The sequence below is a fragment of the Hevea brasiliensis genome, chromosome 9 (genome assembly GCF_030052815.1).
Source record: "Hevea brasiliensis isolate MT/VB/25A 57/8 chromosome 9, ASM3005281v1, whole genome shotgun sequence".
NCBI classification, from domain to species: Eukaryota; Viridiplantae; Streptophyta; class Magnoliopsida; order Malpighiales; family Euphorbiaceae; genus Hevea; species Hevea brasiliensis.
Window position 1 is genome coordinate 46,926,295 of NC_079501.1, and position 72,089 is coordinate 46,998,383.

Genomic DNA, 72,089 nt, shown 5'->3' on the forward strand with positions numbered 1-72,089 from the left:
GACTGGATAAAGGAAAAGACCAGAGTAGGAGAGGTCAGAAGAGGGAAGCCCGGCATGAGAGATCGGAAAAGGATCATGGGAGGAAAGGGAGGTTGGAAAACAAAGAGAATAAGACAACTTCCACTAACTATCATCATAATCAGAGCCGAGGTAGTTAAAGCGTCGTAGATGAAATCTCCATCGCACGCCTCAGAATCGCACACATTACTGACAGGTGCCAAAGTATGTCATGACAGTGCCGTACATCCCAATCTGCACCGTTGATCTTACTTGTAAGGATGAACTCGGAGCCCTTGGATCGAAAAGGAAGACGACAAAACCGGTGCCTTTTATTCCCAGCCCTCGGATCGCCCAGGACAAGAAAATTTGAGCAGTCAGATTAGAAGAGAAAAAGGACAAAATTTTCTAAAAAGGATCTCAGCCGTTCATTCTGATTCTCTTTAATTCCCAAGCGTCATATCATGTCCTTCAAAATCCAAACCTTCCATCTCGCTTAAAATAAATCCTGACCCTTCATGGAAAGCACCCATTACCTATAAATACCTGCATGAAAACTGTTCAAGGGGGATGAAAAAAAAAAGAGGGTGGTGATTATAGTGGAAAAGCTCTGAAAATTAATTCAGTTTCGCTATTCTGCTATTTTTAAGCTAGAAAGACCTTAGAAACCAATTTTCTAAAGTATTTTCTGTGAAGAAGTATTGGACACTGGAATTCTTGATTTTCAGTTTGTTCATTGCTCTGTGATACCCTTTCTTAAGTTTTAGTTTTGTTTTCATCACCTTTATATGCACTTTTATTTCCTGAGTTCAATCTCATTCATTATCATTCCGGTTCGATTATATGCTAACTAGGCATTCATCATTTCAAGGCAAGCATTAGTCCCCAGACTGTTAGCCCGAAACTCTGCAACATTCGTGACTCCATAGTTAGTTTAATAGGTTCAACTCTCTGCAGGTGAGTGTTTGAACCGTTGCCTTATCTAGTGTTCATCTTCATTTTCTTTTTATTTATGCACGTAATTTTCGTTAAAGTTTGTCTTGTGTCAGAAGGTCCCACGTATGTGGTTATTCTCATGAGTTTATCTTTTGATGCAATAGTTCATGTCATTTATTTATTCTTGGTCTTTTATTTATCTCCCAATGCGGGTGTTCAGGTTACGGGTAACGTATAGGGAGTTGGATAAAGTGTTGGTAGCAGTATTTTGACATAAGAGTTTTTTTTTAATAAACGTTCGGATAATAAATCAAAGAGTTATGAAGTCGAACCACTAGACTAGCTCGAGAAAATGACTAGGTCAGGTAGTGTGTCGGAGTAAAATTAAGTTTCGGAATAGAAAATGAAATAGAGCAAATGTTGCCTGCCGAAAGGTATTGGTAAGGCGATCACATAGGAGGTCGACAATATTCAGTCTGGTATCCCCTATCTAGTCACGAGGCACCCATGAGTTAAAAGAAACCTTATTTGGGTCCCCGGCATCTTCGAATGCCAGAACCCTTAGTCTTAGGCTCTTATGATGTATAGATGTAATCAGATTTCAAGAGGTCGGAAAAGTCCTTATCCAACTCCCGTTCAAGTTAAAGAGATCGGAGGAGAGTTCTTATCCGATTCTCAACCAAAAATTTTCATAAATATTTAAAAGAGATCGGAGGAGAGTTCTTATCCGATTCTCAATCCAAAATTTTAATAAATATTTAAAAGAGATCGGAGGAGAGTTCTTATCCGATTCTCAATCCAAAAATTCTAATAAATATCTAAAAGAGATCAGAGGAGAGTTCTTATCCGATCTCCAATCGAAATTTTAATCTAAAAGAGATCCGAGGAGAGTTCTTATCCGATCTCCAATCATAATTTTAATCTAAAAAGAGATCGGAGGAGAGTTCTTATCTAATTCTCAAATCGAACCCTAACAAATATGCAAAATAACCCCTGAAACAAAACTGATACGCAATAGTAACTCACTAAGGGTCGTCTCATTTATTTATGTAGCTGGGTAACCCGAATTGGTGAAAAATCAAATATTTCCTTTTACTAAGAGGATTAACATCTTCGTTCGAACCTCCTAACTATTAATTTTAATTTATAGAGAGCTTAAAATTAAATCTGCTTACCCTCATTGAGGGACGAGGTGGGGTGCCTAACACCTTCCCCACCTGTTTACGGACCCCGAACCTAGAATCTCTCTTTTTGAAGTGGTTTCATTTTAATTTATTTTTACAAATGGTTTTCTTTAATTTCCCTCAAAATTAAAGTGGCGACTCCTCACTCTTTCCCACTTCGGTGAGGGTTCATCCAGGCTATTGCAAAACACCTTGCGACACCATTGAGTCAATAATTATGTAAGTACATCCAATATTGGCCACCAAACCATTTACATATTTACAACATCCCATGCTTAACAATTATTCTTAAGAAAATCTCTTAAATTATTTGCATCTTTTGCAACTATTTAAAATTTCTTAAAAGAATTGCCCTAATGGAGGGCCCATGTTATAATTACTTTAATTATAGCATTTCCATTTTAATCATTTGTTTGGAAGATTTTATGGTCATCCTAATTACTATTAGGGTCTCACTTTGCATATTATCCATTTAGCATGCATATATCATATACTGCATACATTCACATACATCTCATGCATTCATGGATAATAAATAAATATGGTATGATCATGGACTTTCTAAGGGATTCAATTCTGAGCCACTAAGAATTGAATCAGGGCTTTCCTAGGTGCATTTCATTCATTCATTTAACAAGAGTTGCTGAAGGAGTACATAATCAACACTTGATCTTGAATTCCTCCCACTGGTCCCATCAATGGTCTTGACCTCCTTAAACTTCTTGCAATCCAATTACGTAGTAATCCTTGGCATACCAAGGTGAATTTGCAAGAACTAAATAAATGAAATTACAACCCAAAAATTATTACAACCTTAATAATACATGCCCAAAATAAATTAAAATAAATAAATTAATTTATAATCCCAAAGAAAAATAAAAGAAAAAAATCCAATCACATTGGTCTTTTATAGTCCGTGATCATCCATCATGCATATCGCTATTTAACAATTAAATAAAACATACATACTTAAATTAAATTGAATATCTCATATTCAACATAAAAATCCAGATTTGAATATGATTGAAACAAATTTAAAAATTTAGATTTGAATCTCATTCAAACAAATTTAAAAATTCAAATTTGAATTACATTTAAACAACCTTAAAAATTCAGATTTGAATCACATTCAAACAATTTTTAAAAATAAGATTTGAATCATATTAAAACAATTTTTAAAAATTAGATTTGAATCACATTCAAATAAGTTTTGAAAATTCAGATTTGAATATTATTCAAACAACTTTCAAAAATCAAATTTCAATATGATTCAAACAACTTTAAAAATTCAGATTTGTATCTCATTCAAACAACTTTTAAAATTCAGATTTGAATCACATTCAAACAAATTTTAAAATTCTGATTTGAATCAAAATTTAATTGTGTGATTAAAACTACTAATTAAACACTTTAATTAGTCATAGGATAGGTCTTAAATCATACAACAATTGCAGAATTAAAAAGTGAAACCTTGTGCCACCATTGGAAGCACAAACCATGCGCACCATGTTGGTGTTCTTCAAGCATACCGCCACACATCCATTGCAACCAGTAATGGATAAATTATCTCATGATCAAAAAACACAATTAAATCATATAATCAACAATGTAAATGGCAAATATAGTGGCTCTGATACCAATTGAAGGAGCAAAAGCATGAAAAACACAAGTTTATACCATTGAATTCAAAACTTTTTCACCTAGGGTCACATGCATCATGCAAGATTTATTTTTATCTATTTGATTTCGATGATAAACAACATATTAAAACTCTTTTAATATGTTTTTGGACCTGTATTTGCCATTTAAGATTTTAAATTAATCAGATTAATTTTAGAACCCTAAATTAAATCAAGAACAAATACACTAACCTCTTAATGCACTGCAGTGTATTTGTGCCTTTAAGATACGTCTTCAGGATATCAAATGTTGCCCCTCTAGACTGTCCACACCAAGAACACCTATGGCAGCCACCGAACAACTTTCAAAGCTTTTTCTATTAATTAGAAAATTAAGTTTTGCCTTTTAAGAGATTAAAGATGTAAACAAGACACTAGAAACGATTTCTAGTATTTTTAATTTAAGAGATTGTTTGCTAATCTCTTGGAAGAGATGAGAGAAGAAGATGAAGAGAAGGGGAACCTCTTGGGTGGTGGCACCAAAGAGAATAGGTACTGGTTGTCTTGTTTTCTTTTCATAACAACACTTATATAGGTAGGTCAACACATAAAACCCTTGCCACATGTCACCCTCTGATTGGTTCTAGGTTTAATTGACCCAATCACATTGTGTCAAATGTCAAACCTATATTTAATCTTAATTTTAATCATCTTACATGATTAAAAGACATTTGTCAAGCTTATGTGTAATGCCATGTGTCACCATCTCATGGTGCCATATGTCACCCTGTGAAATGACCAAAATGCCTTTGTGTCTTAATTTTGAGTTCTCAACCCAAAATAATTATTTCTCTTCTTCTAATCAATTTATATCAAATATAAATCAATTAATTAATCTTTATTAATTAATTTCTCATTAATTAAATTTATATTTAAACTCTTTAAATATAAATTTAACTTATGCTATACATCCAATAACCTAGATTTGGTTTCAAGTCATGCTAGGGACTTTGCAATCTAATTGCAAATCAAACCTATTTAATTAATCAATTAAACTCTTTAATTAATTAATTAAATCATATTTAATTAGGTGATTACTTGTGTATGTGTGTGACTTACTAGGCTCATCACTAATTGGCAATGAGATATGATATCAACTCTTAATATCATCAGAACTCTTTCTTACCATAAATGATTTCTCTAAATCATTTTTATGCACCTCATAGACCATGGTTAACACCTAGCATAGCATGCCATGGCCACCCAATTAGTAATAAGGTTTACCTTAAATGAACTTATAATCATATGTTACCGTGCACTATAATTTCTCTGTTACAAAATCCCAACTCAAGTTGGGGTCATGGTTTATGTCAAACCCCATTTGCTATGAATATTATGTTCTCTTTTAATTCTAGTTCTTGATTAAAAAAGACTTTCTAATTAGAAATTCTTTCTGAATAAATCTATCTGTCATGGCCAGGAACTTGAAACATCAAGAACAATTAAATGAACATAGGATTTTATCTCTATTTACATAGAGGAATAGATTCCTTCTTGATTAACACCTACCTCCTTATATAACTAGTAGGAGCCAACACATGCCCATATACCCATACACAGTACAAGTATGAAAGCAGTATCAAACTCAAACCACCTATATACAAGATAACTGTGCTATCTCAGGTCTAAAGATTATATGCGTTGATATGATTTATGAAAATACATTGACAAGAGTAAACTCCATGTGCTTGTCATAAGTGTCACTGGTTCGGCCTACTTATCATTTATAAGTGCCTATCATGTTTGTCATATGGCATGAGACTCACCATTCCATCTTATTTATATCTCATATAAATAACTTGGGAACAAACTTGAATATAATTTTTCTGGATAAGTCATGTTCTTATTATGAAGTATCCTCGATTGTGAACCTATTTATGATACTTTGTGCTAGAAATACTGTCACTCATATTCTTAACAACTTAAGAATAGAATTTCTAACAAAATATCAATGGACCTTTTCTATTACAGATAAATATATTATGTAAACAGAAAAGTGAAAATGCCTTTTATTAATAAAACATGTATAAGATATATACTAAATGATATGCTCTAGGGCATACTACTAACAGTAGTGACTTATTAGGGATAAATCTATACCAAAAATGATTTATTTCAAGAACATTTCTTTAGGTTCAGTTTTACTATATTGATTTTGCATATCAAATTAAGCAATTTGTGGCCATTGTTTGGCCTCACTTCCTTCATGGAAGTTGTTCTTCTATGTCTTGTCTTTATTTTTCTTTTTGAATCATATCATTTGGATTTGTATAACTTAAGTTATGGTCAAATAATCATAACTGATTCAGTTGCAAATTCTGGTTCCTTATCTAGGCAGTTTTGGTATTACACTTTAGCAATTTATTTGAACAAGTTCTAGTAACATTTAGGCCTGGTGTTCTTCATAGGATTTGTTGCCCTATGTCTTATGATCATTCAAAATTTCTAGTTCCAATTTTTCAAGTCTTGTAAAATTAATTATAACCACATTATTGGACTACACTCAAGTATCTTGTAGCAACAGAATTTCAATTAGGTCAGTAGCTTTGACCCAATATTTAAGCTTCTTACATTCATAAGTTGAGGAAGATGTCTAAAACAAAGTTGAAGATATGTTTCTCAGGTTTCCAGAATGGTATGGCTAATTTCAATTGAAGATTTCTAGTGGGAGATATGCTTAAAAGACTATTCTAGATTCAATGGTCACTTATGCAAATTTATAGATTTTGTATGCTGTGTTGACCTAGCTAAATGACCTAATTCCCTTGATGTTTGAGTTATGAGCAAAATACCAATATTGTAGGTCTATGTCTTATTGAAATTTTGGGACTGATTTCATGTCATTTGGAATTTTATAGACCAACTTATGACCTCTTTGCCAAAACTGGTCAAGTTGCCTAGACAAAGGCAATTCTATGCTATTTTGGTACTATACAATTTTGGTGTCTAAAATTTTGCAAGCAATGATGACTCTGCTAGTAGTATGCCCTAGAGTATATCATTTAGTATGTATCTTGTACATGTTTTTATTAATAAAAGGCATTTCCACTTTTCTGTTTACATAAGATATTTATGTGTAATAGAAAAGGTCCATTGATATTTTGTTAGAAATTTTATTCTTAAGTTGTTAAGAATATGAGTGACAGTATTTCTAGTACAAAGTATCATAAATAGGTTCACAATCGAGGATACTTCATAATAAGGACATGACTTATCCAGAAAGATTGTATTAATGTTTGTTCCCAAGTTATTTATATGAGATATAAATAAGATGGAATGGTGAGTCTCATGCCATATGACAAACATGATAGGCACTTATAAATGATAAGTAGGCCGAACCAGTGACACTTATGACAAGCACATGGAGTTTACTTTTGTCAATGTTTTGTCATAAATCATATCAGTGCATATAATCTTTAAACATGAGATAGCACAGTTATCTTGTATATAAGTAGTTTGAGTTTGATACTGCTTTTATACTTGTACTGTGTATGGGTATATGGGCATGTGTTGGCTCCTACTAGTTATATATGGAGGTAGGTGTTGATCAAGATGGAATCTGTTCCTCTAAGTAAATAGAGATAAAATCCTATGTTCATTTAATTATTCTTGATGTTTCAAGTTGTTGGCCAGGACAGATAGATTTAATTAAAAAAGAGTTTCTGATGAGAAAATCTTTTTAATCAAGAACTGGAATTAAAAGAGAACATAATATTCATAGCAAATGTAGTTTAACATAAACCATGACTCCAGCTTGAGTTGAGATTTTATAGCAAAGAGATTCTAGTGCATGGTAACATATGATTATAGGTTCATTTAAGGTAAACCTTATTACTAATTGGATGGCCATGGCATGCTATGCTAGGTGTTAACCATAATCTATGAGGTGTATAAAATGATTTAGAGAAATCATTTATGGTAAGAAAGAGTTCTAATGATATTAAGAGTTGATATCATGTCTCATTGCCAATTAGTGGTGAGCCTAGTAAGTTACACACACACACACACACAAGTTATCACCTAATTAAATATGATTTAATTAATTAATTAAAGAGTTTAATTGATTAATTAAATAGGCTTGGTTTGCAATTAGATTGCAAAGTCCCTAGCATGACTTGAAACCAAATCTAGGTTATTGGATGTACAATATAAGTGAAATTTATATTTAAAGTGTTTAAATATGAATTTAATTAATGAGAAATTAATTAATGAGGATTAATTAATTAATTTATATTTGATATAAATTGATTAGATGAAGAGAAATAATTATTTTGGGTTGAGAACTCAAAATTAAAACACAGAGGCATTTTGGTCATTTCACAGGGTGACATGTGGCACCATAAGATGGTGACACATGGCATCACACATAAGCTTGCCAAATGTTTTTTAGTCATGTAAGATGATTAAAATTAAGATTAAATATAGGTTTGACACTTGGCACAATGTGATTGGGTCAATTAAACCTAGAACCAATCAGAGGGTGACATGTGGCAAGAGTTTAATGTGTTGACCTAGCTATATAAGTGTTGTTATGAAAAGAAAATAAATAACCAACAGCCTCTTTCTTTGGTGCAGCCACCCAAGAAGGTTTCTCTCTTCTTCATCTTCTTCTCTCATCTTTCCAAGAGATTAACAAACAATCTCTTGAATTAAAAATACTAGAAATTATTTCTAGTGTCCTGTTTACATCTTTAATCTCTTAAAAGGCAGAACTCAAATTTCTAAATAATAGAAAAAGCTTTAGAAGTTGTTCAAGGGCTGCCATAGGTGTTCTTGGCATGGAAAAGCTAGAGGGACAACATCTGGTGTCCTGAAGACGCATCTGAAAGGCACAAATACACTGCAGCGCATCAAGAGGTTAGTGTGTTTATTCTTGATTTAATCTAGGGTTCTAAAATTAATCTGATTAATTTTAAAATCTTAAATGGCAAATACAGATCCAAAAACATATTAAAAGAGTTTTAATATATTGTTTATCATTGAAATCAAATAGATAAAAAATAAATCTTGCATGATGCATGTGACCCTAGGTGAAAATTTTTTAATTCAATGGTATAAACTTGTGTTTTTCATGCTTCCGATCTTTCAGGCTGTCGAATCCACCATATATGGAATTAACTAAAATCACCATTTATGAAATATTTTCTACAGTAAGGGGTAAATCTAGCTCGAACCCTAGAGACTAAATTATTAAATTTCATGCACTTGTGTAATGGAAAAAAGAAACAAAGGTTGGGGGGGGGGGGAGGGGGGGATAATTCACAATCCAAAGTAGAAATCAAAAAATCAGAAATTAAGAACTAAAATTAAATATCAAACTCTCAAATTAAATACACTTCAGACCAAGGTAATTCGCATTTCAATGCATTAATTCAATCATGGACAAAAGAAATACAATTATCTCTTATTGAATACTTAATGTAGATTTACCAAATAGTGAGGAAAAATCCCTAACTTCCCTATACTCATCAATTCGAGCCCAGCACTCTTATTGACTCTAATTATTAACTGAATTGGTATTAAGCAATCCTCATCAAATTAATAACTGCTTTAAGAATAGGAAGTAGTTAAGCTGAACAATAATTTATGAAGCATAAATCATTTAATTCACCCTATTGTTTCTTTAGGTTATTATCAAAAACTGAGATCATAATTAATAAAACCTAATTACTACTCATGTTCAATCTTACGCAACAATTATGGATTATGAAGATGAACTAGTAATTGATCACATCAAACAATTATCTAATAGGCCCTTTTAGCAAATCATTCAATAGATCAAAGACAATGAAATCTAAAAAATAATAGATATTCAAAAAGATATAAATTAAATTAAGAACATGGTCTCATAAATCACGTAAAAAAACTTGAATCCCTTGAACTGAATTAAAAACTTAGCCACTCATGTTCATGGCTTATAGAAAATTAGAGAAAAAAATTGAAGAAATCAAGAATGTGAATGGAGAACGAAACTCTGATTCCCTTTATCTTTTTGTCGGCTGTTGCCTCTTTTGTTTATAGTAAATGGCCTAGGGTTAGGTTTTTAGAGTCCCCCTGAGGTGTTAAAAGTATTTCTCTCTATCAAAAACTACAACTGGAGCAAAATTAAGAAACTAATTGTCGACAGATACACGGCCCGTGTATCACTAGAAGGCCTAGGGCCGTGTAACCTACTGGTGTGACACCCCTCACCCGATTACAGTGTAGCCGAGCGAGGAGTGCTACATTCGGTGTTGGAGCACCTTATCTTATCTTACTTTATTCCTTTAATAATTTGATCTTATTATATTTTAATGTCAATTAATTTTCTACAGAGAAACCAGTAGAGTTTCTCCTATTTTATTATCAGTTGGCGTAATTCACTATTCACCTGCTTCAAATTTTTAATAATATTTTACAATAAAAATCTCATCAATTATTCTCATAACCATCTCATAATTCACATCTCATTCATATATCTCAATTTCATATTCATTTCCATACATTTCCATTCATGAACAATTTATATATATAAATTCTCAAGTTTCATTAATTTACATAAATTACATACTGATTACATAAATTCATAATTTACATGATCTACAAATTAATTATAGTTCCATAATCTATATTTTAACATACAATTCATAGTTTACATTACAAATAATAACTAATTATAATGTACAAAATACATAATATAATCTATATGGACCCTATCTACATGCATTACTGAGGAGGTGACAACCTTGTACACTTCTGACACTTCAGCAGATCTAGACTTCAAAATCTCTATTTAGTATTCGCTAGGCTTTAACTTCAGTACCTGTGTGAGGAAAAAAATTCATCACGCTAAGCATTGCTGCTTAGTGGTATAATAATATAATAAGGAATAATGTATACAAATAAAAATAATTGGAGCATATTTTCTATACTCAAGAATTTTATTGGGTTCATATGAAATTTGCCATACAGTACATTTTTCATCATTTATGTTGCTCTCTAGAATCTCTTTTGTCATAAGTTTACAACAATTATTTATATAATGTACAAATAAATCTAAATATTTAGTTTATGTTTATTTTATTATGGAGGAAGCATTTCTAATAATTATTTATGTTATGCTTATTTTGCTCGTCTTTCATTTACTCTCTTAATATTTTCTATTTGTTGTGGATCATTTCGTAATAATTAAATTCTTAATACTAGTTTAATACCTTTCGGATTTTTCTAACTGATTTAATTAGTTTCTAATATTTTTAACTTATTTCAATAAATTTTTTTCTCTGCCTATATAACCTATGACAGGCTGACTAAACTGGATAATAGATTGTTGGCACTGCACACCGCGGTGCCTCGGGCCGTTATACCATGGGACACAGAACGTCAACCACGTATGCAGTCAGTATGACTAAAAAGTCATGATAACACATAATCAGGCATAAAAGCCATGAATATTGGCATAAAGCCATGAATGTGGGCATAAAGCCATGAATACGGGCATAAAGCCATGAATACAGGCATAAAGCCTTTCGCAGTACTGCTAAAACAATACCCTATCAGCATGCCAATTTATCCAATCTGACACACATGTCTATGCAATACAAGGGCACATAATATCATTAAATATTAATATATTGTGTTTTATGACTTCATTATTTCATGACAAATTCCATAATTTATATCATCATTTCATGACAAATTCCATAATTTATACATTCATCATAATATTCATACATTCCTTACATCATTCGTATTGATCACAATTCACAACAATGGTGTTCATGTACCATTGTACTCAAGACATTCTTCCTTTCTCTCATAAAGAAAACTAATGTTCCATTCATATTTTCATGTGATTCATTTATTCATTACAATGTTTATATGAATTCATAGCTCATAATAGGTGTTATTATCTAATTTGTAATGGAAACATAAGTCCTAATGGAAACCTCATCCCATTTAACTCAACAATCCATTTAGGTTAATTTCACTTCATATTTCAAGTGGTATTACTTATATTTTATTAGGCCTACTAGCGATGGAAATACAAATCTTAACTATATATTCACATAACTTAAATGTTCATTAAGTCATTTAGGTGAATTGCTATTCCTATTCCAAGTAATCCATGAACATTTCATGGATTCCAAATTTCATACCTTAATTTTCTCTACCAATTTAGTTCTTATACTATGTCTTTGCATTACTATTCACATTACTATTCACTAAAATTGTTGACTTTTTTAATACATAATAAATTTATTGAACCTAAGTTCACCAAGATACCACATTTTGCATTTTATTTTTGTTGGCATTGATTTCCAATACCATTTCAAAGCTTATTTTATGTTATTCAAAATTTTCAGATTTCATACCCTAAGTTTACTGTTCCATTGGTTATTGTTACAGTGGAAATTTGGCAAAAATGTCTCCTTCAAAGATATTCCTTTATGTGTCTTCTTTAATTTCCTTTTTGAATCACTCCAATTGGAGTTTTGTAGCTCAAGTTATGGTCATTTTACCATAACTGGCCGGATTGACCTGTACCCAGAATTTATAGGCAATTTGGTTCTGCCATATTTGGTGACCTAAGTTTGATTGGCGATTTGACTAGGTTATGGTCAGAATTTGAATTTGTGTTCTTCACAAAAGTTGTAGGGATATGTGTCAGATTTCTTTGGTAAAATTTCAGATCAATTGAACTTTTCTACTATGAGTTATGACCATTTGAACAAACACTGTTCATTTGGTCATTTTCCAGGGATAACATGTTGGTCACCCAGATTAGGGTAATTTTTAGATCAACTTGGTTTGGTTTTCTGGGCAAAGTTTCTTCACCAAAGTTGTGCCATTATGTGTCTAGCTTCATTTTCAATTAGTCTTCCACCAATTGAACTATACAACTCTATTTATAGTTGCCCAAACCTGCTGGACTCACAACCAGTCTTGCAAGTCACCAAGGGCAGCATGCCTAAGCTCAACTCCAACATCCTTACTCACTTCAATTCCTCCTCACACACATTCAAATGGTCACTAATTGACCATTACAAGTTTAATATACCATTTCATGAGCAAACCCTAATTATTTTCACAAACCCTAATTTCCAAGTGTCCATTACATGCTATCATGCCACCTAACACATCCAACACACATAATCCAACATCTAACTTAAGTTTTCTCATCACAAACCACTTCTAAACAATTCAATTCATACAATTAACAAATATCATCCTTCTCCCATGGCTGCCGATTTTCATACATACTTCAATGTAATTGTTTTGTTCAATTTTTCAACAAACTCTCATTTAATTAGTCTTCCTAACAAGGATTAAAAAGAGAGGGAAGTAGGTATAGGCACTAACCTTGATTTAGCTAGTTTCCAAAGCTTGAGAACTCTTCTTTTTCTCTTTCTTCTTGCTGCCCAAGACTCACTCTATGTGTAAGGGTAAATATTTGTGAAGGGAAGCTAGGGTTTTGGGGTGATTTGGGTGGGTTAGCTCAAGTTTGATCAAGCTTCCATGGAGTTTTCTTTCCTCTCTCTCTCTCTCTCTACATTTTTTGCTGCCCAAAGGTTGAAGATGTAGATTTTTTGTCAATTTTTGTCTAATTTATCTCCTTTTAATTGGCTTGTTGAGTTGTAATTGGTGGAGACCTAACTAATGACATCATGTGATGTTATATTTCCTATTTTCATTCATTTTCTTTTCTTTTCTTGACTACCCATTTTCAATTAAATTTTCAGCAATATTTATTCATATCTTATATCATAATAATTATTTACTTAACTGGACAAGTCGGTCAAAAATCATCTCCGAAGACGAAATGACAAAAATGCCCTCCGTTTGGCTTATTGAGCCAAAATCGTCTATACCGATCGAAAAATTTTTCTAAACCTTTTCTTGGCATTCTAATGCCATAGAAACCTCAATGACTCTTCTTTGGAGTCCCAAAAATTATTTCATGAATTTTCTCTTGGGTTTAGGGCTGCTAGTTGTGAAGACCGCAACTTCCCACTAGGTTACCCATCGCTAGGGCACCGGCTCATTTAACTTGGTTGTATTTTATTTCAAAAAATTTTCCTAAATTTTTCTTATTAATATTTGAGTTATTTATGATTCCTCACTCTAGTCTAAATATTTTTCCAAATATTCTAACTGTCCGGACTAACACCGGTCACCAGAACAGCAGAATGTACGGAATTGCTACAGTAAGGATGTTACAATTCTTCCCCTCTAATTTAAATTTCGTCCTCGAAATTTACCGGATGTAGGTATCTGAGATAATTCCTTTACCTTTCTATTGCTCCCTCTGTATACTCCTTTTATATATATGGTATTATTTAGTCTTTTTGAATCTATCATTATGCACTTAGGCATATCATAAAGGAAGAATAATTTACCTCAAATTCACATTTGGGGCTTCTTGCTCGTCTCTGGCTTGGGTGACATTTGGAAGTGGTGTTACTGTTGTACTTCGTCCTTCCACGAACTCTGTCTAGGTCCGTGGTAAATTCCTCTTAGGAAAATCTTTCAGAGATGGTCTATGGCCCCACATCTATAATAGGCTCTAGTCAATCCCCTACATTCACCTTTATGCCACTTCTTACAATGGCTGCATTTTCTTGCTAATCCTGGCGCACTCACTACTAGTGTTTTTGGTTGATCTCTTGTGGGTATAGGCCTAGGTCTAGACCTCCTACTTTGATCAGATGTATGACTTAACTGTTCTCTCAGCCTCTTATTACTAGACTGTCTAAATTTCCTCTTTTGTTGATCACCACTCCTCTTAGGTTCCTCTTCATGAACACAGCTAATATATTTCTTTCTGAACTCTATCAGAAAGAATTTCCAAGTAACTAAACTCTATCAGAAAGAATTTCCAAGTTATTCCGGCTGCTGGCACTACCTTAGTTACAACATCCCACCACCGATATGTAGCTTCTTGTAACAATGAAACTGCACACTCCAAACTCTATTTTGGTGTGCAATGGAGCTGTTGCATGACTCTTTTAGTCCTTTCTAACCACTACTCAGCTGCTGAAGAATCGTCTTCCTTTCTACCATTGAAATCTGCAGCTCCATACTTCCTAATTTTTCCTAGAGGTAATTTTCGCTGAGGCGGTGGTGGAATAACCCCAGTCATATGCCGAAAGAATTCAATCATCTGCTCAAACAAGGCCTGTTGGGGTTGTACAGGCACCTCTTGCATTGGTGGAGCAGGATCTCCGCGATTTCCAATATCACTTCCAGTCGGGATACAGCTTACTACTTCTTCTTTTACTGCCCTCTACGATTCTGAGTCCATACCTTAACCTAAAATAAGCAAGAAAACAGATCTGAATTAGTGTCACCTTGACTCATATGAATGCAATGCATGTTATGCACACTATCTCATTCTATCTATCTATGCCTAGGAACACCTAAACTGTGCTCTGATACCAATAAATGTGGCACCCCTCACTCGACTATAGTGTAGCCGAGCAAGGCGTGCTACATTCGGTGCCGGAGTACCCTATCTTATCTTACTTTATTCCTTTAATAATTTGATCACGTTATATTTTAATATCAATTAATTTTCTACAGAGAAACCAGCAGAGTTTTCCCTATTTTATTATCAGTTGGCGTACTTCACTCTTCACATGCTTGAAATTTTTAATAATAATTTATAATAAAAATCTCATTAATTATTCTCATAAGCATCTCATAATTCATATCTCATTCATATATCTTAATTTCATATTCTTTTCCATGGATTTCTATTCATGCACAATTTATATGTATAAATTCTCAAGTTTCATTAATTTACATGATTTACAGACTGATTACATAAATTCATAATTTACATGATCCACAAATTAATTATAGTTCCATAATTTATATTTCAACATACAATTCATAGTTTACATTACAAATAATAACTAATTATAATGTACAAAATGCATAATATGATCTATATGTACCCTATCTACATGCATTACTGAGGAGGTGACAACCTTGTACACTTCTGTAACACTCCTATGTTTGGTACTGCGTTCTACTGTTCCGGTGACCAATGTTGTCCAGAGAGCTAGGATGCTTAGAACTACTTTTAAAAGTAGTGAGGAGACATAAAATAAGGAAATACAAGAAAGGAAAATACAAGAAAAAGAGAGGGAAAATAATGGCAATGAAATGAAACTAAGTTAAATGAGCCAGCACTGCAGTGACGGGTGACCGCAGGGGAAAGTTATGGCGTAGGCAATAGTCGACCCTAGGACTGCAGGGAACGCTCATAATTTAGTTTCGAGACATAATTAAAGACTTACTGAAGTATAAATGTCATTAGAAATATCAAAGAAAAATTAATTAATTAGTATAAAGAAAAATGAGACATCGAGAAAATGATAAAACTCGGTGTTACCGAAAAATCAGGAATGTAACCCGAATAGGGGCATTGTGGTCAATTGACACCCTGAGTTGCCCTTTGACCTAAGTGTCCATTAAAAATAAATAGTATTTAAGTTTGGGGACCCCATTAAAAATGAAATATTATGTGTTGTATAAATAAGAAAAATTGTGGGTATAATGCGGAATCAATGGAAGTTTAACATTAACTTAGATTCTTTAATCACTTAGTGGACCACTATGGAATATCTAAAGCATTAAAAACTAGAATTTGTCCCACTAACATTCTGCAACACTCTTTCTTCCTCAAGTCCTCACCTTGTCAAATTCAAAATCCCTTCCAAACCACCATAGTTGACCATGGAAGGACCTCCATGAAACCTTGATCAAGTCACCTTTTCCACTAGGTTCCTTTACTAAACCTTGTCTACACACCTTGGGAAGCAATAAGGGAGCAAGAAAGATAAGTTTTGGTGAGGTTTTGAAGAAGTCCAAAAGAGGTAAGTGATTATTTTCAATCCTTGTTTCATTAAAAGTATAACTAAGGTTGTGTGTAGTTGAATTATGGAAGAAGTTTGAGGTTTGATGAATTATTGGAGTTGAGCCATTTCAGTAGCCATGGAATCTCACCATTTACAACTTATCTTTGCATGTAAATGGTTGTTTGGATGTTGATTTAAATGTGAAATTGTATTGAAGTTGAATTCCATGTGTAAAGTTTGATTTGGAAGCTTGAAAAATGGAAATGGAAGTTGATGTGTATGTGTAAACTTGTGGCAGCCTCATGATGAAGATTGAAGCATTTAAGTTCATGAAATATTGTTGAAATATTGTACAAAAAATGGCAGCATATATGTGTGTGGATAATAGTGATAAGGTAGATAAATTGTTAATGGAAGTATGTGTGATAATTATAAGTATTTATGTGTATATATTGTTGGGATTGAACTTTGTGAATTGTGACTGCATTTGGTGTATTTTGAAGTGGTTATATTATGTCCAAGTTGACCCATAATGTAGAGAATTGAATGGTTTTGTTTAGTGCCAAATGCAGAATGGTATGGGAAATGAAAATGTAGTGGGTAAACATGTGTTTGGTTTGGTGTTTGAAAAGCATGTAGAGGGTAGTGTGCAAATGGACCTATAACCCTAAGTGTGTGACTCCAATTGGTCTGAGGCCAATTGAAGGTGAAACTAGGCACAAAATGTACCAACTTTCATCAAGAAAGTCTACCAAAATTTTGCCTAGAAAGTGACTTTAAAAATGACCAAATCCGGATTAGTGACTTGAAAGCCTGAAAATTGACCATTTGGGCAGCAATTAGTGTTTTGGCCATAACTCACTCAAAATAAGTCCAAATTACCTGAAATTTTTACCATGAATAGATTAGACATAAAGCTACAATTCTTATGAAGACACAAAAACCCATAAATGACCATAAGCAAGTCAAATAGCTTACACAATTTCGGGTATAAAAACTGTCAGAACCAGAAATAACCTGAAAATGACCTAAAGTTACCATTTTAGTGCAATCTGTCCAGCTTTGGTAAATTGACCATATCTTTTTCTATACAAGTCAAAATGACCTAAAATTTTGTCCCGCATGCAATATGACATAGATTTACAATTTTCCTTCTTTGACCAGAAGCTAAAAACCAAGAGAAATAGGACTTTAAGCTAGACCAATCTAGCACACAAAAATTGAGAACTTGACATTTACATACAATGATGCTTGAAATAATTTGGCAATAAATGTCAACTTGTAAAAATGGTAAGTTGCACTATATTGGTAGCACATTGAAATGAAAAATGTAACATATTGGTAACATTAAACCTGTGACACCCTTTACCCATCTACAGTGTAGCCGAGCAAGATATGCCACACAGTGTACCAGAACACCCTATTTTAATTCAATCATTTTTATTCTTCCTAATTTATTAATTTATTTTTTTCATTGTTATGGAGTACAATTTGTGAAATATAATTCAATTCAGTCATTTATTGAAATCATAATTTTATTGAGGTTCCGCAAATTTTATAGAAAATCCGGAAAAGTATCGGCTAAAAATGGAGAAAACAGTTCTTCGGAACCTGTGAAAAACACTTCCAATATTTTCAATCAATCCCAAACTCCATTTCATCAACAAAATCCCGATATTTTTTTCAACAACATTTCCATTCCTCAATCATTCATCTCATATGATAATCATGTAAATGACATAAATAAATATTCACTTTTTCATTCATAAACACAATTTCCACTATTTACATTAATACCAAAATACATTGCATAAGTTTCAATTACATATGAGAAAATAAAAGTTAATTACAAAATACCCAAAATGAAACCTAGTGTCCTACCAATGCACTGACGTCGGTGAGGTGACACGGACACTATGCAGAGCTGCAGAAGGTCTCACCCAGTCTGTGGTCTACTGGGCTCTCGGTCGATCTCTCCAGAACCTATGCGTGGCAAAAGCAACACGCTAAGCAATAATACTTAGTGGTGCCAATAATAAAATAAAAAGAAATGACAGAAAATAAATATGCAGTGAATGTATTGATGTCTCATTGCAAATAAATTTTCGATGAGTATATGTAGTCGTACTTATTTTGTACTGGTTATATTCATTATTTCATTAAATTTATCCACTTTCATTTTTGGTTGCCCAAGTAGCCTATACTGGATGACTGAACTGCATAAACAGGTAAACTGGCACTGGGTATCAAGTACCTCGGGTCGTCACACTATCACTCACATATGTGTCTCCCGGTGTGCAACAGAACAGCTAATAAGCTGCAATAACATTAGGCACAAGGCCAAGTATCAACATAATGTCAGAATGGCTAAAAGCCATGAAATCACAGAATGACATAATGCCATGTGCAGTACTGCTAACTAAACCCTATTGGCAAGCCAAGCTATCCAAACCAATCTTTTTAGGTACACTAGGGCATTTTACACTTTTGAGTTTTACAATTTTTGAATTTCACTGCGTTGGGAATTTCGAAAAATGATCTACACGAAAGTTGTTCCTTATTTTGTGCAGTTGAATTTCTTTTTTTGAATCACTCCATTTGGAGTTTTGTAGCTCAAGTTATGGTCCAAAAACCACAACTGGCCGAATTGGAATTTTTTTGGACTGACCATATCTATAGTGCAGTGAACAGTGATTGCAACTCACTTGTTAGATAGGCTCTGGTCATAATTTGGATTAGGTTTCTTCATGGAAGTTGTTGGTCTATAACTTTACTTATTGCTGGTAAAATTTCAGGTCAATTGGACCATTCTACACTAAGTTATGGCCAAATGAACAATCACTATTCATTTGGTCATTCTGCAAAAACACACTGCAGGTCACCCCGATTGGAGCAAGCTTTTGGTCCACTTGGTTTGGTTTTATGGGCATAGTTTCTTTACCAAAGTTGTGCCATTATGTGTCTAGTTTCATATCCAATTGACCTTGCACCATTTGAACCTCTACAGTTCAAGTTATGGCTGCCCAAACCTGCTGGACTCATGTCCAATTCTGCAGGTCACCTAGGGCAGCCACACTAAACCTAAATCCCATCACTAAACACACTTCATTTCTTGTTTACCAATAACCAAATGGTCATTAAAATGTTCCTACACCATTATAGGATCTAAACTCCAATTTTCTCAAAACCCTAAATTCTCAATTTCTCTACTCTTCCATTAACCTACAATTCAATGTGCTAAATGTTAAGTTCATATCAAGGGCAGCTTATATACTCATTTAATCCAAAGAAATCATCAAAACTCTAATAAATCCATGGCTGCCAAAAATATTAAGTGAGTACATCAAAGGTTTTCGTTTGAATTTCTCATAAATTTCAAGTTAAATCAACTTTCTAGTCATGAATTTAAAGAGAGAGGAAGATATTGGACACTAACCATATTAAAGCTCCCACTTGAGCTTGTCAATCTTCAAGATTTCTCCCTCTAATGGCTGTCTAAATATGATTTAGGGTGTGAGGATAAATTTTAGTCAAGTGAGGATGAGGTTTTATGGTGTAAAGGGTGAGGTTTTAGCAAGAAAAAGAGAAAGCTTTAATGGAGATAGTGAGGGAAAGAGCGCTGCCAGAAATTGAAGGAGATGAGCAGAAAATTCTTTTCAATTTTTAACTCCTTTTTGTCCTTTTTAATTGATTTAAAGGTGCTTGTTAAAAGATGATTGGTGGAGCTCTTTTTAAAAACATCATATGATGTCATAATTAAGTATTTTCTTTCATTTTCTTTTCTTCTTTTCTCAACTCATTTTCAATTCAATTTTTAGAAATATTTATTCACATTTTATATTATAATAATTATTTACTTAACTGGACAAGTCGGCCAAAAATCATCTCTGAAGACGAAATGACCAAAATGCTTTCCATTTGGCTTAACGGGCCAAAATTGTCTGTACCGATTGAAACTTTTTTTTTTAAGTATTTTCTTGGCATTCTAATGCCATAGAAACCTCAATGACCCTTCTCTGGAGACCCAAAAATTATTTTATGAATTTTCCCCCAGGTCTAGGGCTCCTAGTTGCGAGAACCGCAACTTCCTACTAGGTTACCCATCGCTTAGGCACCGGCTCATTTAACTTGGTTGTATTTTATTTCTAAAATTTTTCCTAAATTTTTCTTATTAATGTTTGAGTTAATTATGGTTCCTCACTTTAGTTTAAATATTTTTCCAGACGTTCTAGCTGTCCAGACCGAAACCGATCACCAGGACAGTAGAGTGTACGCAATTGCTACAGACAGGGTGTTACAACTCTTCCCCTCTAATTTAAATTTCGTCCTCGAAATTTATCTGATGCAAACAGTTGAGGGAACTATTGCCTAATCATCTCTTCACCTTCCCAAGTTGCCTCCTCAGTGTTGTGGTGCCTCCAAAGCACTTTCACCAGTGGAATCTACTTATTTCTCAACTCTTTCACTTCCTGAGCCAGGATCCATATGGGTTCTTCTTCATATGTCAAATCTGGTTGTACTTCAATTTCTTCCATGGAGATGACATGTGAAGGATCTGAGCAGTATCTTCTTAGCATAGACACGTGGAACACATTGTGGATCTTGTCCAGCTCTGGTGGTAAAGCTAGCCTGTAAGCTACTGGTCCCACACGTTCAATGACTTCATATGGGCCAATGAACCTAGGGCTCAACTTACCTTTTCTTTTAAACCCCAGTACCTTCTTCCAAGGTGACACTTTGAGGAACACTTTGTCGCCAACCGCATATTCTATTTCTTTTCTCTTTAGGTCAGCATAAGATTTCTGTCTATTTGAGGCAACCTTCAGATTGGCTTTGATTAGTTTTACTTTCTCCTTAGTCTGTTTCACCAGGTCTGGCCCTACTAGTTTGTCTTTGCCCAATTCAGTCCAGCACACTAGAGTTCTACATTTCCTCCCATACAGTGCTTCATACGGGGCCATTTGGATACTAGCTTGGTAGCTATTGTTATATGCAAATTCTACCAGTGGAAGGTATCTATCCCAACTTCCCTCAAATTCAATGAAACAACTCCTCAGCATATCCTCAAGGACCTGACATATATTTCACATTATTATTACCATTTCAGTTCAATATGTGTATTTGTTTAATTAGTTTTAATTATTTACTTGGATTACTCTTTCTGATTGCCCATCTGTCTGAGGATGGAAAGCTGTGCTGAAGTGGAGTTGTGTATCAAAGGATTCATGCAACTTCTTCCAAAATCTCGATGTAAACCTTGGGTCTCGATCAGATATGACGGAAAGTGAAATTCCATGCAATATAACTATCTCACTGATATACAATTATGCTAATTTCTATAGTAAGTAGTCAGTCCTAACTAGCAGAAAGTGTGCTGACTTTGTCAATCTATCTACTATCACCCATACTGCATCATGCTTCTTTTGGGTGAGAGGTAGACCACTTACAATATCCATGGTGACCCGATCCCATTTCCATTTAGGTATGCGTATAGGCTGTAGCAAACCTGATGGAACTTGATGTTCTGCCTTGACTTTCTGACATGTTAAGCATTTAGTCACATAGTCAGCTATGTCCTTCTTCATACCAGGCCACCCATAATGAAGGTTTAGATCATGATACATTTTTGTACTTCCTGGGTGCATAGCATAAACACTGGTGTGTGCCTATTTCAGAATACTGGCCCTCAATTCCCCATGATCTGGTACACACAGTGTTCCTTTGTAGTACAGACACCCATCTGCTTTCACCTCATAATCAGTTGCTTTCCCTTCTGAGACTTTACTCACAGTAGTTATTAATTTCTCATCTATCTTTTGCCTATCTAAAATCTGTTGTAGCAGGTTTGGCCTCACTTGTAACTCAGCCAAAATAGCTCCATCTCGAGCCAAGGATAGACGGGCATTCAATGATCTTAAAGCTATGATGGATTTTCTGCTCAAAGCATCTGTAACTACATTTGCCTTCCAAGGATGGTAGTCAATTACACAATCATAGTCCTTCAGGAACTCAATCCATCGCCTTTGTCTAAGGTTGAGCTCCTTTTGGGTTGGCAAGTATTTCAGACTCTTGTGGTCTGTGTAAATGTAGCACTTTTCACCATACAAGTAGTGCCTCCATATCTTCAGTGCGAAGATAATTACTGCAAGCTCTAGATCATGGGTAGGGTAATTCTGTTCATGTGGCCTTAGCTGCCTGGAAGCATAAGTGACCACCTTCCCCTTTTGCATCAATATACACCCTAACCCATTATGAGAGGCATCATTGTAGACTACAAAGTCCTTTCCCGACACTGGCTGTGTTAATACTGGTGCCTCTATCAACATAGTCTTCAACTTCTCAAAACTGGTCTGACACTTGTCATTCCAGTCAAATCTGACATTCTTGTGTAACAACTTGGTCATTGGATCAGCTATTAAGGAAAATCCCTTCACAAATCTTCTGTAATACCCAGCTAGCCCTAAGAAACTTCTGACCTCAGTTGTATTCCTGGGAGGCTTCCATTCCATCACTGCTTCTATTTTCTTGGGATCCACTCTAATCCCATCAGCTGACACTTTGTGCCCAAGGAATGCAATTTCATTTAACCAAAAGTCACACTTTGACAACTTAGCATATAGCTTCTTTTCTCTTAGGGTTTGCAGAACAATTCTCAAATGTTCATCATGTTCTTCCCAGGTCTTGGAATACACCAAAATATCATCAATAAAGACCACTACGAACCGATCTAGGTATGGATGGAAGATATAGTTCATAAGGTCCATGAATGCTGCTGGTGCATTTGTTAGGCCAAAGGGCATCACCAGAAACTCATAATGCCCATACCGAGTCCTGAATGCAGTCTTTGGCACATCTGCATCCTTCACCCTTAACTGATGATACCCCGATCTAAGATCAATTTTTGAAAATACTCCTGTTCCCTTCAATTGATCAAACAGATCATCAATTCTAGGCAATGGATACTTATTCTTCACTGTCACTTTATTCAACTACCGATAATCAATGCATAACCTCAAAGTCCCATCCTTCTTTTTCACAAACAACACTGGAGCTCCCCATGGTGACACACTAGGGCGTATGAATCCCTTATCCAGTAACTCTTGTAAGTGGATTTTCAGTTCCTTCAATTCTATGGGCGCCATCCTATGAGGAGCAATAGAGATTGGTGCTGTACCCAGCAGTATCTCAATAGCAAATTCGACTTCTCTTTCTGGTGGTAAGCCAGACAATTCTTCAGGAAACACATCTGGGAAGTCTTTTACTGTGGGTATGTCACACAAATCTGGCTTAGCCTACCTGGTATTCACCACATGTGCTAGGTAGGCTTCACAGCCTTTTCTCATCAGCTTTCTTGCAACTGTAGCTGAGATGACATTGGACAAGAAATCTGTCCTTCCCCCAATAAATGTAATCTCATTACCCTCAGGAGTTTTAAAAGAAATCCTCTTCAGTTTATAATCAACCATTGCTTGATGACGTGACAACCAGTCCATTCCCAAAGTCACGTCAAACTCATGGAAAGGCAACTCAATCAAGTCTACAAAGAATTCACACCCCAGAATCCTTAATAGGTAACCCTTGTACACTTTGTTCACCACTACACTGTGGCCCAATGGATTAATGACCATAATGTCTTGGTCACTCTCCCCTACTAGTATCCCCCTTTCTACGGGTAGGTTGATGCAGATGTATGAATGAGTGGATCCTGGATCCACCAATGCATGCACAGATGTATTATAGAGGGAGAACGTACCCCTGATGACGTTTGGGGCATCTTGCTCCTCCTGAGCTCTCATGGCATAAGCTCTAGCAGGTGGTCTGCCCTCAGGCCTCTCTGCTGGCTCAGATGCAAGCCTCTGTGATGGTCCCACTAGCTTAGTTTTCCAGATTTGCTACCCCTTTGTGGTGCAGGAGCAGGTCTGTCTGCTTGTGTTGGAGCAGCTGTAGTAGTTCTGAGTAGACAGTTTCTCAACTGATGCTCTATCGACCCACACCTTAAGCAGTCACCAGTCACTCTCCAACACTCCCCCTTATGCCACTTCAGGCAATGCGGACATGCAGAAGATGTTGGGGCTGGTCCCCTGAACCACGTCCCTGGAGGCGCTAGCGATGGTGTGGGTGACCTCTCCTAGGGGTGAGCGTGGCACAGGTCCACGGGTGACCCTGACCTTGTGGTTGACCTGAACTCTATGCAGGTGGACCTTTGAACTTCTTTCCTGGTGTAGGAGATGAGCTAGACTGACCTGGGCCCCTCTTCTGCTGTCTCTCTCTTCTGGTCTGCTCACTTATTCTAACCTTTTCAACTTTTATTGCAGCTTCCACTAACTTGGTGAAGTCTGTGATTCCCAAGGCAGTAATCATGATCTTTATATTGTCATTTAATCCCTCTTCAAATCTCTTACACCTTTCGGCCTCATTAGGGACTATCTCCCTTCCGTAGTGGCTCAATCTGACCAATTCTGTTTCATACTCGGCCACTGTCAGTTGTCTCTGTCTTAGGTTAATGAACTCTCTTCTTCTCTCTTCCAGGTATACACTACCCACATATTTCTTCTTGAATTCTGAGAGGAAGAAGTCTCAAGTTATTACTTCTAGTTGCACTTAACTAGACACCGTATCCCACCATTCATATGCATCATCTTGCAACAGAGATATGGCAGCTTCTAGGTTTTTCTCTGGAGTGCAGTGGAGTTGTTTTAAAACCCTTCCTGTTATGTTCAACCAATTTTCAGCTGCAACAGAATCATCTTCTCTCTTGCCAAAGAAATCCACTGCTCTAAATTTTCTTAGTCTTTCCAGGTGTGATTTCTGCTGTGGAGGTGGTAGTGGTGGTGGCGGCATTACCCCAGCCATTTGTTTGAAGAATTAGGCATTTGCTGGAACACGAGCTGTGGAGGCTGAGCAGGCTCTGCTGGAGCAGGTTCCCCTCTACCCCAAGTCTTAGCTACTACAGGTGGAGCATGACTCTCTACTTCCTCCTCAACTGCCCTCTGTGATGTAGGGTCCATATCCTATTCAAAATACCAAAGACAAACAGATCTGCATTAGTGTCACCTCGACTCTTACAAATGCAATGCATGGTATGGACTCAATCTAGGCCCAGAAACGCCTAAACCGTGCTCTGATACCACTAAATGTGACACCCTTTACCCGTCTACAGTGTAGCTGAGCAAGATATGCCACACAATGTACCGGAACACCCTATTTTAATTCAATCATTTTTATTCTTCCTAATTTATTTTATTTTTTTTTTCATAGTTATGGAGTACAATTTGTGAAATATAATTCATTTCAGCCATTTATTGAAATCATAATTTTATTGAGGTTCCGCAAATTTTATAGAAAATTCGGCAAAGTACCGGCTAAAAATGGAGAAAACAGTTCTTCAGAACCTGTGAAAAACACTTCCAATATTTTCAATCAATCCCAAACTTCATTTCATCAACAAAATCCCAATATTTTTTTCAACAACATTTCCATTCCTCAATCATTCATCTCATATGATAATCATGTAAAAGACATAAATAAATATTCACTTTTTCTTTCATAAACACAATTTCCACTATTTACATTAATACCAAAATACATTACATAAGTTTCAATTACGTATGAGAAAATAAAAGTTAATTACAAAATACCCAAAATGAAACCTAGTGTCCTACCAATGCACTGACGTCGGTGAGGTGACACGGACACTATGCAGAGCTGCAGAAGGTCTCACCCAGTTTGTGGTCTATTGGGCTCTCGGTCGGTCTCTCCAGAACCTACGCATGGCAAAAGCAACGCGCTAAGCAATAATGCTTAGTGGTGCCAATAATAAAATAAAAAGAAATAACAGAAAATAAATATGCAGTGAATGTATTGATGTCCCATTGCAAATAAATTTTTGATGAGTATATGTAGTCGTACTTATTTTGTATTGGTTATATTCATTATTTCATTAAATTTATCCACTTTCATTTTTTGTTGCCCAAGTAACCTATATTGGACAACTGAACTGGATAAATGGGTAAACTGGCACTGGGTATCAAGTACCTCGGGCTGTCACACCATCAGTCACATATGTGTCTCCCGGTGTGCAACAGAATAGCTAATAAGCTGTAATAACATTAGGCACAAGGCCAAGTATCAACATAATGTCATAGTGGCTAAAAGCCATGAAATCACAGAATGGCATAATGCCATGTGAAGTACTGCTAACTGAACCCTATTGGCATGCCAAGCTATCCAAACCAATCTTGTTAGGTATACTAAGGCATTTTACACTTTAAAGTTTTACAATTCTTGAATTTCAAGTTTTTTGTGTTACTATTCACTTCATTAGTTAACCAAAATGTTGACTTTTGCATAGACAATAGGTACATTGGTTTTAATACTCCCAACATACCACATTTTGCATTCAAAATTTGTTTGTGTTGGTTGCCAATACCATTTCTAAGCTTAAAGTTAATTGAGCAGAATTTTCAGTTTTCATACCTTATCTTTACTTTTCCATTAGTCATTTTTACAGTGGGAATTTGGTAAAATGATCAACATAAAAGTTGTTCCTTATTTTGTCCAGTTGAATTTCTTTTTTGGAATCACTCCATTTGGAGTTTTGTAGCTCAAGTTATGGTCCAAAAACTACAACTGGCCAGATTAGAATTTTTCTGGACTGACCATATCTACAGTGCAGTGAACAGTGACTGCAACTCACTTGTTGGATAGGTTCTGGTCATAATTTGGGTTAGGTTTCTTCATGGAAGTTGTTGGTATATATCTTGACTTATTGATGGTAAAATTTCAGGTTAATTGGACCATTCTACACTGAGTTATGGCCAAATGAACAATCACTGTTCATTTGGTCATTCTGCAGAAACAGACTGTAGGTCACCCGGATTGGGGCAAGCTTTTGGTCCACTTGGTTTATTTTTATGGGCATAGTTTCTTTACCAAAGTTGTGCCATTATGTGTCTAGTTTCATGTCCAATTGACCTTGCACAAATTGAACCTCTACAGTTCAAGTTATGGCTGCCCAAACCTGCCGGACTCATGTCCAATTCTGCAGGTCACCTAGGGGAGCCACACTAAACCTAAATCCTATCACTAAACACACTTCATTTCTTGTTTACCAATAACCAAATGGTCACTAATTGACCATTAAAATGTTCCTACACCATTATAGGAGCTAAACTCCAATTTGCTCAAAACCCTAAATTCTCAATTTCTCTACTCTTCCATTAACCTACAATTCAATGTGCTAAATGTTAAGTTCATATCAAGGGCAGCTTATATACTCATTTAATCCAAAGAAATCATCAAAACTCTAATAAATCCATGGCTGCCAAAAATATAAAGTGAGTACATCAAAGGTTTTCATTTGAATTTCTTATAAATTTCAAGTTAAATGAACTTTCTAGTCATGAATTTAAAGAGAGAGGAAGATATTGGACACTAACCTTATTAAAGCTCCTACTTGAGCTTGTCAATCTTCAAGATTTCTCCATCTAATGGCTGTCTAAATATGATTTAGGGTGTGAGGATAAATTTTAGTGAAGTGAGGATGAGGTTTTATGGTGTAAAGGGTGAGGTTTTAGCAAGAAAAAGAGAAAGCTTTAATGGAGATAGTGAGGGAAAGAGGGGCTGCCGGAAATTGAAGGAGATGAGCAGAAAATTCTTTTCAATTTTTAACTCTTTTTTGTCCTTTTTAATTGATTTAAAGGTGCTTGTTAAAAGATGATTGGTGGAGCTCTTTTTAAAGACATCATATGATGTCATAATTAAGTATTTTCTTTCATTTTCTTTTCTTCTTTTCTCAACTCATTTTTAATTCAATTTTTAGAAATATTTATTCACATTTTATATTGTAATAATTATTTACTTAACTGGACAAGTTAGCCAAGAATCATCTCTGAAGACGAAATGACCAAAATGCCCTCCGTTTGGCTTAACGGGCCAAAATTGTCTATACCGATTGAAATTTTTTTTTAAGTATTTTCTTGGCATTCTAATGCCATAGAAACCTCAATAACCCTTCTCTAGAGTTCCAAAAATTATTTTATGAATTTTCCCCCAGGTCTAGGGCTCCTAGTTGCGAGAACCACAACTTCCTACTAGGTTACCCATCGCTTGGGCACCGGCTCATTTAACTTGGTTATATTTTGTTTCTAAAATTTTTCCTAAATTTTTCTTATTAATATTTGAGTTAATTATGGTTTCTCACTTTAGTTTAAATATTTTTCCAGACGTTCTAGCTGTCCGGACTGACACCGATCACCGAAACAGTAGAATGTACGGAATTGCTACAGGGAGGGTGTTATAAAACCTAATTCACCTAGAGTGCATCGAGGGCCAACATTATAGGTTGACTAAGGAAAATAATATAGTTAAATAAATTAATTATTAAGCCTTATTGTTAGAGATAGTTTAAATGAGTACTGAAACACTTCAAATTGTGTATTTCAGTTAGCAAAGACTCAAGGAAGGGGAAGGAAACACAGAGTCAAGGCCAAGAGGCATTTATTAGAGGTTTGTGTACAACAGTTATTTCTTTTAAATTTTCAATTGAAATGAATTATGACAATTTGTCTGTTAATGTTTAAATTGTAAAAATTGGTTTGAATGATATTTGATGGATACTTATTGCTTGAAAAACATTGTAAATGGTTTGAAACCACAACTATCATGTATATTGATTGAATTCCTCGCTAGCTTGTCTAGTGGAACAAATTGACTTTGAATTCCCTCTCTGGCTGAAGTGTTGAGGTGTGTGCCTGTTGAGGACGAATATGATGAGTACTCATTTATTTGCTGGCTAGCTATGTTATTCCTCACTAGCCATCGGCTTTTGGGACGAATTGGACTATGGAATCATGATTAAGCTGTGTGAATGATTTATTGACATTTATTGTGATATTATGAAATGGAGTTTAAATTCTTTATAACATTCTTTGTCTTTTGAATTTAACTATGATTTTAAGTATCCACAGTTCATATGATTTGTGGCTTATGGTTTTAAATTGTATTTTCTTAATGTTGTGCACCATAGAGACATTGCCTCAGCGATAGCTTTTTCATTACTGTCGCAGGTAGACAGACGGATAAAGCAGCAGAGTAGGCTACTTGTGCTACATTTTGAGATTTTGGCGGGTCTATAGAGTATACCATATTTTGTAGTTTTTATTTTAATGTATATGCACTGTATGTATATATTGTACTTGGTCTTGAGCAGTTGTAAATTAAAATTGTAAATTATTTTGGCTTGTAAAAATATTGTGATATACTTATCTTATCTCAGCTTTTGGAAAAACTGGAAAATTGATTGTTGAACTGAGTTGATAAAAGTTGAGGAAATTATTGTGTTGAATTGTTATTGCAGTTTGGGATTGAGGAAAATATTGGAAGTGCTTTTTACAAGTTTTTGAAGAACTGTTTTATTCAAAACACAGATGGCACTCTGCCAAAATTTTTACATAAATTATTAATACTTCAAATGTGTTATTTGGTTTCACTTCAGTAAAAAAAAAAAAAAAAAAAAAATTTAACACCTGTCAATAGTGCTCACCACTATAAAAAAGAAGTTAGAAAAGTTTTAAAATCCCTTGTAGTGTATTTAATGGGTTATCAATAGACGAAGTTTGATAATTTATTAGGTATACTACGGGATCATGTTATGCTTTATGGAGGGGTAGGGTGTGACACCCCTTACCCGTGTACAATATACCAGAGTAAGTAATGCCACACGGTGTACCGGCACATTCTAATATACCTTAATTAATTGATACCATGCTTGTTAATATAATTTATGAAATATAATTTATTTTAGCCATTTATCAAAAGTATTATTTATTTGAGGTTCCGAAGATTTTAAAGAAAATCCGGCAGAGTACCGGCTAAAAATGGAGAAAACAGTTCTTCGGAACCTGTTAAAAACACTTCCAATATTTGTATTCCATCATCTCAAACTCCAATATCCAAAATCTCAACATTTCAATTTCAATTCTCAGTCATCCATCACATGTGATGCTCACATATATATCACAAATAAACATTTACTTTTCCATTTACAAATAAAATTTTCATAATTTACATGAACATCAATATACATTACACAAGTTTAATTACATATATGAAAATCAAAATTAATTACAGAATGCCAAAATGACACCTAGTGTCCTACCAATGCATTGCAGAAGTTGAGGTGACAAGGACAGCGTGCGTAATCTGCAGGATGGACTCACCCGATCACGTGGTCTACTGGGCTCACGATCGGGATCTCCAGTACCTACGTGTGGCAAAAGCAACGCGCTAAACAATAATGCTTAGTGGTGCAATAATATAATAAAAGAAAATAGCAAGAAAATAAATGTGTATAGAATGTGTATGCTTTCTTTGTTTGGTGTTGGTATATTCATTATTTCATTACCTTTGTTCACTTTTATTCATTTGGTTGCCCCAAGTAACCTACACTAGACGACTGGACTGGATAACGGGTGGCGCCTTTGGGTACCTAGTACCTCGGGCCGTCACACCATCGGTCACATATGCATCTCCGGTGTGCAGCGAGCGGCTAACAAGCTGTAGATAATATCAGGCACAAGGCCAAGTCTCAATACAAAGTCAGAATGGCTAAAAGCCATGAAATCACAGAATGGCATATCGCCATGTGCAGTACTGCTAACTGAACCCTATTGGCATGCCAAACTATCCAAACTAATCATGTTAGGTATACTAGGGCATTTGAAACTTTTAAATTATTCAATTTGTGAATTTCGTGTTTTGGTGTTACTATTCACCTTATTGGTCAACAAAAATGTTGACTTTTGGATAGAAAATATGTACATTGACTTTGGCACTCCCAACATACCACATTTTGTATTTAAAACTTGTTGGCATTGAGCGTTAATACCATTTCTAAGCATTAAACCAAAGGAGCAGATTTTTCAGATTTTGTACCATAACTTCACTGTTCCATTAGGAGCTGTTACAGTGGAAATTTGAGGAAATGACAAACACGAAAGTTGTTCCTTATTTTGTCTAGTTGAATTTCCTTTTTTGAATCACTCCATTTGGAGTTTTGTAACTCCAGATATGGCTCAAAAACCACAGCTGGCCGGATTGCCAATCTGCAGAATTGACCATATCTACAGTAACAGGAACAGTAACTAGAGTCACTTGGTTGGATGGGTTCTGGCCATAATTTGGGGTATGTTCCTTCATGAAAGTTGTTTGTCTATGTCTTAAATTGTTTCTGTAAAAATTTCAGGTCAATTGACCATATCTACAGTGAGTTATGGCCAAATGAACAGTTACTGTTCATTTGGTCAATTCTGCAGAATCAGTTGCAGGGTATCCGGATTGGGGCCAAGTTTTGGTCCTCTTGCTTTGGTCTTTTGGGCATGGTTTCTTCAGCAAAAATGTGCCATTATAAGCCTAGTTTCATGTCCAATTGGCCAAACACCAATTGGACTAACACAGCCAAAGTTATGGCTGTGTAATTGGACTGAAATTTCAGTCCATTTGCTGCTGTCCTAGTGCAGCTTACACCTTAACTTTGCCATACCATTTTTCAGTCCAAATTGTGGTCAACATACCTAAAATGGTCACTTATTGACCATTAGAGTGTTCTTTAATAGTTTGATAAGCCAAATCAATTTTTACTTCTCAAAACCCTAATGTCCAAGGCAATTTACCCATAAACCTCAATTAGCACACTAGTTCAACATCCATGCATATTCACACCTTAAACACCCTTTCTAACTCACTTTAAGTCCATTAAAACAATCAAAACCATTCCTCTATTAGGGCTGCAGAATTCTTTGGTGGACATACACATGAATTTGTTTCATTTATTTCACAATTTCTCATCCATTACAAGCCTCAAACATGGAATTAATGAGTTTTAACTACATATATGCACTAACCTCTTGTAGGGAGATTTTTCTCAAGCTCAAAACTTCACTTTCCTTCTTCTTCTTGGCTGCCAAAAGCTTCCCCAAGTGATATGGTAAAGGTTTAATGAAAGGGGTTAGGGAAATATGGTGGAAATGATGGAAATCTAAAGCTTGAAAAAGCTTTAATGGAGGGTGGCTATGGGACTAGGGTTTCGGCTGCATGAGGAAGGAGGGGTGGCTGCTATAATTTTTTGGTTATTTAGTCTTCATTTAGTCTTTTTATTAGTTAGTCAATTGATGGCTTAATTGTGATTGGTCAAAATTTTCTTAATGACATCACCATGATGTCATAAATAAGCTTTTTCCTTATTTTCTTTCCTTTCCTCCACTACTCATTTTCAATATAATTTCTAGTAATGTTTCTTCATATTTTATGTCATATTAATTATTTACTCAACTGGACAAGTCGGCCAAAAATCACCTCTGAAGGCGAAATGACCAAAATGCCCTCCGTTTGGCTTAACGGGTCAAATTTGTCTGTACCGATTGAAAAATTTTTCTAGGTATTTTCTTGGCATTCTAATGCCATGGGAACCTCAATAACCCTTCTCTGGAGTCCCAAAAATTATTTTATAATTTTTTCCCCGGGTCTAGGGCTCCTCGTTGCGAGAACCGCAACTTCCCTCTGGTTACCCATCGCTAGGGCACCGGCTCGTTTAACTTGGTTGTATTTTATTTCAAAAATTTTTACTAAATTTTTCTTATTAATATTTGAGTTAATTATTATTCCCGACTTTAGTTTAAATATTTTTCCGGACATTCTAGCTGTCCGGACCGACACCGGTCACCGGAACAGTAGAATGTACGGAGTTTTGAAGGAACGGAAGCGTGAAAAACACAAGATTATACCATTGAATTCAAAAAATTTTCACCTAGGGTCACAAGCACCATGCAAGATTTATTTTTATCTATTTGATTTCAATGATAAACAACATATTAAAACTCTTTTAATATGTTTTTGGATTTGTATTTGCCATTTAAGATTTTAAAATTAATCAGATTAATTTTAGAACCCTAGATTAAATCAAGAACGATTACACTAACCTCTTGATGTGCTGCAGCGTGTCTGCGCCTTTGTGATTCGTATTGAGGACACGGATGTTGTCCCTCTAGCTTGTCCACACCAAGAACACCTATGGCAGCCCTTGAACAGCTTCTAAAGCCTTTTCTATTAATTAGAAATTCAAGTTACGCCTTTTAAGAGATTAGAGATGCACACAGGACACTAGAAACAATTTCTAGTGTTCTTAATTCAAGAGATTGATGGCTAATCTCTTTGAATTGATGAGAGATGAAGAGAAATAGCTGGAGAGGCTCAAAGTGGCGTGACATATGAGAGGAGAGGCTGCTGGTTGTGTTTTCTTTTCATAACCCCACTTAAATAGCTAGGTTAACACATTAAACCCTAGCCACATGTCACCTTTTGATTAGCTCTAGGTTTAAGTGACCCAATCACATTGTGCCAAGTGTCAAACCTATATTTAATCTTGATTTTAATCATCTTACATGATTAAAAATATTTGTAAGCTTATGTGTTATGCCATGTGTCACCATCTCATGGTGCCACGTGTCACCGCAAAATGACCAAAATGCCCCTGTGTCTTATTTTTGAGTTCTTAACCCAAAATAATTATTTTCTTCTTGTAATTAATTTATATCAAATATAAATTAATTAATTAATCTCTATTAATTAATTTCTCATCAATTAAATTCATATTTAAACACTTTAAATATAAATTTAATTTATACTACACATCCAATAATCTAGATTTGGTTTCAAGTCATGCTAGGGACTTTGCAATTTTATTGCAAACCAAATCTATTTAATTAATCAATTAAACTCTTTAATTAATTAATTAAATCATATTTAAATAGGTGATAACTTGTGTATGTGTGTGACTTACTAGGCTCATCACTAATTGGCAATGAGACATGATATCAACTCTTAATATCATCAGAACTCTTTCTTACCATAAATGATTTCTCTAAATCATTTTATGAACCTCATAGACCATGGTTAACACCTAGCATAGCATGCCATGGCCACCCAATTAGTAATAAGATTTACCTTAAATGAACCTATAATCATATGTTACCATGCACTAGAATCTCTCATTACAAAATCCCAACTCAAATTGGAGTCATGGTTTATGTCAAACTCCATTTGCTATGAATATTATGTTCTCTTTTAATTCCAGTTCTTGATTAAAAGATTTTTCTCATCGAAACTCTTTTACGAATAAATCTATCTGTCTGGCAGAACTTGAAACATCAAGAACAATTAAATGAACATAGGATTTTAACTCTATTTACTTAGAGGAACAAATTCCATCTTGATCAACACCTACCTCCATATATAACTAGTAGGAGCCAACAGATGCCCATATACCCATACATAGTATAAGTATGAAAGCAGTATCAAACTCAAACTACCTATATACAAGATAACTGTGCTATCTCAGTCTAAAGATTATATGTCTTGATATGATTTATGACAAAATATTGACAAGAGTAAACTCCATGTGCTTGTCATAAGCGTCACCGTTCGGCCTACTTATCATTTATAAGTGCCTATCATGTTTGTTATATGGCATGAGACTCACCATTCCATCTTATTTATATCTCATATAAATAACTTGGGAACAAACATGAATACAATCTTTCTGGATAAGTCATGTCCTTATTATGAAGTATCCTCGATTGTGAACCTATTTATGATACTTTGTGCTAGAAATATTGTCACTCATATTCTTAACAACTTAAGAATAATATTTCTAACAAAATATCAATGGACCTTTTCTATTACACATAAATATATTATGTAAACGGAAAAGTGGAAATGCCTTTTATTAATAAAATATATACAAGATACATACTAAATGATATGCTCTAGGGCATACTACTAACAATCTCCCACTAGCACTAGAGCCATTCATTACAATACCTTAGACCCATCTTCTTAAGATCTTTGGTCTAATCGAACTTGTGACAAAAGCTTAGTGAATGGATCGGCTAGATTTTGGTGATGTTATTTTTCTGCATGGCTATCTCGCCTTTGCCCAACTATTTCTCTGATAATGTGGTAGTGCCTTTCTATGGGTTTGGATTTTGGGTGAGACCTTAGTTCCTTCGCTTGTATGACTGCTCCATTCTTGTCACAGTGTAGTGGGCTGGCGACTCAATGGAAGGAACTACTGTAAGTTCGTCATGAACTTCTTCATCCAACGACTTCTTTTGCGACATCGATGCGACAATATACTCGACCTCTGTAGTGGAATCTGCGATGCGTGCTCTGTTTGGAACTCTTCCAACCGATCGCACCTCCATTACAAATGAACACATATCCAGAGGTAGACTTTCTATCATCGATATCGATTGGAAATCGAATCGTATAACCATCCAATTGCAAGTCTCCACCTCCATAAATCAAGAATAAATCCTTAGTTCTTCTTAAGTACTTAAGAATATTCTTGTGACTATCCGATGTTCCAAACCTGGATTGGATTGATACCGCTAGTCAAACTAACGACATATGCGATATTCGGCCTAGTACACAACATTGCATACATTAAACTTCCAATAGCGAAGCATATGGAATCTGGCCATCTTATCTCTTTCTTGGTGTCTTTGGAGACATCTCTTTAGAAAGGTGGATACCATGTCTCACTTGGTAACAATCCTCTCTTGGAATCAAGCATGTTAAACCTCTTTAACACCTTTTCCAAGTATAGAGTTTGGGATAAACCAATTATTCTTTTCGCTCTATCTCTATAGATGCGAATCCCAAGAATATAGGTTGCCTCCCCTAAGTCTTTCATGGAGAATGTATTTTACAACCATACCTTTATAGTCGTCAACATACCTGTATCATTACCCATAAACTATATGTAATCCACATATAAGACAAGGAAAGTGATAACTGTCACTAACCTTCTTATATACACATGGCTCATCCTCATTTTTGATAAAACCAAAAGATTTAATGGCTTCATCAAAGCGGATGTACCAACTCCTCGAAGCTTGTTTCAACCCCTCAATGGATCGCTTTAGCTTGCATACCTTGGAACCATCTTGGGATTGAAATCCCCTAGGTTTTTCCATGAAAATGTTTTCTTCAATGTATCCATTAAGAAAAGTTGTTTTGACATCCATCCGCCAAATCTCATAATCATAGTATGCAGCTATTGCTAATAAAATCCTAATTGATTTAAGTATGGCAACAGGCGAGAAAGTCTCCTCATAGTCTATTCCTTGCCTTTGGCGAAACCCTTTCGCTACTAGCCTTGCCTTATAGGTCTCTACCTTTCATCAGAACCAATTTTCTTCTTGAAAACCCATTTGTTCCCTATAGGTACAATACCTTTAGGTGGGTCAACAAGATCCCAAACTTGATTCTTATACATGGAATCAATCTCGGATTTCATAGCATCAATCCATTTTGAAGAGTCTATATCTGATATAGCTTCTTCATAGGTAAGTGGATCATCTCCATGATCTACTTCTTCATGAGTAGACAACTCTTGTTCTTCTTCATGAAGAAAACCATATCTCACTGGTGGGTGAGATACCCTGGTTGTTCTACGAGGAACAGCTGTAGATGTTTCATCAACGGGTATAGGTTGACTAGATGGATCTATATCCATCTGATCTGTTGGTTGGTCAGAATTCTCCAATTCTAACTCTATTTGCCTTCCTTTGCCTCCTTCTTGAACAAACTGTTGTTCAAGAAATGTGGCATCTCTACTTATCACAACCTTTTGTGAAGTAGGCAAATAAAAATAATATCCAAAACTATCTTTTGGATATCCAACAAATCGACCTTTTTCTGATCTGGTCTCCAATTTATCAGTGTTCAGCTCTTTGATATAAGCTGGACAATCCCAAATGTTAACATGCTTAAGACTTGGTTTTCTTCCATGCCAAATCTCATAAGGTGTGGAAGAAACTGATTTTGATGGAATCCTATTCAGAATATACAAAGCTGATTCTAATGCAAATCCCCAAAAGAAGATTGGCATATCAGTATAGCTCATCATACTACGTACCATATCCAATAGAGTACGATTTCTCCTTTCAAATACACCATTCAGCTGTGGCGTTCCTGGAGGAGTCAGCTGAGAAACAATGCCATGCCCTCTCAAGTATTCATCAAATTCAGTACTCAAATATTCACCTCCACGATCTGATCGAAGAGCTTTAATACTCTTTCCTGTTTGATTTTCTACTTCAGATTTAAATTCTTTGAACTTTTCAAAAGATTCATGTTTGTATTTCATCAAATACAAATACCCAAATCTTGATTTATCATCAGTAAAGGTAATAAAATAATGAAAGCCCCTTCTAGCCATTTCTTTAAATGGACCACATACATCACTATGTATTAGCTCCAAAATATTTTCAGCTCTTAGCCCTTGTCCAACAAAGGGTGATCTAGTCATTTTGCCTTGAAGGCAAGATTCACAAGTTGGAGTAGGCTCAGAGCCCAATGAGGATAGAATTCCCATTTTCTCCAGTTTTGCAATCCTATCTTCTGCAACATGAAATAACCTTAAGTGCCAAATATATTTTGAACTTGAGTTGGTTTTCACCATGGGATTGCATTCATTTAGATTGCTATACTCTGGGCAGTGGAAACACTTTCCTGCTGGCAAGGGAAACACTTTCCTGTTGGTAATGGAAACACTTTCCTGTTGGCAGTGGAAACACTTTCCTTTGCCATTGTCAGCTTTGGTCTTCCTTTTCTGTTTAGCTATTTTCTTAGAAGGACCAGGAATCTGAGGTTTCTTTTTCTTATTGCCCTTCTTCTTGTTGGACTTTCCAGCAGAAGAAGATGCAACCAAAGCTACCTCTTTTCTTTTATTGCCTGGCATATTCTTTTGGGCAATAACCAGCATGTTGAGTAATTCAGCTAAGGTGCATTCCTGTTTAGTCATATGGAAATTTGTCACAAAATTCCCAAAAGACTCAGGAAGGGACTGAAGGATCAAATCCGTTTGTAGTTGGAAATCCATGTTGAAGTCAAGATGTTCCAACTGCTCAATCAGCCGAATCATCTAGTGGACATGATCCCCAACATTCTGTCCCTCAGACATCCTCATACGGAATAGCTGTCTAGATATCTCATACCTAGCATTCCTGCTGTGCTCACCATACAACTCTTGTAGGTGAAGGAGGATCTCACTCGCACTCTGCATGTTCTCATGTTGCTTCTGTAACTCATTACTCATGGAAGCAAGCATGTAACACTTAGCTCTCATATCATGCTCCTTCCACTTGTCCAAAGTATCATGTTCCTCTTGTGTGGCCTCTGGAGGTAAGGGACCAGGAACATTTGAATCTAGAACATATCCTATATGTTCAAGGTTTAGGACAAGCTTCAAATTTCTTAGCCAATCAGATGATTTGGTCTGTCAACCTATTGTGATCAAGTATGCTTGCAAGGATATTGGATAGTGGTGGTTGTTTTGTGCTCATTTTTATCAGAAAATTAACTGCAGAAAATAACCAGATTAATTAGTAAATGTATCATGTAATTAACCAAAATGATTATGGTCTTTTAATCAAATTGGTCCTCCCACTAACTTAGCGAATCCTACACTTCCAAAGTAGGAAACGGAAATCCTAGTTGGATGGATTTCTAGTGGGTGATTGAATTCTTATAATTTTATTGATCATCCTCAGGTACATCCATTATTGGAATTACAATAAACTATAAGTGAGCAACTCCTTGCCCATCACATCTCATGTGAGGTTCAATCCTTTTACTAGCCCCTAATGCTCAAAATCTCGTGTACATAAAATATTGAATTATTTTGCATTATTTAAGATGATCCCATTGAGCAATAAATAATGAAAATAATATTAATCTCCTCAGGAACATCCAATATTGGCCACCAAACCATTTACATATTTACAACATCTCATGCTTAACAATTATTCTTAAGAAAATCTCTTAAATTAATTGCATCTCATGCAACTATTTAAAATTTCTTAAAATAATTGCCCCAATGGAGGGCTTATGTTATAATTACTTTAATTATAGCATTTCCAACTTAATCATTTGTTTGGAAGATTTTATGGTCATTCTATTTACTATTAAGGTCTCACTTTGCACATTATCCATTTAGCATGCATATATCATATAATTGCATACATTCCCATACATCTCATGCATTCATGGATAAGCAGTAAATATGGTATGATCATGGACTTTCTAAGGGATTCAATTCTGAGGCACCAAGAATTGAATCAGGGCATTCCTAGGTGCATTTCATTCATTCATTTTACAAGAGTTGCTGAAGGAGTACATAATCAACACTTGATCTTGAATTCCTCCCACTGGTCCCACCAATGCTCTTGACCTCCTTGAACTTCTTGCAATCCAATATTACATAGTAATCCTTGGCATACCAAGGCGAATTTACAAGAACTTAAATAAATGAAATTACAACCCAAAAATATTACAAACTTAATAATACATGCCCAAAATAAATTAAAATAAATTAATTAATTTACATTCCCAAAGAAACATAAAAGAAATAAATCCAATCACATTGGTCTTTTATAGTCCATGATCATCCATCATGCATATCACTATTTAACAATTAAATAAAACATACATTCTTAAATTAAATTGAATATCTCATATTCAACTTAAAAATCCAGATTTGAATATGATTCAAATAAATTTAAAAATTCAGATTTGAATCTCATTCAAACAAATTTAAAAATTCAGATTTGAATCACATTCAAACAACTTCAAAAATTCAGATTTGAATCTCATTCAAACATTTTTTAAAAAATCAAATTTGAATCACATTCAAATATTTTTTAAAAAATCAGATCTGAATTTTATTGAATCAATTTTAAAAATCAGATTTAAATATGATTCAAACAACTTTAAAAATTCAGATTTGAATCACATTCAAACAACTTTTAAAATTCAGATTTGAATCACATTCAAACAATTTTTAAAATTCTGATTTGAATCATAATTTAATTGTGTGATTAAAACAACTAATTAAACACTTTAATTAGTCAAAGAATAGGCCTTAGATCATACAACAATTGTAGAATTAAAAGCCAAACCTTGAACCACCCATGGAACCAATGTTGCCGCCACCAACGGTGGCTTCACTATGTGTGCCGCCACACCTCTTGATCCAACCAGCAATGAATCTCTTGATCTCATGATCAAACACACAATTAAATTATATAATCAACAATCTAAATGGCAAATATAGTGGCTCTGATACCAATTGAAGGAACGGAAGCGTGAAAAACACAAGATTATACCATTGAATTCAAAAATTTTCACCTAGGGTCACAAGCACCATGCAAGATTTATTTTTATCTATTTGATTTCAATGATAAACAACATATTAAAACTCTTTTAATATGTTTTTGGATCTGTATTTGCCATTTAAGATTTTAAAATTAATCAGATTAATTTTAGAACCCTAGATTAAATCAAGAACGATTACACTAACCTCTTGATGTGCTGCAGTGTCGCGCTTTGAGATTCGTATTCTTGACACCAGATGTTGTCCCTCTAGCTTGTCCACACCAAGAACACCTATGGCAGCCCTTGAACAGCTTCTAAAGCCTTTTCTATTAATTAGAAATTCAAGTTCTGCCTTTTAAGAGATTAGAGATGCAAACAGGACACTAGAAACAATTTCTAGTGTTCTTAATTCAAGAGATTGATGGCTAATCTCTTTGAATTGATGAGAGATGAAGAGAAATAGCTGGAGAGGCTCAAAGTGGCGTGACATATGAGAGGAGAGGCTGCTGGTTGTGTTTTCTTTTCATAACCCCACTTAAATAGCTAGGTTAACACATTAAACCCTAGCCACATGTCACCTTTTGATTAGCTCTAGGTTTAAGTGACCCAATCACATTGTGCCAAGTGTCAAACCTATATTTAATCTTGATTTTAATCATCTTACATGATTAAAAATATTTGGCAAGCTTATGTGTTATGCCATGTGTCACCATCTCATGGTGCCACGTGTCACACTGCAAAATGACCAAAATGCCTCGTGTCTTAATTTTGAGTTCTTAACCCAAAATAATTATTTTCTTCTTGTAATTAATTTATATCAAATATAAATTAATTAATTAATCTCTATTAATTAATTTCTCATCAATTAAATTCATATTTAAACACTTTAAATATAAATTTAATTTATACTACACATCCAATAATCTAGATTTGGTTTCAAGTCATGCTAGGACTTTGCAATTTTATTGCAAACAAATCTATTTAATTAATCAATTAAACTCTTTAATTAATTAATTAAATCATATTTAAATAGGTGATAACTTGTGTATGTGTGTGACTTACTAGGCTCATCACTAATTGGCAATGAGACATGATATCAACTCTTAATATCATCGAACTCTTTCTTACCATAAATGATTTCTCTAAATCATTTTATGAACCTCATAGACCATGGTTAACACCTAGCATAGCATGCCATTGCCACCCAATGACTTATAATATTTACCTTAAATGAACCTATAATCATATGTTACCATCCACTAGCATCTCACAGTTATAAAATCCCACCTCAAGCCGGAGTCATGGTTTATGTCAAACTCCATTTGCTATGAATATTATGTTCTCTTTTAATTCCAGTTCTTGATTAAAAGATTTTTCTCATCGAAACTCTTTCTCAATAAATCTATCTGTCTGCCAGGAACTTGAAACATCAAGAACAATTAAATGAACATAGGATTTTAACTCTATTTACTTAGAGGAACAAATTCCATCTTGATCAACACCTACCTCCATATATAACTAGTAGGAGCCAACAGATGCCCATATACCCATACATAGTATAAGTATGAAAGCAGTATCAAACTCAAACTACCTATATACAAGATAACTGTGCTATCTTAGGTCTAAAGATTATATGCACTGATATGATTTATGACAAAATATTGACAAGAGTAAACTCCATGTGCTTGTCATAAGCGTCACAGGTTCGGCCTACTTATCATTTATAAGTGCCTATCATGTTTGTTATATGGCATGAGACTCACCATTCCATCTTATTTATATCTCATATAAATAACTTGGGAACAAACATGAATACAATCTTTCTGGATAAGTCATGTCCTTATTATGAAGTATCCTCGATTGTGAACCTATTTATGATACTTTGTGCTAGAAATATTGTCACTCATATTCTTAACAACTTAAGAATAATATTTCTAACAAAATATCAATGGACCTTTTCTATTACACATAAATATATTATGTAAACGGAAAAGTGGAAATGCCTTTTATTAATAAAATATATACAAGATACATACTAAATGATATGCTCTAGGGCATACTACTAACAAGTTGGTACAGGGAGGGTGTTACATAGGGTGTGACAACTTTTAGTGGTATCAAAACCTAGTTTTTAAATTTTATTTTCACCTGTAATTTGAATATTCTTTCTTCATAGTACAACTACTCAATGTTTTTGTTTAATACATACAGTACATTACATTATAAATATGCACTAACAGGAGGAATTCTACTTGTGTTATTTGTTCAGGAGGTCTAAGATCCTCAAATTGACTATGGAAGAGGGGGATCATTCAGCCCATCAATCAATAGAGGTTGAGGTACAAGGGAATGCCCCAGCCCTACACAATGTGAGTGGATCAGCCGTACCAGCCCCCTTAGTACCGCAGTTTCATGCTCAGTTTGTACAGTAGATGGCTGCAATGTTCTAATAGATGGCTCGTAATATGCCTACTCAAGTCGCACTGCAGACACTAGTGGTACAACCACAGTCTTCAGCTAGGCAGTATGACAAGTTGATTAAATATGGGGCTACTGAGTTCAAGGGGACAGTAGATCCTCTAGAGGCAGAACAATGGCTAGAAAGAATGGATAGGGTGTTCAAGAAACTGCACTGCACAGAAGAGCTGAGATTTGAGTATTCAGTGTCACTACTATAGGGAGATGCATATAACTGGTGGAAAACCATTCCTCATAATTTGGTGGAACCCCTAGTACTAACTTAGGATGACTTTCTGCAGGAGTTCAGACAAAAATATGTCCCAGATGCCTATGTGGACAAGAAGCTACAGGAGTTCTTAAGTCTGAAACAGGGAAGTAGGTCAGTGGCAGAATATGAAAGGGAATTTTTCCACCTGAGACACTATGAAGGGAGTCTCCTTGCTACTAGCAGGGAGAGGTGTAAAAGGTTTAAAATCGACTTGAAGCCTAGTATCAGACTACAAGTGGTCAGATTCAAGCATACTAACTTATCTGAGCTTATTTCTCAAGCACTGGAATTAGAAAGAATTGAGTTAGAAGCGACCCCAGTGAAAAAGAAATAAGAGAAGACAGAAAAAGAGAAAGAGGGGAAGTCAGTAGATCAGAGTTCCAGTGATCCTACTGGGAAGAGGAAAAACTTTAGGGGACACAACAAGGGTGGTAAGAAGTCCAGTTGGGGAAGATATTCGGGACAAAAACCTCCTCTATCTGGTCAACAGAGTACCATAAGTTCCTACCCTCCCCGGCAATGTGAAACTTATGGTAGAAGCCATGGTGGGGTATGCTATAAGGCCATAGGAGCCTGTTATAACTATGGAGGCACAGGACACTTTGCCAAGGATTGCACCAGTGCTCGTAGAGTTGGGCCACCTCCTATTACTGCTGAAGGGTCAGTTCAGAATCTTGTCACCAGAGGTTCACAACCACCTAGCAGAGGTAGAGGCAGGGGTAGAGGTAGTCCAGTAGGCAGCTAAGGCACAATAAATCAATCAGAGCAAGGCAGTGCTCCAGTCAAAGTCTAAGCAATGAGACACAGAGAAGAGGCTGAGACATCTGACATTGTGGCTGGTACCTTCTCAACTTTTAATCAAGATGTGTTTGTGTTATTTGATTTGGGTTCTACCCATTCCTATATGAGTACTAGCATCATTGATTGCATTGTCATTCCGTGTGTGAAAATGTGTAACACCCCAAAGTTCGGTAGTGCGTTCTACTGCTCCGGTGACCAGTGTTGTCCGGACAGCTAGGATGCCTAGAACTACACTTTGACATGAGGGAGGAGACATAAAATAATGAAATACAAGAAAAGAAAATACAAAAAAAACAAAGGAAAAATAATAACAAAGAAATGTGACCAAGTTAAACGAGCCGGGAAACCTAACGATGGGTGACCGCACCGGGAAGTCACGGCGTGGACCGTTGACTAGCCTCGATCATGGGAACCCTGGAAAACATTTTTAGGACATAAATAGACCCTTTTTGAAGAATAAATCTCATTAGAAAGAACAAAGAAAAATTAAATAATTAGTACAAAGAAAAGTGAGAAATCGAAAAACAGACAAAATACGGTTACTGAAAAATCGAACGAATCTAACAGGGCATTATGGTCATTTGACATCCCGAAGTTTCTTTTGACCTAAATGTCCATTAAAAATAATTAATATTACACTTGGAAAATAAAATGAAAAATTAGTTTAGTGGTACCTAATACAAATAACTAAAATCAAGGGCTTAATGTGGGATTAAGTGAGAGTTTACCTTAAAATATGATTTAAATTGTTTAGTGGTCCACTAAGAACATTAAAATGGTTAAATATATTCATTAGTGGGCGGATTCTTCCCACTCAAAAGGGTCATCTTCTTCATTCCATAACCCATGCCGAATTGAAGAGGAAAAGAAATCCTCCATAGCCATTTTTCATGCAAGCTTTCTTATCTCCCCATTTTCAACTCCAATCCCTTAAGTAGCTTTATGAAAAATGGTCTACACATCACAAGGAAGGTATTGATACCAATTTTGAGAAGTTTGGTGAAGGTTTAGCAAGTTACAATTAAAGGTAAGTTTGCATTTTTGAGAATTCCTTTGTTAAATTTTGTGTGCATGTTATGGGTGTTAGTTTTGTGAAGGAAATTTTAGAGTTTAACTAGTTATTGAAATAGCCATTTTGGAAAGCCATGGGGTCATGCATTTGATGAATTATTATGCATATAATTGATGAGGAATAATGTTGATCATGGTGGTTTAATATCCTAATGAATTATTTCAAATATATATGGTGATTTATGCACTTGGATGGGAATTGGTAACTTGGACGGCACTTTGATGTTGAAGGACAAATTTCGGCAGCCTTGGGGACACTTGAATAAATGTGTATATTCATGGGAGTGTTGGAAGAATTGTGGCATTAAGGAATGAAGGATATGTGTATGAAATTATTGTGTAAAGTGTATGTGAGAATTAGTGGTGTTTAGGTGTGTATGTAATGGTATTGAGATATTGTAAATGTGAATTATATTTGGTGTGTTGAGGGTAATGGTAATCTGCCCAAAATAATGTTAATGTAAAGTAGATTATACTGTGGTTAATGTACCAAAACAGATTGGTAGGGAAGTGAACCAAATTGCAAGGTATATGTGTGTTTGAAGTGGGGTGTGAAATGCATATTGAGGGCAGTGTACATTTTAGCCCATAACCTGAAATGTGTAACCTCAATTGGTATGAGACCAATTTGAGGTGAAACTAGGCACAAAATGTGCCAACTTTCATTGAGAAACCATACCAAAATTCTGCTTGCAAGGTGATGTGAAAAATGACCAATTCGGATTAGGTACACTTGAGACCTAAAAACTGACCATTTGGGCAGCAGTGAGTATTTAGGCCATAACTCACTCAAAACAGGTCCAATTGACCTGAAATTTTAACCATGAATAGTTAAGACCCATACCTACAAGTATTATGAAGACACCAAAACCCAGAAATGACCAGAAGCAAGTCAAAAAGCTTGCACAAATTCGGGTCCAAAAATTGGCCGAACCAAAGTTGACCAAATTGACCAAAAAAATGACCTAATTGATGCCATTTGACCAGCAATAGTATAATGACCATAACTTGGTCTACTTAACTCGGATTAACCTGAAATTTTGCCCCGCGTGCAATAAGACCTAGATCTACAAGTTTGTAGTTTTGACCGAAACCCGAAAACCGAGGGAATTAGGTCGTCCGGCTAGGTCAAACCAGTGTCCCAGAATCCAGCAATTTGCATTAAAATGCACTAAGCAAGGAAATGACTTTGGTAAAATGTACCAAACCTAAAACCCTATCGAATATGACATATCAATGACACTAAGACCTAATTTACCTAAAATGCAACGAGGGTCGGTATATTAGGTGATTAAGTGAATAATTGAGTTCAGTGCATTATTTACCAAACACCATCGATAGAGACAGTTTAATTTAGCACTGAAACACTTCAAATTGTGTTTCTCAGTTAACAAGGACTCAGCAAAAGGGAAAGAAATACTGAGTCAAGTCCAGGAGACAAATATCAGAGGTTTGTGCACAACAACTATTTCTTTTGAATTATTTTCAATTGAAATGAATATTGAATATTTGTATATTATTGTTTTAAATTGTGGAAATGTATTTGAATGAATATTTATTGCTTGAAAAGCATTGTAAATGATTTGAAACTGTGAGAAATTGTTTGAATGACATTGATGGATACTTATTGATTTAAAAGCATTGGAAATGGTTTGAAACCACAGCTGTCATGTATATTGATTGTATTCCTCATTAGCTTGTCTAGTGGGACGAATTGAATTCCCTCTCTGGCTGAAGTGTTGAGGTGTGTGCCTGTTGAGGACGAATTGGATGAGTACTCATATTTTTGCTAGCTAGCTATGTTATTCCTCATTAGTCATCGACTTTTGGGACGAATTGAATACCTCATTAGCCATCGGCTTTTGGGACGAATTGAACTATGGATCATGATTAAGCTGTGTGTGATTTATTGATGTGTATTGTGAGATTGTGAAATGGATTTAAACTCTCATTGACATATACTGTCTTTTGAATTCAAACATGACCTGACTTATGAAAATCTATTGTGATATTGAGAAATGGAGTTTAAATTCTTATTGACCTTTATTGTTTTAAATTTGACTATGGTTTTAAGTATCCACTATTCACATGATTTATGAATTGTGATTTAAATTTGTATTTGGTTAATGTTGTGCACCACTGAGACATTGTCTCAGCGATAGCTTTTTTATTGCTGTCGCAGGTAGAGAGACAGACAGGGCAGCAGACTAGGCTGCATATACATCCAGCGAGGGATTTCCTGGTATTATGAGTATACCAGTATTTTGCATTTTGTACTGTAATGTATGACACTGTATGTACATATTATTTTTGGTTTTGAGCAGTTGTAAATTAAATTGTACCTTGAAGTTGTAAATTAATTATGAGTGTTTTGGATTGTAAAAGTTGTATTATATTTCCTTATCTCAGACTTTGAAAAGTTTCTATGGAATTGAATTGATAAATTGTTGTGTTGAGAAATGTATTCGAGTTGAGATTTGGGAAAATTATTGAAGTGCTTTTTACAGGTTTTCTGAAGAACTGTTTTGTCCAAAATACAGATGGCACTCTGCCAAAATTTTTACAGAAATTCCAAATAAACCAAATGAGTTAGTGGTTTCACTTCAGTTCACCAAAGTTTTTAATACCTGTAAATAGTGCTCACTACTGTAAAAGAAGTAAGAAAAGTTTTAAAAATCCCTTGTAGTGTATTTAATGGGTTATCAGTAGACGGAGTTGGTAATTCATTAGGTATACTACGGGATCATGTTATGCCTTACAGAGGGGTAGGGTGTGACAAAATGGACTTTGAGGTGCTAGTAACAAGTTCGCTAGGACAAGAGGTCAGTGTTAATAAAATCCATAGGGATTGTCCTTTGGTGATCCAAGGACACACTTTTCTGTCTGATCTCATTGAAATGCCCTTCAAAGATTATGATATCATCTTGGGCATGGATTGGTTAGCCAGGCATCACTCCATGATTGACTGTAAACTGAAGACAGTTACTTTTGGTCTCCCTTAATACAGTGATGTGGTAATACATGGGGAGAGGCAACTATTGCCATCAAACATCATTTCGGCTGCACTAGCTAGTAAAATGATCAGAAAGGGGTGTGAAGCATACTTGGCACATGTAGTAGACACCCAAGTGGGGAGTCTAGGATTGAGGGACATCCTTACAGTATATGACTTTCCAGATGTGTTTCCTGATGAAATGCCAGGATTACCTCCGGAAAGAGAAGTGCAGTTTGAAATTAATGTTACACCTAGTGTGGATCCAATCTCCATAACACCATACAAAATGGCACCAGTAGAGCTGAAGGAGTTGAAGGTACAGTTATAAGAACTACTTGAGAAGGGCTTCATCCGCCCTAGTGTGTCACCTTGGGGAGCACCAGTATTGTTTGTTAAGAAGAAAGATGGCACTCTCCGCTTATGTATTGACTACCGGCAGTTGAATAAGGTGACAATAAAGAACAGATATCCATTGCCTCGCATTGATGATCTGTTTGATTAGTTGAAGGGTGTAGCTGTATTCTCCAAAATTGATTTGCGATCTGGTTATTATCAGTTGAAAGTGCAAGAGCAGAGTATTCCAAAAACTTCTTTCAGAACTCGATATGGCCACAATGAGTTTCTAGTAATGCAATTCGAGTTAAGTAATACTCCAGCTGCTTTTATGGATATGATGAACACTATCTTCAGACCATATCTCGACCAATTTGTGGTGGTGTTTATTGATGATATTTTGATATATTCGAGGAATGCAGAAGAGCATGACAGACATTTGTAGATTGTACTGCAGACTTTAAGAGAGAAACAACTATACGCCAAATTGACAAAATGAAAATTTTGGCTAAAAGAAATCTCTTTTTTGGGACATGTTGTGTCAGCTAAAGGGATCAAGGTAGATTTCAACAAGATAGAAGCTATCCTTAATTGGAAGCCGCCTAGTAATATCACAGAAATTCGTAGTTTTCTGCGTTTAGCTGGATATTACCGCCAATTTTGTGAAAGGGTTTTCAATGTTAGCTTCTCCACTGACCAAACTGTTTCGGAAAGATGTAAAATTCCATTGGACATATAAATGCCAGCAAACTTTTGATGAGTTGAAGAGGTGTTTGACTGAAGCTCCAATCCTTACTTTACCTACCTCGGGTAAGGAATACACAGTTTATAGTGATGCTTCTCACAATGGGTTAGGTTGTATACTGATGCAAGATCGGAATGTCATTGCTTATGCATCATGCCAGTTGAAACCGCATGAGAGAAACTACCCAACACATAACTCGGAGCTTGCAGTTATTGTTTTTGCTCTGAAGATCTGGAGACACTATTTGTATGGGGAGAAATGCTACATCTACACAGATCATAAAGAGCTTGAAGTGTTTGGGCACTTAGAAGGAATTGAACTTGAGGCAGAGAAGATGGTTAGAATTGATTAAAGACTATGATTGCTTAATAGACTATCAGCCAGGGAAAGCAAATATGGTGGCTGACGCCTTAAGTCGCAAGACTATGGCAAGTCTCAAAGTTTCTCCTTTATCCATGGTACATGAGTTGAAAGCATAGCATACCAGTTTGGAGATTGATGATGAGGGACAGACAGTAGTTGCATGGCATGTATAGCTACTGTTGATTGATCATATTAGAATGGCTACTCAGAGTGATGAAAAATATCAAAAGCTACTGAAAGAAGTCCAGCAGGGCAAGAAACCTGAATTCTCTATGAGAGATGATGGTTTATTGCTACATCAGGGCAGAATTTGCGTTCCTAATAATGTGGAATTGAGACGGATCATTATGAAGGAAGCACATGAGTCTCCTTTTGCTATGCATCCTGGTGGAAGTAAAATGTATAGAGGGCTGAAAGAGCATTACTGGCGGATGGGTATGAAAAGGGATGTAGCTGATTTTGTTTCCAAATGCTTAACTTGTCAATAAGTGAAGGCAGAACATCAAGTACTAGCAGGTTTGTCACATCCATTGCCAGTATCAGAGTGGAAATGGGAATGGATAACTATGAATTTTGTGATGGGACTTCTGAGGACACAGAATAGTCATGATGTAACATGGGTTATAGTTGATAAACTAACCAAGTCTGCTCACTTTTTGCTAGTTCGGATGGACTATAGTTTGGAAAGATTGGCCAGATTATACATAGATGAGATTGTAAGACTACATGGAGTGCCAGTATTGATTGTATCAGATAGAGATCCTAGTTTCACTTCTAGATTCTAGGGTAGTCTTCAGAGAGCCCTAGGAACTAGATTGAACTTCAGCATATTGAGAATGGTTACAAGCTGTCCAAAATGAGAATGGTTACAAGCTGTCCAAAATGACCAAAAATGTGTTGTTAAAGGTGTTAATGGTAAGGTACAAACCATAATTGGCATGAAGGAAGTAATTTGATAAGTGTTGAATATGTAATTTGTAAGTGATGAGAAGTGTGTAGTAGGGCGGTGTATATTTTTGCTTAGAACCTTAAGTGCATGACTCCAATTGGTATGAGACCAATTGGAGGTGAAACTAGGCACAAAATGTGCCAACTTTCATGAAGGAAGCTTACCAAAATTCTGCCTAGAAGGTGACTTGAAGACTGACCAAATCTAGATTAGTGACTTGAAAGCCTGAAAATTGACCATTTGGGCAGTAGTTAGTGTTTTCCCCATAACTCACTCAAAACAGGTCCAAGTGACCTAAAATTTTTACCATGAATAGTTTAGACATATATCTACAATTCTTATGAAGACACCAAAGCCCAGAAATGGCCAGAACAAAGCCAAATAGCTTGCACAATTTCAGGTACCAAAACTGGCCGAACCAAAAGTGACCTAAAAATGACCTAAAGTTACCATTTTGGTGCATTCTGTCCAACATTGGTAAATTGCCCATAACTTGGCCTAAACAACTTAGATTGACCTGAAACTTTGCCTTGCGTGCAATAAGACATAGACCTACAAGTTTGTAGTTTGGACTAAAAACCGAGGGAACTAGGTCATCCGACTAGGTCAAATTAGTATACCGAAATCTGGCAAAATGCAATAAAATGCAATATACATGAAAATGAAATTGGTAACATATACCAACACTAAAGGGCTATAAAATATGACATATTTGTAACATTAAACCTAATTCACCTAGAATGCATCGAGGGTCAACATCTTAGGTTGACTAAGGAAATAATAGAATTTAATAAATTAATTATTAAGCCTTATTGTTAGAGATTGTTTAAATGAGTATTGAAACACTTCAAATTGTGTGTTTCAGTTAGCAAAGACTCGGGGAAGGGGAAGGAAACACTGAGTCAGAGCCAAGAGGCATTTATCAGAGGTTTGTGCACAACTAGTTTTTAACTGATTTTGTTTTGAATATTTCATATGATTAAATTACATATTTTTCTTATGTATTATGTTTAACAAGCATTGGATTTAATTCAATGATTATTGAAATTGTTATAATATGTATGAATTTGGCTTTGTGAAATGGTATTTCCACAAGTATTAAGCATTGTTGTGGATTGAATAAATTATGTTTTGGAAAATTGCAATAGAACATGTTTTGAATTGTGATGGGGCAATTTGCATGGAAAAATGTAAATTTATGATTTGAATTGTGATGAGCATAAAAATTATTGGATATTGGAATTGACTTTGAATCGAATTGTATTGTGATTTATGCTCACTAAAAGGATTGTGATATTGTTTTATATCTCACAGTAGATGCTTAACTAGGTTGTTATTACCCGTCTCTCTCATTTGTTAAGAAGAGAATGGAGTTAGTTGTGTTTTAATTGCCATGGCACGTGCACAGGCTTAGATTCTCCTTTTATTAGAGGTTAGATCTAAGTTTTTTATGTTATGGCCCTTTCGGAAGATTCATTATTGTGATGTGCACTGTGCACGATGATTCGACCTCCCTGACCATAGGGAGTTAGAATCTGATTCGACCTCCCGACCATAGGGAGTTAGAATCACCCCAAAGATGGCCCTTTCGGATTAGTCTTGCATAGTTAGTTAGATAAAGAATGGCTTTTGAGATAAAGAATGGCTTTTGAATAGTAAAGAATTATGATTTCAATTATGATTTATGTATAATTGATTTTGTTGGAATTACCTTAAATGGTTAGTTATGATTTGATAAATTGAATTTCATAATCAAAGTCATTTTATACAAATAATTTATATTATTGGCAATGAATACTTTGAGTTTTGGAATTTGATGAGTATCAAGATTTTCAAATTAATTGCTATAATTTTAGTTAAGGTATATTGTACTATGTTTTAAATTATAGTTGTACACCACTGAGTTCACCACTCAATGATAGCTTTGTATGCTGTCGCACGAGAAAAGAGCATAGAGCAATTGAGTAAGCTTCTTTGAAGAGACATTAAAATCAGCTGCAGGTATACCCATGTACACATGTTTTGATGTATGTATGTAATAATATGTATGTAAATTATTTGAGCAGCTGTACAAAAACTCTTATAGAATATTTTGGTATATAATTAAATGTAAATTATTGTAAATGTAAATTTGAGGTTTCGTTTACCTAAATAGTTTTGTAATATTAATTTTTGAGTCTTGTAATCAATGAAATGTTTCTTTTATGATGAGGTTGGTTTGAAAATGAAATGATTGATTATTGAGATTGAATTGTGATATGAAATGAAGTTTCTTGGAGTTGTATTTGAGAAAACATATTGGGAGTGTTTTTCCTTTTCAGGTTGAAGAACTGTTTTCTCAAAACACAGCCAACAGTTTGCCGAAATTTTGAAAAAAAATTTATAACACCAGATTTTAATCGATGATTTAAATTTCACAAAAATTATTTTAAAATCCCTTGTAGTATATCTAATGGGTTATCGGTATGTGAACTACGGTAATTCATTAGGTGTACTATGGGATCATGTTATATCTTACAGGGGAGTAGGGTGTGACATGTTTTGTGGTGTCAGAGCAATGGTTTTAAAGTAAATTTCGAACTATGAATTTGTAATCTTTTTGTCGGTAACTATAACTACTCAAATGTTTGACGCATATAGTACATTTACATCATAAATATGAACTAATGGAGAGGAATCTCCTTGTGTTGGTTGTACAGGAATAGAAAATCCTATGAAAAGATATGAAAGAGAAGAATGAGACAATAGAACAGTTTGTGATGACAGAAGTATAAGTTGAGGCCCCAGCCCCACAAAGTGTCGAAGGTCTGACTGTACCAGTTTTACCAGTACAAATTACTGCACAAATGGCCCAGCAAATGGCCACTTTCTTTCAACAAATGGCTGATACTCTGTCAGCTCAAGCTCAAGCACAAACTCAACGCCCACAAAGGCAGTGTGAAATGGAGAAGAGGGAGAAACATATGGGTCAGAGCCCGAGCAGTAATTTGGGGAAGTGAAAAGAATTTGAGGAACCCTGAGCTCAGGGATACGATAGAGGCAGATCATCAGGGCAGAGAACACCAAAATCTAGCCATCGAACAACCAGAAGTTCCTATTCTGCCCATTTCTGCCATGTTTGTGGTAAGCTACATGGAGGTATTTATCGTAAGGCCTCTAGAGCCTGCTACAATTGTGGAAAGCTTGGGCACTTTGTTAGAGATTGTACTCGAGCACCTCGATCTGCTCTCTGAGGTTCACAGATAGTCAATCAGAGTCGAGATAGAAATAGAGTTGGTACTCCTCACCACCATAACACAGTGAATCAAACCCGAATATAGTAACGCACCAGTAAGAGCGTTCACTATGCGCCAAGGGGAAAGAATAGAAACTTCGGATGTAGCTGTTGGTAAGTTCTTAAATTTTGAAAGAAACAATTAGTTATTATTTTATCCTAGCACTACTTAGTTGTGTGCTAGTGTTAGAACTATATGTTCTATTGCTATTCCTTTACATGGGAATGAGTTTTGATGTATTAGTGACTAGTCCTTTAGGATAAAAACTATAATAACAAATATGATTGACATTAATTTTGGAAGAATTGTTAGCTAAAAGTATTTTTTAACACACTATAAATTATAAAGCTAATTGGCGAGCCTACTTAATGTAAGGCAAGAGGACCTAAAAGTAAGTTACAATAATAGAATTGCTCTAGATGAGGGCAAAGATGTTACTGTTAGTAATTGTCAAGGGATATTGTAATCAGAATCGATTTAGGATATTAGTGGATTCGAGAAAGATAAGATGTTAGAAAACCTAGTCCATGAGGTTATAACTGTAACACCCTAGGCAAATCCCACATCGGCAAAACACGGGAGAGATGCTGGGTTTATAAGTTGGTGGTTCGTAACCCCTATTGACGCGTTTTAAAACCATGAGGGCTTCAGCCCAGAGCGGACAATATCACTAGTGGGCCGGGCCATTACAATTTGGTATCAGAGCTGGACTCCCTCTAGTACGGTGTGTGGTGCGAGGACACACCAGGCGGAAGCTGGTGGGCTTGTCACGACCCAGGGATGGGGTCCCTGGGGTTGGGACGTGCTTGTTCAACCAGCTATGCACTGGGGTGGAAACTTCGTGTCCCACATCGGAAATGGGAAGAAAAGATTTGGGCCATATATGTGGGAGCCTTCCTCACCTGGTCAGCGCGCTTTTGGGAATGAAACCTTCCAAGGGACAAATCCGTGAGGTCCATGGGCCAAAGCGGACAATACTAACTGGAGAAGGATCGGGTTGTGGTATCAGAGCCACTCCGCGTGCAACCTTGAGCGATGGTGGGGCAAACCTCAGCGAGGACGCTGAGTCCCATAAGGGGGGTGGATTGTAACACCCTAGGCAAATCCCACATCGGCAAAACACGGGAGAGATGCTGGGTTTATAAGTTGGTGGTTCGTAACCCCTATTGACGCGTTTTAAAACCGTGAGGGCTTCAGCCCAGAGCGGACAATATCACTAGTGGGCCGGGCCATTACAATTTGGTATCAGAGCTGGACTCCCTCTAGTACGGTGTGTGGTGCGAGGACGCACCAGGCGGAAGCTGGTGGGCTTATCACGACCCAGGGATGGGGTTGGGACGTGCTTGTTCAACCAGCTATGCACTGGGGTGGAAATTTTGTGTCCCACATCAGAAACGGGAAGAAAAGATTTGGGCCATATATGTGGGAGCCTTCCTCACCTGGTCAGCGCGCTTTTGGGAATGAAACCTCCCAAGGGACAAATCCGTGAGGCCCATGGGCCAAAGCGGACAATACTAACTGGAGAAGGATCGGGCTGTTACAATAACGTAGTGACTATGTAATGTTCTCGATATTTGTATTGTAAGCTACAGATTACAGTACCAACACGGTATTATTATGTAGAGCTACGTGCTTCCTCGTGGTACAATAAAATAAGAATATTTGTAAGTAATCTATAAATTAAAACAGTTACGCCCGAATAGAGTGCTATTACTGGAAATAAAAGTGAAAATTTTAGTCAGAAATTTAAAACTTCAGAACCAGCCTGTCGAAAGACTACACTTGTAAGGTAGCTGGAGTCAGTAACTCGGTTACAATAATGTGAACTACCTATACCATAGTAATTGCGATAAGTTTAGAGATATCAACACGACTTATCATCATCAGATGAATGGACAGTCGAAATAAATAATTCAGGTAAATTCTGAAACTCATTAAGTTTCTATAAACAATGAAATGAAATGATAATAATAACCTGTAAAATGTAATAAGCCCTCGAGAATATATTGAGAACTTGTGTCCTTGAATCCAAGGGGAGATGGGATAGATAGCTCCCACTAACAGAATTTGTATACAATAATAAGTGTCAAGCTAGCATACAAATGGCACCCTATGAAACATTGTAAGGGAGCGGATAACTATGGATTTTTTGATGAGACTTCCGAGGATACAGAATAGTCATAATGCATTATGGGTCATAGTTGATAGACTAACCAAGTCTGCTCACTTTTTGCCAGTCTGGATGGACTATAGTTGGAGAGATTGGCTAGATTGTACATAAATGAGATTGTAAAACTGCATGGAGTGCCAGTATCGATTGTATCAGATAGAGATCCTAGGTTCACTTCTAGATTCTGGGGTAGTCTTCAGAGAGCCCTAGGAACTAGATTGAACTTCAGCACGGCATTCCACCCATAGATAGATGGCCAGAATGAGAGGGTAATTCAGATATTGGAGGATATGCTACAGGCTTGTGCGATTGAGTTTGAAGTTAGTTGGGATATACACTTGCCTTTGATTGAGTTTGCTTATAACAACAGCTACCAATCAAGCATTGGGATGCCTCCATATGAAGCTTTGTATGGCAGAAAGTGCAGAATTCCCCTATGTTGGGATGAAGTAGGTGAAAGAAAGATGATTAGGCTAGAAATTGTTTAGCAGACAGAGGAAAAGATCAGATTGATCAGAGATCGACTCAAGGCTGCATCAGACCGTCAGAAGTCCTATGTTGATCTGAAGAGAAGAGATATTGAATATGCAGTGGGTAATAAGGTATTCCTTAAAGTTTCTCCTTGGAAGAGGACATGAGGAGACAGCACCCACAGCTGTTTAGAAACTGATGCCAGGTAAAATTTCGAGACAAAATTTATTTTAAAGGGGGGAGAATTGTATCACCCCTATGTTCGGTAGTGCGTTTTATTGTTCCGGTGACAGTGTCTATCCGGACAGCTAGGATGCCTAGAACTACACTTAGATATGTGTGAGGAGACATAAAATAATGAAATACAAGAAAAAAAAATACAAGAAAAACAAAGGAAAAATAATAGCAATGAAATGTAACCAAGTTAAATGAGCCAAAAACCATAGCGATGGGTGACCGCACTAGGAAGTTACGGCGTGGACCGTTGACTAGCCCTGGATCGTAGGGAACCCTGGAAAATATTTTTAAGACTTAAATAAACATATATTGAAGTATAAATGTCATTAGAAATATCAAAGAAAAATTAATTAAATAGTACAAAGAAAAACGAGAAATAGAGGAAACGACAAAACTCGGTGTTACTGAAAAATCAGGAATGCAACACGAATAGGGGAATTATGGTCATTTGACACCCCAAGTTGTCTTTTGACCTAAATGTCCATTAAAAATAAATGATATTAAACTTTGAAAATACCATGAAAAATTAAAATGAGATACATTATGTAAATAGTGAAAGTGTGGTGGCCAAATTGTAAAAATTAGAAAGTTTAACATTAAAATAGATTTTTAATCAATTAGTGCTCCACTAACAACACTTAAGTGGACCTTTAATCAACATTTGGACAGAAAATTCTGTCATCTTCAACCTTTGCAAGAGTGGCCGAAATGAACTCTATGGGAGACTCTATGGGGTATGTTCATGTGGTTAAATGATGTAAATGGACTTTGGAAAATTCTGTATTGTAGTGTGCATATTAATAATGGTTACAAGCTATCCAAAATGACCAAAAATATGTTGTTAAAGGTGTTAATGGTAAGGTATAAACCAGAATTGGCATGAAGGAAGTAATTTGGTAAGTGTTGAATATGTAATTGGTAAGTGATGAGAAGTGTGTAGTAGGGCAGTGTATGTTTTTGCTTAGAACCCTAAGTATGTGACTCCAATTGGTATGAGACCAATTGGAGGTGAAACTAGGCACCAAATGTGCCAACTTTCATGAAGGAAGCTTACAAAATTCTGCCTAGAAGGTGACTTGAAAGATGACCAAATCCGTATTAGTGACTTGAAAGCCTGAAAATTGACCATTTGGGCAGTAGTTAGTGTTTTGGCCATAACTCACTCAAAACAGATCCAAATGACCTGAAAGTTTTACCATGAATAGTTTAGACATATATCTACAATTCTTATGAAGACACCAAAGCTCAGAAATGGCCAGAACCAAGCCAAATAGCTTGCACAATTTCAGGTACCAAAACTGGCCGAACCAAGAGTGACCTAAAAATGACCTAAAGTTACCATTTTGGTGCATTATGTCCAGCATTGGAAAATTAACCATAACTTGGTCTACACAGCTCATAATGACCTGAAACTTTCCCTCGCGTGCAATAAGACATAAACCTACAAGTTTGTAGTTTGGACTGAAACCCAAAAACTGAGGGAACTAGGTCATCCGGCTAGGTCAAATTAGTATATCGAAATCTAGCAAATTGCAATAAAATGCAATATACTTGAAAATGAAATTGGTAACATATACCAACACTAAAGGGCTATAAAATGTGACATATTGGTAACATTAAACCTAATTCACCTAGAATGCATCGGGAATCAACATCTTAGGTTGACTAAGGAAATAATAAAATTCAATAAATTAATTATTAATCCTTATTGTTAGAGATGGTTTAAATGAGTACTGAAACACTTCAAATTGTGTGTTTCAGTTAGCAAAGACTCAGGGAAGGGGAAGGAAACACTGAGTCAGAGCCAAGAGGCATTTATCAGAGGTTTGTGCACAACTAGTTTTTAACTGATTTTATTATGAATATTTCATATGATTAAATGACATATTTTTCTTATGTATTATGTTTAACAAGCATTGGATTTAATTCAATGATTATTGAAATTGTTATAGTATGTATGAATTTGGCTTTGTGAAATGGTATTTCCATAAGTATTAAGCTTTGTTGTGGATTAAATAAATTATGTTTTGGAAAATTGTAATAGAACATGTTTTGAATTGTGATGGGTAATTTGAATGGAAAAATGCAAATTTATGATTTGACTTGTGATGAGCATAAAAATTATTGGATATTGGAATTGACTTTGAATCGAATTTTATTGTGATTTATGCTCACTAAAAGGATTGTGATATTGTTTTATATCTCACTATAGATGCTTGACTAGGTTATTATTACCCATCTCTCTCAATTGTTGAGAAGACAATGGAGTTAGTTGTGTTTTGATTACCATGGTACGTGCACAGGCTTAGATTCTCCTCTTATTAGAGGTTAGATCTAAGTTTTTTATGTTATGGTCCTTTCGGAAGATTCATTATTGTGATGTGTACTATGCACCATGATTCGACCTCCCCGACCATAGGGAGTTAGAATCTGATTCGACCTCCCTGACCATAGGGAGTTAGAATCACCCCAAAGATGGCCCTTTCGGATTAGTCTTGCATAGTTAGTTAGATAAAGAATGGCTTTTGAGATAAAGAATGGTTTTTTAATAGTAAAGAATTATGATTTCAATTATGATTTATGTATAATTGATTTTGTTGAAATTACCTTAAATAGTTAGTTATGATTTGATAAATTGAATTTCGTAATCAAAGTCATTTTTACAAATAATTTATATTATTGGCAATGAATATTTTGAGTTTTGAAATTTGATGAGCATCCAGATTTTCAAATTAATTGCTGTAATTTTTGTTAAGGTATATTGTACTATGTTTTAAATTATAGTTGTGCACCACTGAGTTCACCACTCAGCGATAGCTTTGTATGCTATCGCAGGTGAAAAGAGCATAGAGCAATTGAGTAAGCTTCTTTAAAGAGACATTCAGATCAGCTCCAGGTATACCCATGTACACAGGTTTTGATGTATGCATATAATAATATGTATGTAAATTATTTGAGCAGTTGTATAAAAACTCTCATAAAATATTTTGGTATGTAATTAAATGTGAATTATTGTAAATGTAAATTTGAGGTTTCATTTACTTGAATAGTTTTGTAATATTAATTTTTGAGTCTTGTAGTCAATGAAATGTTTCTTTTATGATGAGGTTGGTTTGAAAATGAAATGATTGATTATTGAGATTGAACTATGAGATGAAATGAAGTTTCTTGGACTTGTATTTAAGAAAACATATTGGGAGTGTTTTTCCTTTTCAGGTTTAAGAACTGTTTTCTCAAAACACAGCCGGCACTTTGCTGAAATTTTGAAAAAAATTTAATAACACCAGATTTTAATCGATGATTTAAATTTCACAAAAATTATTTTAAAATTGTCACACCTTACCCCTCTGTAAGGCATAACATGATCCCGTAGAATACCTAATAAACTACCGAACTTCACCTACTGATAACTCATTAAGTACCCCACAAGGGATTTTAAATAATTTTCTTACTTTTGACAAGTGGTGAGCATTTTCTAATAGGTATTTAAAACATATGATTAAAAGTAAATCTAGTTAATATTTTTGGTCAATTTTGTTTTTTCGCAAATTTTATAAAAATTTTGACAGAGTTCTGTCTGTATTTTGAAAAACCAGTTCTTCAAATACCTGTAAAAAGCACTTCTAAAAATTTTTCTCAACCACTACTTCAATTCCACAATCAAACTTAATCAATTTCACAATCATTTCAATAAATTTCTCAAGTTCAAAATTCAATAATCCTCAGCATACTAGCAATACATTTCATTTAAATTAAATAAAATAGTTGTACTTATATTTCATTAGAGACAAAACAATTTATATACATTCCTACAAATTTTACATAAAAAAAAATACAAACTAAACTTTATTACAAACTTCATACAAATTTTTGTACAAGCTGCTCAAGACCCATTTGCACGTCCATACATTTATATGCAATACATACATGAAAAGAAATATTTACAATTAGGGTATAAATTATACCCGAATACTTTAAGCTAATAGCTCCTCACACCTCAGCAGCTCAGTCTGCTGCTCCTCTAGTCCCGGTATCTGCGACAGCAATAAAAGCCGTCGCTGAGTACTAGGACTCAGTGGTGCACAACATACTAAAATAATCTTTATGCAGAATATAATCACATTTATTCAAAAATTTGACTAAACATAAGCATTAAACACAAAACATGAATTATGAAGTTTTAATGCAAACCAAGTTCATTTCGAAGTATCAAAATACATTTCATAAAACCCACAGTTAGATCATGCCATTCGAAACAAATAGAATCTCAATAGCCAGAGGCTAAAGATAAATCACATCACAAGGCTAGCTAGCTCAAATATATGGATATCCATTCACATCCTCTTCTACTGGAACACCTCAACACTTCTCCAGAGAAGGAATCAAAATTCGAACTAATTACCTTCACTAGTCGTGCTAGTGAGGTGTTCAAATATATGGTCATGACACTGTGGTTTCAGAACTTATCTTAATAATTTGCTAAACATTTTCATTTCAATATACATAACAACTTTCAACAATTTAAATCAAAACATCACAAAAATGCCATAATTCAATATTTCACATTATTCAAAACAGTATGCAAAAGATGATTATAAAAAGTATACGTTGTGCACAAACCTCAAGCGAGTCGCCTCTTGGCCTTGACTCGGTTCCTCGGGTTTTTTCCCGGTATTCTTTTCAACTGAAACACACAATTTTGCAATGTTTGAGTACTAGAACTTAACATAAATCCCAAAATAAATTTAGCTTCACATTTACCTAGTTCTAACGTGTTAAATTCGACGTTCTCGAAATTTTTGTGTTTCGGGTTACTATTAACTACACTATTCAATTCAAATAATTGACTTTCTAAGGCTTAATAGGTATGGGAACTTCAACTTCACCCACATACCACATTTTGGTCACTAAACTTGTTGGTTTTGGTTGTTTACTCAAATCCTAAGTCTTTTAGGCAAATTTGGTAAATTTTAGTTTTGGAGTCCTAAGTTGCACTTTTCCATTAGTCACTTTATTGTTGGAATTTGGCAAAACTTTCTTAATAGAAAATGTTCCCCATTGTCTTAAGTTTGTTCTCCTTTTTGAATCACCCCAATTGGAGTTTTTTAGCTCAAGTTATAGCCAAAATACAGTTACTGTTGACGTGCACTGTTCATGCTGCAATTTTGGTTCTGGCAGATTTTTGATCCAACTTCGTTCAATAATTTGATGAAGTTAAGTCCATAATTTGGTCTAATTTCCTTCATACGAAATGTTCTACTATGTCTTAGGTTTCCATCGGTTCAAGATTCAACCAAATCGGAGTTTTCTAGAGAGAGTTATAGCCATTGAAACTTTACTGTTCAAATGGCAATCCTGCAGTTTTGCAGGTTCAGTAACTCAACTTTGCTCAATAATTTGATTGGGTTAATGGCATAATTTGGGTTGGTATTCTTCATAAAAGTTTTAGATCTATATTTCATCTAATTACTGGTAAAATTTCAGATCATTTTGACCTTCCTAGCTCGATTTATGACCAAATGAACAAATACTATTCATTTGGTCAGTTTGTGCAGTGGCAGACTTCTCTTAACCAACTTTGGTCAATTGGTTCACTAGGTTTTGGTCAGTTTTTAGGCATGGTTCCTTAACGAAAATTGTGTCATTTTATGTCTATTTTCATCCCCAATTGGTGACATATCAATTGATCTTGTAAAATTTTCGTTTTGGTCCTTCAAAGTTGGCTTGGTCATGCTACCAGCAGCATGACCATTTACCCTACGAATTTGACTTCCATTCTAACAATTCCCACACATCTCCTTTGGTTATTATTGACCATTTTTCTCTTCACAATAGGTCAAAGACATCATTTATGCATTTCTCCAGAATTTGCCTCAAAACCTTAGGCCTCCAAACCCTAATCTCACTACTTAATTACCATTAGCAATTTCAAAGTTCCAATCTATAATCATTCAACTAATTAAGACTTTTAAACTCATTCTAATGCATCAAACCATACAATTTATGTTCCTTCTTCAAGCTGGCCGAAATTCAGCAATGGTCCTTCCCCCATATTTTTATTCCATTTCATTAATTCTAAGCTCATTTCAACCATTACATATGCATTTAAAATGGAAAAATAACAAGTTAACATACTAACCTCAACTATAATGCCAATTCTTCAATTTCTCTCCTCCTTTCTTCTTTCTTTCTTGTTCTTAAGTTGAGATTGCAAGGTCTAGTGAAGTTTTTAGGGGATTTATTAAGGTTGAGTGGAGGAATTAAAGCTTAAATGCAAGCTTTAATGGAGAACTTTCATGGAGATGAGAGGGAAGAAGTGTGGCGGCAACAAAGGGAAAAGAAGAAGTGATTTTTGTTTTTTTTTTTTCTCTTTTCTTTTCTTTATTTATTTTAGTTATGGAAGACCACAAAAAACCTAATTAATTAATTTATTAATTATACCTTTTATGGCATTAAGCATGATGTCATGCATGATGTCATCACCCTTTTTTACTTTTTCATTTTTCTCATTTTTTTTTTCTATTCTTCTATTAGTTCTTTAATTTAATTCTCGATTCCGAAATTTTCTTTTGTCTGATTTTATTTGACAGTTAGGTCAGGAGTCAGCTCTCGGGGTCAATTAACCAAATTGCCCCTCGCCGGTTCATCCCAGTTTGCAAGTAATTCCATATTTCTTCCGGCTCCCTGACCTAATTATTTGATTGGCTTAACAGTTCTTTTTCATGATTTTCTCTTTTCCACTGTGTTCATAAGGGTCCTAAGGACAGTAGCATCACTTTTTACGGTTCAAAATTTGAGTTTAAATCGACTTCGCAGTCGTTCCCGAGGAGGTCACCCATCGCTATGACTCTCGGCTCGTTTAACCTCTTATGTTCTGTTTTTCTTATTTATACTTAACTAATTCAACATTACTAATTATTTGTGTTTATGGTTTCTCTAGTTGTCTTAAGTATGGTTCTATTCCCCTTAATTGTCCGGACCGACACCGGTCACCGGAACAGTGAAATATACCAGCCTATACAAATAGGGGTGTTACAATTCTCCCCCCCTTAAATAAATTTCGTCTCGAAATTTTACCTGGTATCAATCTCTGAACAGCTGTGGGTGTTGTCTCCTCATGTCCTCTTCTCATTCCCAAGTAGCCTCCTGGCCCGAATGATGGTTCCACAGAACTTTTACCAACGGTATCTGCTTGTTCCGTAGCTACTTCACCTCATAAGCCATAATCTTTATGGGTTCTTCTACATATGTGAGGTTTGGATTTACTTCAATTTCCTCTACTGGTAGTACATCAGATGTGTCTGATTGATACCTCCTCAACATAGACACATGGAAGACATTATGTATCTTTTCCAACTCTGGAGGTAGTGCCAACCGATATGCCAAAGGACCCACTCTTTCTAGAACCTCATATGGCCCAATGAAATGAGGACTCAGTTTCCCCTTTCTGCCGACTATCATAATTCTCTTCCAAGGAGAAACCTTGAGGAATACTTTCTCACCCACTGCATACTCAATATCCCTTCTTTTCAAATCAATATAGGACTTCTGACAGTCCGATGCAGTCTTAAGTCGATCTCGGATCACCCTGATCTTCTCCTCAGTTTGCTGAACAATTTCGAGTCCAATCATCTTTCTTTCACCCACGTCATCCCAACACAACGGGGTTCTACATTTTCTGCCATACAAAGCTTCATATGGAGGCATCCCAATGCGTGATTGGTAACTGTTGTTGTAAGCAAACTCAATCAAAGGCAAGTGTGTATCCCAACTGCCCTCAAACTCAATCACACAAGCCCGTAGCATGTCCTCCAATATCTGAATTACCCTCTCGGGTGGCCATGCATGCGTGGGTGGAATGCGATTAAAGTTCAATCTAGTTCCTAGGGCTCTCTGAAGACTACCCCAGAATCTAGAAGTGAACCTAGGATCTCTGTCTGACACGATGGATACTGGCACTCCATGCAGTCTCACAATCTCATCGATGTATAACTTGGCCAATCTTTCTAAACTTTAGTCCATCCGAACTGGCAGAAAATGAGCAGATTTAGTCAGTCTATCAACAATGACCCAAACTGTATCATGACTCTTCTATGTCCTCGGAAGTCCCATCACAAAATCCATCGTTATTCTCTCCCATTTCCACTCTAGTACTGGTAGTGGATGTAACAGCCCAGCGAGTACTTGATGTTCTGCCTTTACTTGCTGACAAGTTAGGCATTTAGAAACAAACTCTGCCACATCTCTTTTCATACCCATCCACCAGTAATGCTCCTTTAGCCCTCTATACATTTTTATACCACCAGGGTGCATGGCAAAAGGAGAATCATGTGCTTCCTTCAAAATGATCTTCCTCAAATCAACATTGTTAAGAACACATATTCTGCCCTGGTGTAGCAGTAGACCATCATCTCTTATTGAGAATTCTGGTTTCTTGCCCTGCCTGACTTCTTCCAACGACTTACGATACTTGATCATTACGGCGACCATTATAATCTGATCAATCAACACTGGCTGTACATGCCATGCAACTGCTGTCTGACCATCATCATTAATCTTTAAGCTGGCATGAAATGATTTCAACTCATGTACTAGAGACAAAGGAGTAACCCGTAGACTTGCCATAGTCTTGCGACTTAAGGCATCAGCCACAAAATTAGCTTTCCCTGGCTGATAGTCTATCAGACAATCATAGTCTTTTATCAACTCTAACCATCTCCTCTGTCTCAAATTCAACTCTTTCTGGGTGCCCAAATACTTCAAACTCTTATGATCTGTATAGATGTAACACTTTTCCCTATACAAATAGTGTCTCCAGATCTTAAGAGCAAACACAATAGCTGCAAGCTCCAAATCATGTGTTGGATAGTTCCTCTCATGCGGTTTTAGCTGGCGTGATGCATAGGCAATAACATTTTGATCTTGTATCAATACATAGCCTAACCCATTGTGAGAAGCATCACTATATGCTGTGTATTCTTCACCTGGAGTAGGTAAAGTCAGGACTGGAGCTTCAGTCAAACATTTCTTCAATTCATCAAAACTCTGTTGGCATTTATCCGTCCACTGAAATTTTACATCTTTTCTAAGCAGCTTGGTCAATGGAGATGCCAACATGGAGAATCCCTTCACAAATCTACGGTAGTATCCAGCTAAACCCAGAAAACTACGAATTTCTATGACATTTCTGGGTGGCCTCCAATTAATGACAGCTTCAATCTTACTTGGATCTACCTTGATGCCCTCCTTTAATACTACATGCCCCAAGAAAGATATTTCTTTCAGCCAAAATTCACACTTTGACAATTTGGCATATAGCTGTTTCTCTCTCAAAGTCTGCAGTACAATCCGCAGATGTCTATCATGCTCTTCTGCATTCCTCGAATAGACCAATATATCGTCTATGAATACCACAACAAACTGGTCGAGGTATGGTCTGAAGATAGTGTTCATCAGATCCATAAAAGCAGCCAGAGCATTAGTTAACCCTAATGGCATGACTAGGAATTCATAATGGCCATAGCGGGTTCTGAAGGCAGTTTTAGGAATACTCTGCTCTTGTACTTTCAGCTGATAATAACCTGATCTCAGGTCAATTTTGGAGAACACAGCTGCACGCCTCAACTGATCAAACAAGTCATCAATACGGGGCAATGGATATCTATTCTTTATTGTCACCTTATTCAACTGCCGATAGTCAATGCATAACCGGAGAGTGCCATCCTTCTTCTTAAGAAACAATACTGGCGCTCCCTAAGGTGACACACTAGGGCGGATAAAGCCCTTGTCAAGCAATTCTTGCAATTGCACTTTCAACTCCTTCAATTCTGCAGGTGCCATTCTGTATGGTGTTATGGAGATTGGTTCCACACCCGGCATAACATCAATCTCAAATTGCACCTCTCTTTTTAGAGGTAATCCTGGTAATTCATCAGGAAATACATCCGGAAAATCACATACAGTAGGGATGTCCCTTAGTGCTGGACTCCCCACTTGGGTGTCTATCACATGTGCTAAGTATGCTTCACACCCCTTTCTGATCATTCTTCTGGCCAGTGTAGCCGAAAAGATGTTTGATGGCAGTAAATGCCTCTCCCCGTGTATTACCACATCACCGTATAGAGGGAGACCAAAAGTGACTCTCTTCAGTCTACAGTCAATCATGGCATGATGCTTGGCTAACTAATCCATGCCCAAGATAATATCATACTCTCTGAAGGGCATTTCAATCAAGTCTGATAGGAAAACATGTCCTTGGATCGCCAAAGGACAGTCTCTATAGATTCTGTTGACCCGGACCTCTTGTCCTAACGGACTAGTTACTAGCACTTCAAAACCCATTTGCACACATGGAACAGCAAGTGAACTGACTATGCTATCACTAACATAAGAATGGGTTGAACCCGGATCAAACAACACAAATACATCTTGATCAGAGATAGAGAATGTACCAGCTACCACATCAGAAGTCTCAGCCTCTTCTTGCTATCTCATTGTGTAGACTCTGGCTGAAGCACTTCCTTGTGCTGATTGACCAACTGTAGCCTGACTGCTTGAAGCAGTGCCTTTACCTCTGCCTCTTCCTCTGCCAAATAACTGTGAACCTCTGGAAGCAGGACTCTGAATAGATCCCTCGGCAGTAGTAGGAGCTGGACCATATCTCGAAGATGGAGCACTAGTGCAGTCTCTTGCTAAATGACCCTTGCCTCCGCAATTGAAGCAGGCTCCAGTGGCCCAATAACATTCCCCGCCATGAACCTTGCCACAAGTCTCACAGGGGCGGGCAGAATATGAACCCCTGCTCGACTGCTGTCCAGACCTAGGAGGTCTCTGTCTAGAAAATCTGCCTCTACCAAATCTTCCACCTCGACCCCTGCTGGGTCCACTAAACTTCTTTTTCTTTCCAGAGGTAGCACCAGAACTCTGTTCAACTGATTTTTCCCCCTTGTCTTTTTCTGATTTCTCAACTTTTTCTTTCACTGGGGTTGCTTCCGATTCAATTCTCTCCAGTTCAAGTGCTTGAGATATAAGCTCTGAGAAGTTACTGTGTCAAAATCCCACAACTTGCATCCTTATACTGGACTTCAAACCCGTCTCAAATCTCTTGCATCTTGCCTTGCTGGTAGTAAGGAGACTCCCCACATAGTGACTCAGGTGGGAGAACTCTCTCTCATACTCTGCCACTGATCGATTTCCTTGTTTCAAACTCAAGAATTCTTGCAGTTTCTGATCAACATATGCATCTGGGATGTATTTCTGTCTGAACTCTCTGATGAAGTCATCCCAGGTCAGCACTGGCGGTTCAACCAAGCTGTGGGGGATGGTCTTCCACCAATCATACGCATCCCCTTGCAGTAGCGACACAGAATATTCAAACTTCAGCTCATCTGGGCAGTGCAGTTTCTTAAACACTCTTTCCATTCTTTCAAGCCATTGCTCTGCCTCTAAAGGGTCCACTGTACCCTTAAATTCTGCAGCCCCATACTTCAGCAATTTATCATCTTTATGCGGTGGAGCGGTGGTTGTGTCACAGTGTGCAGGGTGGAGCTTGAGCAGCATACCCGACCATTTCTTTGAAACATCGCGACCATTTCTTTGTCAGTGTGCGAGGCTGCGGCATTTGTGGGGTTGGTGCTGCTGACCCACTAACATTCTGCAAGGCTGGGGCTTCCCCTTGTGCCTCAGCTTCCACAGACTGCTCAACTGAGCGATCCCCTTCTTCCATAACAGTCTGGAGTAGGGTATCTCCTGAACAAATAACAGATGAAGATTTCCCCCCGTTAGTTCATATTCATGATGTAATGCACTGTATGTAACAATTATGGACATTGAGCAGTTGTACTTAACAAAGAAAAGACACAAATTCATAGGTTAAAACATACTTCAAAATTTTGCTCTGATACCACTAAAACATGTCACACCTTACCCCTCTGTAAGGCATAACATGATCCCGTAGAATACCTAATGAACTACCGAACTTCACCTACCGATAACTCATTAAGTACCCCACAAGGGATTTTAAACAATTTTCTTACTTTTGACAAGTGGTGAGCATTTTCTAATAAGTATTTAAAACATATGATTAAAAGTAAATCTAGTTAATATTATTGGTTCATTTTGTTTTTCCTCAAATTTTATAAAAATTTTGACAGAGTTCTGTCTGTATTTTGAAAAAGTAGTTCTTCAAATACCTGTAAAAAGCACTTCTAAAAATTTTTCTCAACCACTACTTCAATTCCACAATCAAACTCAATCAATTTCACAATTATTTCAATAAATTTCTCAAGTTCAAAATTCAATAATCCTCAGCATACTAGCAATACATTTCATTTAAATTAAATAAAATAGTTGTACTTATATTTCATTAGAGACAAAACAATTTATATACATTCTTACAAAATTTACATAAAAAAAAATACAAACTAAACTTTATTACAAACTTCATACAAATTTTTGTACAAGCTGCTCAAGACCCATTTGCACGTCCATACATTTATATGCAATACATACATGAAAGAAATATTTACAATTAGGGTATAAATTATACCCGAAGACTTTAAGCTGATAGCTCCTCACACCTCAGCAGCTCAGTCTGCTGCTCCTCTAGTCTCGGTATCTGCGACAGCAATAGAAGCCATCGCTGAGTACTAGGACTCAGTGGTGCACAACATACTAAAATAATCTTTATGCAGAATATAATCACATTTATTCAAAAATTTGACTAAACATAAGCATTAAACACAAAACATGAATTATGAAGTTTTAATGCAAACCAAGTTCATTTCGAAGTATCAAAATACATTTCATAAAACCCACAGTTAGATCATGCCATTCGAAACAAATAGAATCTCAATAGCCAGAGGCTAAAGAGAAATCACATCACAAGGCTAGCTAGCTCAAATATATGGATATCCATTCACATCCTCTTCTACTGGCACACCTCAACACTTCTCCAGAGAAGGAATCAAAATTCGAAACTAATTACCTTCACTAGTCGTGCTAGTGAGGTGTTCAAATATATGGTCATGACACTGTGGTTTCAAAACTTATTTTAACAATTTGCTAAACATTGTCTTTTCAATATACATAACAACTTTCAACAATTTAAATCAAAACATCATAAAAATGCCATAATTCAATATTTCACATTATTCAAAACAGTATGCAAAAGATGATTATAAAAAGTATACGTTGTGCACAAACATCAAGCTAGTCGCCTCTTGGCCTTGACTCGGTTCCTCGGGTTTTTTCCCGGTATTCTTTTCAATTGAAACACACAATTTTACAATTTTTCAGTACTAGAACTTGGCATAAATCCTAAAATAAATTTAGCTTCACATTTACCTAGTTCTAACGTGTTAAATTCGACGTTCTCAAAATTTTTGTGTTTCGGGTTACTATTCACTACACTATTCAAGTCAAATAATTGACTTTCCAAGGCTTAATAGGTATGGGAACTTCAACTTCACCCACATACCACATTTTGGTCACTAAACTTGTTGGTTTTGGTTGTTTACTCAAATCCTAAGTCTTTTAGGCAAATTTGGTAAATTTCAGTTTTGGAGTCCTAAGTTGCACTGTTCCATTGGTCACTTTATTGTAGGAATTTGACAAAACTTTCTTCATAGAAAATGTTCCCCATTGTCTTAAGTTTGTTCTCCTTTTTGAATCACCCCAATTGGAGTTTTTTAGCTCAAGTTATAGCCAAAATACGATTCTTGTTGACGTGCAATCGTTCATCTGCAATTTTGGTTACGCAGATTTTGATCCAACTTCGTTCAATAATTTGATCAAGTTAAGTCCGTAATTTGGTCTAATTTCCTTCATAAGAAATGTTCTACTATGTCTTAGGTTTCCATCGGTTCAAGATTAACCTAAATCGGAGTTTTCTATAGAGAGTTATAGCCATTGAAACTTTACTGTTCAAACGGCAATCCTGCAGTTTTGCAGGTTCAGTAACTCAACTTTGCTCAATAATTTGTTTAGGTTAATGGCATAATTTGGGTTGTTATTCTTCATGAAAGTTTTAGATCTATATCTCATCTAATTACTGGTAAAATTTCAGGTCATTTTGACCTTCCTAGCTCGAGTTATGACCAAATGAACAAATACTGTTCATTTGGTCAGTTTGTGTAGTGGTAGACTGCTCTTAACCAACTTTGGTCAATTGGTTCACTAGGTTTTGGTCAGTTTTTGGGCATAGTTCCTTAACGAAAATTGTGTCATTTTATGTCTATTTTCATCCCCAATTGGTGACATATCAATTGAGCTTGTAAAATTTCCGTTTTGGTCCTTCAAAGTTGGCTTGGTCATGCTGCCAGCAGCATGACCATTTGCCCTACGAATTTGACTTCCATTCTAACAATTCCCACACATCTCCTTTGGTTATTATTGACCATTTTTCTCTTCACAATAGGTCAAAGTCATCATTTATGCATTTCTCCAAAATTTGCCTCAAAACCCTAGGCTTCCAAACCCTAATCTCACTACTTAATTACCATTAGCAATTTCAAAGTTCCAATCTATAATCATTCAACTAATTAAGACTCTTAAACTCATTCTAATGCATCAAACCATACAATTTATGTTCCTTCTTCAAGCTGGCCGAAATTCAGCAATGGTCCTTCCCCCATATTTTTATTCCATTTCATTAATTCTAAGCTCATTTCAACCATTACATATGCATTTAAAATGGAAAAATAACAAGTTAACATACTAACCTCAACTATAATGCCAATTCTTCAATTTCTCTCCTCCTTTCTTCTTTCTTTCTTGTTCTTAAGTTGATATTGCAAGGTCTAGTGAAGTTTTTTGGGGATTTCTTAAGGTTGAGTGGAGGAATTAAAGCTTAAATGCAAGCTTTAATGGAGAACTTTCATGGAGATGAGAGGGAAGAAGTGTGGCGGCAACAAAGGGAAAAGAAGAAGTGATTTTTATTTTTTTTTCTCTTTTCTTTTCTTTATTTATTTTCGTTATGGAAGACCACAAAAAACCTAATTAATTAATTTATTAATTATACCTTTTATGGCATCATGCATGATGTCATCTCCCTTTTTACTTTTTCATTTTTCTCTTTTTTTTTCTATTTTTCTAT